Genomic DNA, 53,131 nt, shown 5'->3' with positions numbered 1-53,131 from the left:
AGTGGACCCTCTCGTTTTTGCCCCTTCCTATCTGCTGAAACAAGCGAGCAAAACAGCATTGCACAGAGGAGGTGTCATAATACCCATAAAACCTAGCGGTCAAACAGGGAAATGGTTCCAATTGTTTTTCCACCATTCATTTTTCCCCATATGGGCTTTTAGAAACACTTAAAATAAGGGCTATGTTTCATGTAGGCTTATCCTGTCGTGACGTTTTGATAACCATATAAATCTCTCTTGGAAAAGGTGACTTGTCAATATATATTCTGCGTGCGCAGGATTCTGTACTTTACGCACGGTCTCTGCTGTAGTAGTTGGGCTGGTCAGAGAACAGGTTTAATGAAGTCAGATCAGTCTCTGCTGTAGTAGTTGGGCTGATCAGAGAACAGGTTTAATGAAGTCAGATTGAGGTAAATAAAAAAAGGTGTTCAAAAGGGGAGGATTTAAGATACTCTTTGAAGAGATAGGTGGGTTTCAGATGTTTTCGGAAAGATGGACAGGGACTCTGCTGTCCTAGCTCCAGAGGGAAGATGGGCAGGGACTCTGCTGTCCTAGCTCCAGGGGGAAGATGGACAGGGACTCTGCTATCCTAGCTCCAGGGGGAAGATGGACAGGGACTCTGCTGTCCTAGCTCCAGGGGGAAGATGGACAGGGACTCTGCTGTCCTAGCTCCAGGGGGAAGATGGACAGGGACTCTGCTGTCCTAGCTCCAGGGGGAAGATGGACAGGGACTCTGCTATCCTATCTCCAGAGGGAAGATGGGCAGGAACTGCTATTGACTGGGCTCAGTGGGAGCTGCCCTCCCATAAGGGTGGGCTGGCCAAAAGACCAGAGGTGGAAAAACTGAATACTCGGGTTGGGGTGTGCTCAAAAAAAAAAAAGGGGCATCCTCCAACAACAACAAAAATAAAAATGAAAAAGCAACACAATCTGATGACAATATTTTTTGAACTGGAATAAATGCTGCACTTAGTAACAATGACCAACACAATTGCAGCCAAAATAGAAGATTGTCTGTATCCTACCAGGACTATGTCCAACCCTACTCCATGTGTTACCACTATCATGTATCCTACCAGGACTACATCCAACCCTACTCCATGTGTTTCCACTATCATGTATCCTACCATGACTATATCCAACCCAACTCCATGTGTTGCCACTATCATGTATCCTACCATGACTATATCTAACCCAACTCCATGTGTTACCACTATCATGTATCCTACCATGACTATATCCAACCCAACTCCATGTGTTACCACTATCATGTATCCTACCATGACTATATCAAACCCTACTCCATGTGTTACCACTATCATGTATCCTACCAGGACTATGTCCAACCCTACTCCATGTGTTACCACTATCATGTATCCTACCAGGACTATATCCAACCCAACTCCATGTGTTTCCACTATCATGTATCCTACCATGACTATATCCAACACTACTCCATGTGTTACCACTATCATGTATCATACCATGACTATATCAAACCCTACTCCATGTGTTACCACTATCATGTATCCTACCATGACTATATCCAACCCAACTCCATGTGTTGCCACTATCATGTATCCTACCAGGACTATATCCAACCCAACTCCATGTGTTACCACTATCATATATTCTACCAGGACTATATCCAACCCAACTCCATGTGTTGCCACTATCATGTATCCTACCATGACTATATCCAACCCTACTCCATGTGTTTCCACTATCATGTATCCTACCATGACTATATCCAACCCTACTTCATGTGTTACCACTATCATGTATCCTACCATGACTATATCCAACCCTACTCCATGTGTTACCACTATCATGTATCCTACCATGACTATATCCAACCCTACTCCATGTGTTTCCACTATCATGTATCCTACCATGACTATATCCAACCCAACTCCATGTGTTGCCACTATCATGGATCCTACCATGACTATATCTAACCCTACTCCATGTGTTGCCACTACCATGGATCCTACCATGACTATATCCAACCCAACTCCATGTGTTACCACTATCATGTATCCTACCATGACTATATCCAACCCAACTCCATGTGTTTCCACTATCATGTATCCTACCATGATTATATCCAACCCAACTCCATGTGTTACCACTATCATGGATCCTACCATGACTATATCATACCCAACTCCATGTGTTTCCACTATCATGTATCCTACCATGACTATATCCAACCCAACTCCATGTGTTTCCACTATCATGGATCCTACCATGACTATATCCAACCCAACTCCATGTGTTACCACTATCATGTATCCTACCATGACTATATCCAACCCAACTCCATGGGTTTCCACTATCATGTATCCTACCATGACTATATCCAACCCTACTCCATGTGTTACCACTATCATGTATCCTACCATGACTATATCCCACCCTACTCCATGTGTTGCCACTATCATGTATCCTACCATGACTATATCCAACCCAACTCCATGGGTTTCCACTATCATGTATCCTACCATGACTATATCCAACTCTACTCCATGTGTTGCCACTATCATGTATCCTACTTGGCTGAAGCTTTGATCCAGTGGAAGTTTAGCCATATCAAGAAACTCAGAAGTGATTCCATACGATGAAACTAGTCCAGCGGTGCACGTACACTAGATAGCGGTAAATTGCCTCGTGTCGTTTAGGCCGCCCATTGTGACTCGCTTGTGGATGTATTTCAAGGCCTACCTTCAAACTCAGTGCCTCTTTGCTTGACATCATAGGAAAATCAAAAGAAATCAGCCAAGACCTTTGAAAAAAAATTGTAGACCTCCACAAGTCTGGTGCATCCTTGGGAGCAATTTCCAAACGCCTGAAGGTACCACGTTCGTCTGTACAAACAATAGTACGCAAGTATAAACACCACGGGACCATGCAGCCGTCATACCGCTCAGGAAGGAGACGCGTTCTATCTCCTAGAGATGAACGTACTTTGGTGCGAAAAGTGCAAATAAATCCCAGAACAACAGCAAAGGACCTTGTGAGTATGCTGGAGGAAACTTTGATTTGTATCTTATAGAGCGTGGCTTTAAGGGAATAGTATGGGAATAGTATGGTCACATCTAGATAAAAACGACTGTGAAAAATTTACAAAATGAACAGAGAAAATGTGTATTAACACACTACCTGTTCATAGAAGTATTTATTCATCATCTACATATTCATATTAAGCTTCTACGTCTTTGTACAGGAACGTATTAAATCAAATCAAATTGTAACTTTATTTGTTACATGTGCCCGACTACAACAAGTGTAGACCTTACCGTGAAATGCTTACTTATAACCTCCCAACCAACAGTGCAGGTCAAGAAGAGTTAAGAAAACAAATCTACCAAACAGACTAAAGCAAAAAATAAGAAATAGAAATAACACAATAAGAATAACAATAACGAGGTTATATACAGGGGGTACCGAGTCAGTGTGCGGGGGTACAGGTTAGTTGAGGTCATTTGTACATGTAGGTAGGGGTGAAGGGATTACGCATAGATAATAAACATTGAGTAGCAGCAGTGTACAAAAGTACATGTAAATAGTAAATAGTCCGGTGGCGATTGTATTAAATGTTCAGCAGTATTATGACTTGGGGGTAGAAGCTGTTGAGGAACCTTTTGGTCCTAGACTTGGCGCTCCGGTACCGCTTGCTGTGTGGTAGCAGAGAAAACTGTCTATAACTTGGGTGACTGGAGTCTCTGACAATTTTATGGGCTTTCCTCTGACACATGGATGGCAGGAAGCTTGGCCCCAGTGATGTACTGGGCTGTTTGCACTACCCTCTGTAGCGCCTTACGGTCAGATGCCAAGCTGTTGCCATACCAGGCGGTGATGCAACCGGTCAGGATGCTCTTGATGGTGCAGCTGTAGAACCTTTTGAGGATCTGGGGACCCATGCCAAATCTTTTCAGTCTCCTGAGTGGAAAAAGGTTTTGTCGTGCCCTTTTCAAGACTGTCTTGGTATGTTTGGACCATGATAGTTCGTTGGTGATGTGGACACCAAGGAACTTGAAACTCTCGACCCGCTCCACTACAGCCCCGTCGATGTTAATGGGGGCCTGTTCGGACCCGCCTTTTCCTGTAGTCCACGATCAGCTCCTTTGTCTTGCTCACATTGAGGGAGAGGTTGTTGTCCTGGCACCACACTGCCAGTTCTCTGACCTCCTCCCTGTAGGCCATCTCATTGTTGTCGGTGATCAGGCCTACCACTGTTGTGTCGTCAGCAAACTTATTATTTGTAAGACGAAAGAGAAAATATATTAACTAATTGTTAAATTATTATGACGTTCTTTCCAATACAAAAAGTGGAGTAACTATTGTTTCCAAACTGCGGTACTCACTCCAGTCAACAGATGGCGATGTGCGTCTTTCAGGTGACGCTTCTTGCGTGACGTATAATGGACTGGACGGGACGCTTCTTCAGGAACAACAACACGGCTTCTCTTTCAATCACCTCGGTAGCTTGCTAGCCAACATACAACTGAAAGATTGAGGTTTTAGACTATGTTAATTATCTGATCTCAGTGTTTAAAACGCATTTCTGTTGACCTATCAACTGGTTAACTCGAACCTAATTTGCTTGTTCAATTTGCAAACTTGTTAAAGATTGATGCTGAGCCTAGTACTAGGCTAGTCGCTAATGCTAACTAGCTAGCTAACATCACTGACCATGAGTTCACTGACCATGAGTTCACTAAACTTCTCCTCCCCTGCTAAAGAAGATGAGGTTTGCTGTTTGGAGAGAGAAGCTCTGGCGCTGAACATTGTCGTGAAAGAGGAGGAGGATATTACAGTGAAAGAAGAGAAAGAACCTTTCAGAATGAAAAAGGAGGAAGAGGAGGTTGTTATAGGGAAAGAAGAGAAAGAACCTTTTAGAGAGGAAGAGGACGCTATCTCAATAAAGGTGAAGAAGGAAGACGTTCTGGGAGTGAAAGAGGAGACAGAATATCAGATTACCACCAGTGAGTACTGTCTTAAAAACAGGGGCACAAACTATGCAGCTGTTGAACTAATGTGGGGTTTTAAAGGGGCATTCTACTGAAGTTATACACTTGAATATGTTGTTCAGTACTGTAGGAATTGTTAAAGGGTCAATCTGCCATTGGTACATATATTTTGGGGTCTTTTAAATTAGATTTATTGAATATTCCATGTGGTCTATATTAAAGTGCACCTCATCTAATACAACAGGCTTTTAAAATGGACTATTGGAGCATAATTTATACTTATATCAAAGGGATGCAAAATGCACCCATTTCATGGAACAACCCTTTAACATTTGCATTTTAGGCCCTGTTTAGAGATATTAATGCCTCTTGTAAGACCCTATGATTTTAAGAGACGGTCATAAGTTTACCATCTGTTTGATGTTCTCATTAACACAGGAGAGAGACATGACTATTGTGGATCCTCTGGGGAGCTTCAACAACATCCTGATGCTGACGAGTCAGAGAAGAGTCTCTCCAGATCAGAACACCAGATGGTACAGCTTGGTCTGGTCTAGCATACAGCTTGATCTATCAGGGTCTGGGCTGGGTTTCTGTAAAGCACTTCATGACAACAGTGACATCAGCATCCATAATGATATGTGTCTGTGTCCCCTCTTTATGGTTACCAGGACAACGCTAGCCCTTCCACCCTCCCGGAGTCCCCGTGCCGTGTCTCTCCCGGTAGCACCTTACTGCTGGGTATGAAGAGGTTGTCTGTGCTGCTGGTGGACTGCAGGAAAACAACGGGGCTGAGTGGAACTGTGAGAGGAGGAGAAGAGAAGAAAGGATCAGATTTGACTCATCAAAGTAAGTGCTGTAGTTTAGTTTGAACAAATAAAATAGATCTGCCCACTGGTATCTGTTCCCAGTTTGGCTGTCCCCGACTAATACAAATACAGCTTTGCACACTCTTGGCATTCTCTCAACCAGCTTCACCTGGAATGCTTTTCCAACAGTCTTGAAGGAGGTCTCACATATGCTGAGCACTTGTTGGCTGCTTTTCCTTCACTCTGCGGTCCAACTCATCCCAAACCATCTCAATTGGGTTGAGGGTTGGTTGATTGTGGAGGCCAGGTCATATGATGCAGCACTCCATAACTCTCCTTCTTGGTCAAATAGCCCTTACACAGCCTGGAGGTGTGTTGGGTCATTGTCCTCCATTGAAAAAAAGATGCCAGTCCCACTAAGCGCAAACCAGATGGGATGGCATATCGCTGCAGAATGCTGTGGTAGCCATGCTGGTTAAGTATGCCTTGAATTCTAAATAAATCACAGACATTGTCACCAGCAAAGCACCCGCACACCATCACACCTCCTCCTCCATGGTTAACGGTGGGAACCACTCTACTCTGCATCTCACAAAGACACGACGGTTGGAACCAAACATCTCAAATTTGGACTCATCAGACCAAAGGACAAATGTCCGCCGGTCTAATGTCCATTGCTCGTGTTTCTTGCCCCAATCAAGTCTCTTATTCTTAGTGGTTTTTTTTTGCAGCACCATGAAGGCCTGATTCACGATGTCTCCTCTGAACAGTTGATGTTGAGATCTGTCTGTTACTTGAACTCTGAAGAATTTATTTGGGCTGCAATCTGAAGTGCACTTAACTCTTATGAATTTATCCTCTGCAGCAGAGGTAACTCTGGGTCTTCCTTTCCTGTTGCGGTCCTCGTCAGAGCCAGTTTCATCATAGCGCTTGAAGTTTTGTGTGACTGCACTTGAAGAAAATTTGAAAGTTCTTGAAAGTTTCAGTATTGACTGATCTTCATATCTTAAAGTAATGATGGACTGTTTGTTCTCTTTGCTTATTTTAGCTGTTCTTGCCATAATATGGGCTTGGTCTTTTACCAAATAGGGCTATCTTCACCCCTACCATGTCACATCACAACTTATTGGCTTAAACGCATAAAGAAGATAAGAAATTCCACAAATGAACTTTTTTAACAAGGCACACCTGTTACGGACATATTCAATCTCTCCCTATCCCAGTCTGCTGTCCCCACATGCTTCAAGATGTCCACCATTGTTCCCATCCCCTAGAAAGCAAAGGTAACTGAACTAAATGACTATTGTCCTGTAGCACTCATTCTGTCATCATGAAGTGCTTTGAGAGACTAGTCAAGGATCGTATCACCTCTTCCTGACACCCTAGACCCACTTCAATTTGCTTACCATCCCAATAGATCCACAGACGATGCCATCTCACTGCACACTGCCCTATGCCATCTGGACAAGAGGAATACCTATGTAAGAATGCTGTTCATTGACTATAGCTCAGCATTCACCACCATAGTACCCTCAACTCATCATTAAGCTCAAGGCCCTGGGTTTGAACCCCGCCCTGTGCTGCTGGGTCCTGGACTTCTGACGGGTCTCCCCCAGGTGGTGAAGGTAGGAAACTACACCACTTCGCTGATCCTCAACATGAGGTCCCCTCAGGGGTGCGTACTCAGGCTCCTCCTGTACTCCCTGTTCACTCATGACTGCACGGCCAGGCGTGAATTCAACACCATCATTAAGTTTGCCGATGACACAACAGTGGTAGGCTTGATCACCGACAACGACGAGACAGCCTATAGGGAGGAGGTCAGAGACCTGGCTGTGTGGTGCCAGGACAACAACCTCTCCCTCAACGTGATCAAAACAAAGGAGATGATTGTGGACTACAGGAAAAGGATGACCGAGCACGCCCCCATTCTCATTGACGGGGCTATAGTGGAGCAGGTTGAGAGCTTCAAGTTCCTTGGTGTCCACATCACCAACAAACATGGTCCAAGCACACAAGACAGTTGTGAAGAGGGCACAACAAAACCTATTCCCCCTCAGGAGACTGAAAAGATTTGGCATGGGTCCCCAGATCATCAAAAAGTTATACAGCTGCACCATCGAGAGCATCCTGCAACAATTTCAATTAACTGATTTACAGTTCATATAAGGAAATCAGTCAATGTAAATAAATTCATTAGGCCCTAATCTATGAACTTCACATTACTGGGCAGGGGCGCAGCCATCTACCTGCTGGGGAGCTAGTCCCACCCACTGGGGAGCCAGGCCCAGCCAATGAAGCTGTCCGGGTGGCTGGTCTAAGACAATGTCGAGGTCCTGGTTGGCATGGTTACACGTAGTCTGCGGTTGTGTGGCCGGTTGGATGTACTGCCAAATTCTCTAAAACAACGTTTGAGGTGGCTTATGGTAGAGAAATTAAGATTCAATTCTCTGGTAACAGCTCCAGTGGATATTCCTGCATGGCAATTGCACATCTGTGGCATTGTGTTGTGTGACAAAACTGCACATTTTAGAGTGGCCGTTTATTGTCCCCAGCACAAGGTGGACCTGTGTAATGCTGTTTAATTAACTTCATGATATTCCACACCTGTCAGGTGGATGGATTATCTTGGCAAAAGGATGTTAACAAATTTGTGCACAAAATTTGAGAGAAATAAGTGTTTGTGCATATGGAAAAAGTCAAATTATGTATCTTACAACTATGAAGGTTATATATTTAGAACCACCTGCTCGATAGGAATCCATCGATGTCTGTGTTTTGAGGGTCCTAGAACGGTCTAGTTGTTTGTATTCTGACTTCTTAAACAGAATGAATAAATAAGTAAGTAAACATATCAGTAATTACCAGGAATCTCTACAACCTAAATGATTAAATGTTTGAAAACTGGCCTCAGGTTGAGGGCTCTGATTTGGATTAAACCTCATAGCAAGGCAGTTTTATCATGGGGAGATTTCATTCTGGTCTCTCTTTAAATAAACACTGTCTTTGGCAGGAGAAAAAACGAATTCGGAGGAACCAGAGACATCCAAACCAGCAAGACGGCACCTCTGCTCCCAGATTGGAAAGCGTTTTACCAAGTTAGGAAGCCTGAAAAGACATGGGAGGACGCACACTGGAGAGAAGCCACACCATTGCGCCCAGTGTGGACATAGTTTTAACCAGTTAAGGAGCCTGAAAGCTCATGAGCGAATACACACAGGGGAGAACCCTTACAAATGCTCAGACTGTGGAAAGACATATTACTCATCATGGTCACTTAAAGTTCATGTGAGAACCCACACAGGGGAGAAGCCATACCACTGCCCCCAGTGTGCAAAGAGTTTTAGCCAGTTAGGATACCTGAAAGCCCATGAGCGAATACACACAGGGGAGAGGCCTTACCACTGTTCCCAATGCGGAAGTAGTTTTAGCCAGTTAGGAAACCTGAAAGTTCATGAGCGAATACACACAGGGGAGAAGCTTTACCATTGCTCCCAATGTGGAAAGAGTTTTAGCCAGTCAGGAAGCCTGAAAATTCATCAGCGAATACACACAGGGGAGAAACCTTACCACTGCTCCCACTGTGCAAAGAGTTTTATCCATTTAGGACATCTGAAAGAACACATGAGACTGCACACAGGGGTGAAGCCTTACCAATGCTCAGACTGTGGGAAGACCTATTACTCATCACAATCACTTAAAGTTCATGTGAGAACCCACACAGGGGAGAAGCCTTACCACTGCTCCCAGTGTGCAAAGAGTTTTAGCCAATTAGGACACCTGAAAGCCCATGAGCGAATACACACAGGGGAGAAGTCTGCTCCCACTGTGCAAAGAATTTTTCCAAATTATGAAGCCTGAAATAACACATGAGACTGCACACAGGGGAGAAGTCTTACAAATGGTCAGACTGTGGGAAGACATATTACTCATCACGGTCACTTAATCATCATGTGAGAATCCACACAGCAGAGAATAATTACTTCTAGTGTATATTGATATTTCACATCACATTGACTTAATTACTTCTCCTAGTGTGTAAATGTATATTTTACATCAAATTGACTTAAAATTCATCAGAGAACATACACAGTGCTCCCATTGTCTTATATTGTTGACTGAGAATGTGTTTAGTTGTTTATACCATATGAAATTAAATGGTACAAAGTATACTCAAACATATATTTGTATGTTTTTATTAGAAAACATGAATTGAATATGGTGTATGTCAGTTTGAATACAGAGTAGATCAGATTCCATGTGTTTAAATGGTCCTTTTTTAAACTCTGACTGTGTTTATCTGGGTGTCTTTCCTCCAGCACTACAGATAATACAGTGATATTTGGATGTGATGCATTTGTTCCATTGTTTACATTTGCATTGTTGGCCCACTGATGATTTAATGAAATGAAAATGTTCACAGACTCTGTAATGGAAAATGTTAATTGTATGTGTCCACATAACTGAGTATGTGACTAACCTTGTGAAACTGTCCTATTATAATCTCCTGTTCTTGGGAGTATCATCCTGTGTTGCAGATCAGCTGCACCTGTGTCCTTGAATGAATAAAGTCCCTCCCAGGAACAGGAAACAATAAAGATATGTGCTCATCACCCAATGCTTCAGGAATTCAGATTGTCTACACTGCGCTGTGTAACTCTGTTATTCTCTCTGAGCTCAGAAATAAAGAATCTTGGTTTGACTTGGACTCCAGCAGATCCTTATTGTATAATATCCACCACAACTCTCCCACGGATTGCTGTTTCATTGTTCGACTTCCTGAGACATTTACAAGCTTCCCACTGATGAATAAACATTGTTTCCACGTCATTTCAACAAAACAAATGCATATGATGATGATAGATCAATGATAGATCAATGTTGGATTTGTAAAAAAGCCATCAACATCAGGAATCTTTGTTTATTTTTCACCCAACTGGCAACCTAAATCCAATGACAGGTGATATTTTGTATTGATTTCATGTTGAATTCACTTTAGTTGAGGACTCAAAGAAATGTAAATAGAAACTAGATGTTGAACTGACGTCTGTGCCCAGTGGGCTGGTTTGAATAAGCAGCAGGTGTTGGATCAATATCCACTTTAGTAGCTAAGTTTCCATGCAATTTGCCACAGATTTTCATGTGAATATTCTCAAATCTGCATTAAACAATATATGCATTTTCCCACCAGAAATGTTTCCATCAAACATACTTATTGCGGATAAAATGCTTTGCATGATCATGTAGTGCACAAAAAAAATACTTTTATTGTTAAATTCCCATGAACTGAATGAAAAATACAAGTTAAATGGGTTTCCATCACATTTTCAACTCTACTGATGGTTTAAAAACTGTTGAGTTTTATAGACAATGTGAACATGGCACGTGCACTGTAGCCAGCAGCTCACATTACAGTGCGGGTAGTCTACCTACATGATGAGATTATTATGGATAAGAGAGATAGATGTTATTTTATTTGTCAAATGGCAACCAAGCATCGGTCATCATGTCACCAGAATAAGACCATCAAAATGTATTGGAAAGGAGCATCAATCTCATCACATGCAATTTCACCCCCCTGTGAAGTTCATAACTTATTTCATCTGTAGCCTAATAAACTGCATGGGTTCCCAAGTCGTAGTGGGAGGACCACACAACATGTCATCGCGTGACTCCAAGTTAACTAAGATGTGATGGTTATTATATAAATATTTCTCATAAAGGCGTTTCCACTGCTATTTCTCACTAAAACGCTTTTACTGACACAAAAATACCCCCCCAACCCCCCCCCCCCCATGTCAAACGAACTAACAAATCGTCTGTCGGCATTTATAAAGCTGTACAGGCATATCCTGTTTCCATCAGCCTGGTCATTACTTTTGAAATGGTTGGATCAATATCCATCTTCATGATATGGATGAAGCCTGATTTGGAATGTCTTGAGTAGTTCTATCTGATGTCATAGTACATCCCTCTGATAATCAAGTGATATTTGGAATGTCTGAGTAGTTCTATCTGAAGTCATAATAACCCCTCTGATAATCAAGTGATATTTGGAATGTCTGAGTAGTTCTATCTGATGTCATAATACACCCCTCTGATAATCAAGTGATATTTGGAATGTCTGAGTAGTTCTATCTGATGTCATAATACACCCCTCTGATAATCAAGTGATATTTGGAATGTCTGAGTAGTTCTATCTGATGTCATAATACACCCCTCTGATAATCAAGTGATATTTGGAATGTCTGAGTAGTTCTATCTGATGTCATAATACACCCCTCTGATAATCAAGTGATATTTGGAATGTCTGAGTAGTTCTATCTGATGTCATAATACACCCCTCTGATAATCAAGTGATATTTGGAATGTCTGAGTAGTTCTATCTGATGTCATAATACACCCCTCTGATAATCAAGTGATATTTGGAATGTCTGAGTAGTTCTATCTGATGTCATAATACACCCCTCTGATAATCAAGTGATATTTGGAATGTCTGAGTAGTTCTATCTGATGTCATAATACACCCCTCTGATAATCAAGTGATATTTGGAATGTCTGAGTAGTTCTATATGATGTCATAATAATACACCCCTCTGATAGTGATCCATTTGCTCCATTGTTTTCATTTCAGTTGGTTTCCCACTCTGATGATTTATATCTGACAGAGGGGCTTAAAGGAATAGTACAGTGATATCTTAGTGGGGCTTTAAAGGAATAGTATGGTGACATATTAGTGTGGCTTGAAATAAATAGGATTATTAATTATAAACTCCTACAGCAACAATACACTGCAGCTTTGACGTCAAGAAGAGAATGGGCTGATGGGTGGTGGTGCTACTCTATAGGTAAGGCTGTCCAATATGAATGTTAAATACACACAATAGGTTAATCAGTAGCCAGTTAGCTAGCTGCTACAGTCCAATATGAATGTTCAATACACACAATAGGTTGATCAGTAGCCAGTTAGCTAGCTGCTACAGTCCAATATGAATGTTCAATACACACAATAGGTTGATCAGTAGCCAGTTAGCTAGCTGCTACAGTCCAATATGAATGTTCAATACACACAATAGGTTGATCAGTAGCCAGTTAGCTAGCTGCTACAGTCCAATATGAATGTTCAATACACACAATAGGTTGATCAGTAGCCAGTTAGCTAGCTGTTACAGTCCAATATGAATGTTCAATACACACAATAGGTTGATCAGTAGCCAGTTAGCTAGCTGCTACAGTCCTATATGAATGTTCAATACACACAATAGGTTGATCAGTAGCCAGTTAGCTAGCTGTTACAGTCCGATAGGAATGTTCAATACACACAATAGGTTGGTCAGTAGCCAGTTAGCTAGCTGCTATGTCTTTCGCAACATAGCTAACACTGCTAACACAGCTCGCTAACACAGCTAACACAGCTAACACAGCTCGCTCTCGCTAACACAGCTCGCTATCAACAAAGTCAAAATGCCCTCCAGGCCTGGTGGTGACAGCAGTACACTACAACCACTATTTACCAGAACTTCCTGAGGGAAAATAATTAGGCTGGATTTTAGAGACAGCAGCATACCACCCTGCATCCCACTGCTGGCTGGCTTTTCCAGCGAAGCAGGGTTGGTCCTGGTTGATCCCTGGAAGGGAGACCAAATTCTGCTGGAAGTGGTGTTGGAGGGCCAGTAGGAGGCACCCTTTCCTCTGGTCTAAAAACAATATCCTGGGCAGTGATTGGTTGACATTACCCTGTGTAGTTTGCTGTCTTTTGGATGGGACATTAAACGGGTGTCCTCTCTGTGGTCACTAAAGATCCCATTGCACTTATCATAAGAGTAGGGGTGTTAACCCTGGTGTCCTGGCTACATTCCCAATCTGACCCTCATACCATCACTGTCACCTAATCATCCCCAGCAATTGGCTCATTCATCCCCCTCCTCTGCCCTGTAACTATTCCCCAGCTATTTGCTGTAAATGAGACTGTGTTCTCAGTTGAGTTACCTGCTTAAATAAAAAAAATAACCATGTTCCTGTCCAAATTCTATTAATTAGGATATATACTGTGCCTTCAGAAAGTATTCAGACCCCTTGACTTTTTCCACATTTTGTTACATTACAGCTTTATTCAAAAACCTTTTTTTTAAATTCCTCTCATCAATCTACAGTTGAAGTCGGAAGTTTACAGACACTTAGGTTGGAGTCATTAAAACTAGTTTTTCAACCACTCCACAAATGTCTTCCTAACCCAGCCAACTATTACCGACGAGCAGCATTGTAGAAACTAAATACATTACAAGGAACGTCTTGATTAGTGTTATGTTAGCTAGCTAGCTCCAAAGTTGCTTTGTATCATGACAAGGTGTAGTACTGAAACTATCGAGGTTACCTAGCCAGCTACACGTTCAAAGTCAACAACGCAGCCACTGCTAGCTAGCCTACTCCACCAGCCAGCAGTACTGTATCATTTTAGTCAATAAGATTTTTGCAACGTAAGCTTAACTTCCTGAACATTCGAGACGTGTAGTCCACTTGTCATTCCAATCTCCTTTGCATTAGCGTACCCTCTTCTGTAGCTTGTCTACTATGTGTCTGTCTATCCCTGTTCTCTCTCCTCTGCACAGGCCATACAAACGCTCCACACCGCGTGGCCGCTGCCACTCTAACCTGGTGGTCCCAGCGCGCACGACCCACGTGGAGTTCCAGGTCTCCGGCAGCCTCTGGAACTGCCGGTCTGCGGCCAACAAGGCTGAGTTCATCTCAGCCTATGCTACCCTCCAGTCCCTAGACTTCCTGGCGCTGACGGAAACATGGATTACCACAGATAACACTGCTACTCCTACTGCTCTCTCCTCGTCTGACTACGTGTTCTCGCATACCCCTAGAGCATCGAGCCAGCGGGGTGGTGGCACTGGAATCCTCATCTCTCCCAAGTGGACATTCTCTCTTTCTCCCCTGACCCATCTGTCTATCTCCTCATTTGAATTCCATGCTGTCACAGTTACCAGCCCTTTCAAGCTTAACATCCTTATCATTTATCGCCCTCCAGGTTCCCTTGGAGAGTTCATCAATGAGCTTGACGCCTTGATAAGTTCCTTTCCTGAGGATGGCTCACCTCTCACAGTTCTGGGTGACTTTAACCTCCCCACGTCTACCTTCGACTCATTCCTCTCTGCCTCCTTCTTTCCACTCCTCTCCTCTTTCGACCTCACCCTCTCACCTTCCCCCCCTACTCACAAGGCAGGCAATACGCTTGACCTCATCTTTACTAGATGCTGTTCTTCCACTAATCTCACTGCAACTCCCCTCCAAGTCTCCGACTACTACCTTGTATCCTTTTCCCTCTCACTCTCATCCAACACTTCTCACTCTGCCCCTACTCGGATGGTATTGCGCCGTCCCAACCTTCGCTCTCTCTCTCCCGCTACTCTCTCCTCTTCCATCCTATCATCTCTTCCCTCTGCTCAAACCTTCTCCAACCTATCTCCTGATTCTGCCTCCTCAAACCTCCTCTCCTCCCTCTCTGCATCCTTTGATTTCCTCTGTCCCCTATCCTCCAGGCCGGCTCGGTCCTCCCCTCCTGCTCCGTGGCTCGACGACTCACTGCGAGCTCACAGAACAGGGCTCCGGGCAGCCAAGCGGAAATGGAGGATAACTCGCCTCCCTGCGGACCTGGCATCCTTTCACTCCCTCCTCTCTACATTTTCCTCTTCTGTCTCTGCTGCTAAAGCCACTTTCTACCACTCTAAACTCCAAGCATCTGCCTCTAACCCTAGGAAGCTCTTTGCTACCTTCTCCTCCCTCCTGAATCCTCCTCCCCCTCCCCCCCCCCCTCCTCCCTCTCTGCGAATGACTTCGTCAACCATTTTGAAAAGAAGGTTGACGACATCCGATCCTCGTTTGCTAAGTCAAACGACACTGCTGGTCCTGCTCACACTGCCCTACCCTGTGCTTTGACCTCTTTCTCCCCTCTCTCTCCAGATGAAATCTCGCGTCTTGTGACGGCCGGCCGCCCAACAACCTGCCCACTTGACCCTATCCCCTCCTCTCTTCTCCAGACCATTTCCGGAGACCTTCTCCCCTACCTCACCTCGCTCATCAACTCATCCTTGACCGCTGGCTACGTCCCTTCCGTCTTCAAGAGAGCGAGAGTTGCACCCCTTCTGAAAAAACCTACACTCGATCCCTCCGATGTCAACAACTACAGACCAGTATCCCTTCTTTCCTTTCTCTCCAAAACTCTTGAACGTGCCGTCCTTGGCCAGCTCTCTTGCTATCTCTCTCAGAATTACCTTCTTGATCCTAATCAGTCAGGTTTCAAGACTGGGCATTCAACTGAGACTGCTCTTCTCTGTGTCACGGAGGCTCTCCGCACTGCTAAAGCTAACTCTCTCTCCTCTGCTCTCATCCTTCTAGACCTATCTGCTGCCTTTGATACCGTGAACCATCAGATCCTCCTCTCCACCCTCTCCGAGCTGGGCATCTCCGGCGCCGCCCACGCTTGGATTGCGTCCTACCTGACAGGTCGCTCCTACCAGGTGGCGTGGCGAGAATCTGTCTCCGCACCACGTGCTCTCACCACTGGTGTCCCCCAGGGCTCTGTTCTTGGCCCACTCCTATTCTCGCTATACACCAAGTCACTTGGCTCTGTCATATCCTCACATGGTCTCTCATATCATTGCTATGCAGATGACACACAATTAATCTTCTCCTTTCCCCCTTCTGACAACCAGGTGGCGAATCGCATCTCTGCATGTCTGGCAGACATATCAGTGTGGATGACGGATCACCACCTCAAGCTGAACCTCGGCAAGACGGAGCTGCTCTTCCTCCCGGGGAAGGACTGCCCGTTCCATGATCTCGCCATCACGGTTGACAACTCCCTTGTGTCCTCCTCCCAGAGTGCTAAGAGCCTTGGCGTGACCCTGGACAACACCCTGTCGTTCTCCACCAACATCAAGGCGGTGACCCGATCGTGTAGGTTCATGCTCTAAAACATTCGCAGAGTACGGCCCTGCCTCACACAGGAAGCGGCGCAGGTCCTAATCCAGGCACTTGTCATCTCCCGTCTGGATTATTGCAACTCGCTGTTGGCTGGGCTCCCTGCCTGTGCCATTAAACCCCTACAACTCATCCAGAACGCCGCAGCCCGTCTGGTGTTCAACCTTCCCAAGTTCTCTCACGTCACCCCGATCCTCCGCTCTCTCCACTGGCTTCCAGTCGAAGCTCGCATCCGCTACAAGACCATGGTGCTTGCCTACGGAGCTGTGAGGGAACGGCACCTCTGATCAGGCTCTGATCAGGCCCTACACCCAAACAAGGGCACTCCGTTCATCCACCTCTGGCCTGCTCGCCTCCCTACCTCTGAGGAAGCACAGTTCCCGCTCAGCCCAGTCAAAACTGTTCGCTGCTCTGGCACCCCAATGGTGGAACAAGCTCCCTCACGACGCCAGGACAGCGGAGTCAATCACCACCTTCCGGAGACACCTGAAACCCCACCTCTTCAAGGAATACCTGGGATAGGATAAAGTAATCCTTAAAAGATTTAGATGCACTATTGTAAAGTGGTTGTTCCACTGGATATTATAAGGTGAATGCACCAATTTGTAAGTCGCTCTGGATAAGAGCGTCTGCTAAATGACTTAAATGTAAATGTAAATGTCTTGTTAACAAACTATAGTTTTTGCAAGTCGGTTAGGACATTTACTTTGTGCATGACACAAGTAATTTTTCCAACAATTGTTAACAGACAGATTATTTCACTGTATCACAATTCCAGTGGGTCAGAAGTTTACGTACACTAAGTTGACTGTGCCTTTAAACAGCTTGGAAAATTCCAGAAAATTATGTTATGGCTTTGGAAACTTCTGATAGGCTAATTGACATCATTTGAGTCAATTGGAGGTGTACCTGTGGATGTATTTCAAGGCCTACCTTCACACTCAGTGCCTCTTTGCTTGACATCATTGGAAAATCAAAAGAAATCAGCCAAGAACTCAGAACAAAATTGTAGACCTCCACAAGTCTGGTTCATCCTTGGGAGCAATTTCCAAATCTCTGAAGTTACCACGTTCATCTGTACAAACAACAGTACGCAAGTATAAACACCATAGGACCACGCAGCCGTCATACCACTCAGGAAGTAGACACGTTCTGTCTCCTAGAGATGAACGTACTTTGTTGCGAAAAGTGCAAACCAATCCCAGAACAACAGCAAAGGACCTTGTGAAGATGCTGGAGGAAACAGGTACAAAGTATCTATATCCACAGTAAAACGAGTCCTATATCGACATAACCTAAAAGGCCGCTCAGTAAGGAAGAAGCCACTGCTCCAATACCGCCATAAAAAAGCCAGACCACGGTTTGCAACTGCACATGGGGACAAAGATCATACTTTTTGGGGAGATGACCTCTGGTCTGATGTAACAAAAATAGAACTGTTTGGCCATAATGACCATCGTTATGTTTGGAGGAAAAAGAGGGAGGCTTGCAAGCCAAAGAACACCATCCCAACCGTGATGCACGGGGGTGGCAGCATCATGTTGTGGGGGTGCTTTGCTGCAGAAGGGACTGGTGCACTTCACAATATAGATGGCAACATGAGGCAGGAAAATTATGTGGATATATTGAAGCAACATCTCAAGACATCAGTCAGGAAGTTAAAGCTTGGTCGCAAATGGGTCTTCCAAATGAACAATGACCCCAAGCATACTTCCAAAAATTCCAAAGTTGTGGCAAAATGGCTTAAGGACAACAAAGTCATGGAGTGGCCATCACAAAGCCCTGACCTCAACCTATAGAAAATTTGTGGGCAGAACTGAAAAAGTGTGTGCGAGCAAGCAGGCCTACAAACCTGACTCAGTTACACCAGCTCTGTCAGGAGGAATGGGCCAAAATTCACCCAACTTATTGTGGGAAGCTTGTGGAAGGCTACCCGAAACATTTTACCCAAGTTAAACAATTTAAAGGCAATGCTACCAAATACTAATTGAGTGTATGTAAAGTTCTGACCCATTGGGAATGTGATGAAAGAAATAAAAGCTGAAATAAATCATTCTCTCTACTGTTATTCTGACATTTGCCCTTGAGTGGCCAAGCCAGAGCCCTGACTTTAAAATTAAGTGGTGATCCTAACTGACCTAAGACAGTGAATTTTTACTAGGATTACATGTCAGGAATTGTGAAAAACTAAGTTTAAATGTATTTGGCTAAGGTGTATGTAAACTTCCGACTTCAACTGTACACACAATACCCCATAATGACAAGACAAAAACAGGTTTTTAGAAATTGTTGCTAATTTATAAAAAAATATATTTAAAAAATAATGGAAATATAACATTTACATTCGTATTCAGACCCTTTACTCAGTACATTGTTGAAGCACCTTTGGCAGCGATTACAGCATTGAGTCTTCTTGGGAATGACACTACAAGCTTGGCAAATCTGTATTTGGAGAGTTTCTCACATTCTTCTCTGCAGATCCTCCCAAGCTCTGTCAGGTTGTATGGGGAGCGTTTCTGCACAGCTATTTTCAGGTCTCTCCAGAGATGTTAGATCGGGTTCAAGTCTGGGCTCAGGCTCGGCCACTCAAGGACATTCAGAGACCAGAGACTTGTCCCGAAGCCGCTACTGCGTTGTCTTGGTTGTGTGCTTAGGGTTGTTGACCTGTTGGACGGTGAACCTTCGCCCTCAGTCTGAGGTCCTGAGTGCTCTGGAGCAGGTTTTCATCAAGGATCTCTGTACTTTTCTCTGTTCTTCTTTCCCTCGATTCTGACTAGTTTCCCAGCCCCTGCTGCTAAAAAACATCCCCACAGCATGATGCTGCCACTACCATGCTTCACCCTAGGGATGGTGCCAGGTTTCCTCCTGACGTGACGCTTGGCATTCAGGCAAAGAGTTCAATCTTGGCTTTATCAGACCAGAGAATCGTGTTTCTCATGGTCTAAGAGTCCTTTAGGTGCCTTTTGGCAAACTCAAATATGGGCTGTCATGTGCCTTTTACTGAGGAGTTGCATCCGTCAGGCAACTCTACCATAAAGGCCTGATTGTTGGAGGGGTGCAGAGATGGTTGTCCTTCTGGAAGTTTCTCCTATCTCCACAGATGTATTACAATGTATTTGGCTAAGGTGTATGTAAACTTCCGACTTCAAATGTATATGCATGAAAAGAAAGATGTTTAAAAATTTTGGAGAGGTTTTTGGACACTATAGAGGAGGCCTAAGTCTTGTTATGGATACATGTCTATAAAGATAGACTGGTATAAGATATCTGCTCCATTTTTGCGGCACATGTTGACAAGATGTTGGGGAATCACTGGAGGGGGATATTGACACACTGAGCATCTCAGTGTACAGCTCAATAAACACAATAGGTATTTTGTTACATTTCAGTCTTCTGTGATGTATTTGAAGTGTCATATTGGGATACAAACTCAAATATGAATACATTTAAACTATATCTGACAAGGTACTGGTGGCTTATTTTTTTAAGCCCATAACCATGTGTGTGATGTGGATACTTTTGTTTCACAGTAGATTTGTTTAAGACTACCAAGAAAACACACTGTGTACCCCTGACTTAGCCTGTGTTAAAATGATCTGTTTAAGTCATTAGTAAAGGGCACATCGTTAAAGACTAGAATTATATTTTTTTGTGGTCTATATCCTGTCAATCATTTATTCCTTCATAAACAGAAAACGTATGTGTACCTAAACACAGCATGTCTGCAAGGGCCCCTCTAGGTTCACAATCTCTTGACCATTAAATCTAGATAGCTGACAACTATTTTTAAAGGGTAAAAATGATCTGTTTAGTTTGTCAGTAAAGGAAGCATAGTTAAAGAGTACAATGACCCTTTCAAAGAGGATGGTGTGAGGCCTGTGGGGCTTTTGGCGGGGGGGGGGGGGGGGGGGGGGGTTGACTGAGACATCCCACGGGGCATCCCACATATTTTACATCAAACACATTTCTTTAAGCTCAACAAGGTTACTACACACCACATCAATCACCAGGACATTATTTTTTTTTACTTCAAACGTGTTTTACTACAAAGAAACAGCTGCACTATAAAGTCACATAATCACACACTAAATATGGTGAGAACATCCGGAGATGATGTCATTAACAGGTCAACGAGAGGACAACCAAAGGACACAAAAAAACACATCAATCACTTTTAGATAACAACCGTCTACCATATTCTCTCTCACAAACAATATCTCACTGGGCAAAACTGGCTGACTCATCGTTGTTTTTTTTTCATTTGTTTGTTTTTAAGGGGAAAATCAGATTAATATTGCAGAAGGATTGTTGCTTCCATCAATGTAATTGTCTGCATCATTTCCAATCCCCCATTTCTTTTTTTTGTAAATATATATATCCATATACATACACATATGCATACATATACACATATATACATACCAGGGGCGGAAATCCCGGGGGGGACGGGGGGGACACGACCCCCCCATCCTGGGAAAAATATGATTTGTCCCCCCCAATATATCACTGAAACATAACTATGTAATTTAAATAATATTAATAATACGCAATGAAAGCAATTGTGCTGATTATAGACACTTAATAGCGCGTTTTTAAGTTTCAAAAGATTGTGACCCCCCCACCCTTTGCCTCACAATGGTTTGATCCACTGCCAGTTCCTTAGTTGGCAAGGTAACAGAGGGGTGGTATCCACTGTCTGAAAGGCACTCAATGAACGTAACTGACGTGAGGTTAATCCAGTCAATCGCACACACACACTAGCTGAATATGCAGAGCTAGCGGGCAAATATTAACTATTAAGCTAGCTAGTAATTATTCCATTTATGTGGCCTCGTCAAAGATTGAATCTTTGCTATCGTCAATTTATTCCAAGATCAGCATGCAGATGATGTAAGTTAGTGCTTCAAAGTCCCTGTGATAAGGTTAGCGATAAACTGAAGTCCAAACTGAACAGAACTACACTCTCTTCTACCATTGTCTTAAATATATTTAATGGTCTCGTTGCAAAAGCTAAATTGTCGCAAGGGAACTTTTATTTATTTATTTTATTTCACCTTTATTTAACCCGGGTAGCAAAGATTATAGCAAACACCACTGAAACTGAATTGGTGCTTGCTAGCTTTGCAAATTCAGCTATTGTTGGAAGCCAGCCAATATGAAACAAACTATTAAAATTACAATAGGTTGCAGCATATGTTGTGTAAATGGTGAAATCATACAGCTGTCAACTCTTGTCATTTTAATCAGTTTCACATTTGCTAGCTACCTTTTAGATTGAAGCCCAAATAGAATGATACAAGATAAGATGATAGAAGCCCATCTCCTACTGTAAATAACCTACACACTGTGTGTGTGTGTGTAGCCAGCCAGCCAGGTAGAAAAATGGCAGAAAAATAAAAGATGGACATCAGAGTTTTATTTCAGTACACCAAAACGCAAGTAGCCTAATATCTCAAAGACTAGTTGATAAAATGTTCATAAGAAAGAAATGAAATTCTAATGGAAATGTTTCACAATGATGTCATTAGGCAGAGCAGGCAACAGATGGCACACAGACAGCAGAGTTGGGGACAGATATGCAGGGACAGACTGGCAGAGACAGGGAGTCTTTGTTTGGCAACATTATGAAAGGTTCTCAATTTTTTTGACTTGTAAAATAGGAACATAATTGGAAAATGCCATGGATACCCCCACTCTCAACTTAAACTGGTGACTGAACTAAGATTTGTTAAAGGCAATGGTATTGCTGTTGTGATTAGTTGTGTAGTTTTGGGTACCGATAGTTAGGAGTACGGCAAACACCTTTTTCTTTGGTTCCTCAATATACATTTACCATATTACAATGTAGGCTATGTGTTACAGCACTACTTTTGGTGTCCCCCTCAGGAATTGCTCTTGAGAAAATTTCATGTAATTGTCCCCTCCAAAGTTGATATCAGATTTTCGCCCCTGATACATACACATACCTGTATAGATATACATACTTTTTTAGAATATACCTTTATTATTCCCCGCAAACCCTACCACCCTTCCCGCAATTGGAGTAAACTAATAAACAATAACACTTAGGCTTCTACCTTCAGTTTATACAACTTATACACATGTTACAGACACAATCTATTTTACAATATTTATATTTTGTTTGTTTTTAGTCCTTCCTCTATTTCTGATGTCCATCCAGTTTGATTTCTATTTGTAACTGCTATTTCACAAAAGTTTTGAACCTATATACATTTTACAGACCCCGTATGTTTTACATTGTTTATCTTGTTGTTATTAGTCCCACTCTTCAGCTCCATTCAACCCCTCCCATCTATTTCTCAACATCATCCATTTTGGATTTCTATTTGCCATATATTTTTCAACTGTGCTGTGATGCTTCACAAAAGTACTGAACCTTTCTATTCTCATAGCTTCTACAGATTGTAAATTAAAAACAAACATTTTTGCTAAAATAATAATTATATTATTGATTGATTGACTATGGCTTTTCAAATCACCCAGTATTGCTATCTACAGCGTTAGTTCTAGGCAAATGTTGCAATTCTTCAGCCATTCCTGGACCTGCGACCAAAAACGAGCTACATATGGACAATACCAAAATAAATGATCTAATGACTCTGCCTCCTCACAGCAGAATCTGCAGAGCTGGGAAGATTGTATCCCCCATATATATAACATTCTATTAGTTACAAGAATTTTGTATAGTATTTTAAATAGAAAAATTTGAAGTTTTGAATCCGGCGTTGTTTTGCGTATCAATTCATAAACCATGTGCCATGGAATGGGTACATCGAAAATCTCTTTCCAACTATTTTGCAATTTATACGGCACAGCTGTCAGTTTTTTGGTCCTTAAATGAAATTGGAATATGTTTTTATTTTCACACTTTTCTTTAACCATTTATGGTCTTTAATGCAGGGCCGACATACAAGTTCCTTTCTTTTTTCCCCTTCTACTTGCCTCTTCCATTTTTGTGGTAATGCTGCAATTACTTGGTTGTAATTTTGGGTAGAGCAGACATTTCCATATGTCTGTGTTAGCTGCATGTGTGACATAACTCCACCAGTCCTATTTATGATATCATTCACTAAAATTATACATTTTTTTCTTTTTTTCTTCTTCGAAAAATACGTTTTGTTTTATCAATTAGTATATTTCAGCTTAACCACAATATTTGTTGTACCATGACTATATCCAACCCAACTCCATGTGTTGCCACTATCATGTATCCTACCATGACTATATCCAACCCAGTTCCATTTGTTGCCACTAAAGCTTTTCCATCAACCAGAAGATGGTTGTCATTAGCATCATCGCTAACAGCTACACATAGTGGTAGACAAATGCACTCAGACAGGGGCATTTCCTGGCTGTTTCTTCTTCAGAAAGTTGAAGGAAAATACAAATCACTTAGGTGAATTTAACGACGACTTGCAGGCAGCAGGTTCAGAATAACTATGAGAAAAAAATGCATACAAATTATTCCACCATCCAAAAGGGCACTTTAGAGACTGGAAGGGCAAAGGGGCATCTTTCTCTACACAGGTAGAGCCCTATCTGTCCATGTTGCCTCTTGCAACGTTTTCATTGTTTTTGGGCAGCATTATATGAGGTGTTATTATGTGTTGTTAGCGATGAGCCTTGGTCAATTTAGCTCTGAATATGCCTCTTCAATCTGTCACCTAATCCTGCCTAATGGGCAGGCCAGTCCTGGAGGAAAATATTGGCTGTAAGAAGTAAGAGAAAATATAACATCTGGTTGTTTTTAAATTACTTCTTATGACATTGTTTGCCATAATAAAGATTGAAATTAAGATTTTTTTCTCCAATCTGCGTTACCCACTCCAGTCAGCAGATGGCGATGTGAGTATTTCATGTGATGCTTCTTGCGTGACGTATAATCTAGTGGACGGAACTGGAGGCTTCTTCAACAGCGACAACAGACTACTGATTTAACCAACGTGATGGTTTGCAAGCGAACATAAAACCTAAACATTGAAGCGCTTTCGAACAATCTTGTGTATATTACTCTTAGTGTTTTAAACATAATTCTGTTTACCTATCTACTAGCTCATTACAACGTAATTTGCTTGTTAAATTAGCAAATGTGTTAACTTGATACTGCACTGCACTAGGCTAATCTCCCGGAGCATGAGTTCACTAAGCAAGACGGAGAAAGAAGCTCTGGTGAAAGAAGACGAAGAAGCATTCAGAATGAAAAAGGAGGAAGAGGAGGCTATTGCTTTGAAAGAAGAAGAGGATGATATTACAGTGAAAGAGGAAAATGGGAAAGACGTTGTCAGAGTGGAAGAGGAGGAGGTAGAAGCTTTCAGAATGAAAAAGGAGGTAGATGCCATAACATTGAAAGAAGAGAATGTAGTGAAAGACCAGGAAGAACATTTTGGAGTGAAAGAGGAAGATGAGGCTATCTCAGTAAAAGAGGAGGAGGAAGACGTTTTGGGAGTGAAAAAGGAGGAGGAGGAGACAGAATATCAGATTACCACCAGTGAGTACTGTCTTAAAAACAGGGGCACAAACTATGCAGTTGTTGAACTAATGTGTGGTTTTAAATGGGCATTCTACTGAAGTTCTACACTTGAATATGTTGTTCAGTACTGTAGGAATTGTTTAAGGGGCAATCTGCCATTGGTACATATATTTTGCGGACTTTTAAATTAGATGTATTAAATTCTCCATGTGGTCTATATTAAAGTGCACTTTAACTAATATAACAGTCTTTTAAAATTCAATATTGGAGCATAATTTCTACTTAAAATATGAAAGGGATGCAAAAGGAACCCATTTTATGGAACCATTTAACATTTGCATCACAGTGGTGGAAAAAGTACCCAATTGTCATACTTGAGTAAAAGTAAAGATACCTTAATAGAAAATGACTCAAGTAAAAGTGAAAGTCACCCTTTCACATTTGCATCACAAACAATATATTTAAAAATCATGGTGATTTTTAGGCCCTTTTTTTAAAATAATTTTAGGCCCTTTGTAGACATATTAATGCCTCTTGTAAGACTCTGTGATTGTAATAGAAGATCATAAGTTTACCATCTGTTTGATGTTCTCATTCACACAGGAGAGAGACATGACTATTGTGGATCCTCTGGGGAGCCTCAACAACATCCTGATGCTGACGAGGCAGAGAAGAGTCTCTCCAGATCATTACACCAGATGGTACAGCTTGGTCTGGTCTAGCATACAGCTTGCTCTATCAGGGTCTGGGCTGGGTTTCTGTAAAGCACTTTATGACAACAGTGACATCAGCATCCATAATGATATGTGTCTCCTCTTTATGATTAGCAGGACAATGCTAGCTCACCCCCTTCCACCCTCCCAGAGTCCCCGTGTTGTGCCTTTCCCGGTAGCGCCTTACTGCTGGGTATGAAGACATTGTCTGTGCTGCTGGTGGACTGCAGGAAAACAACAGGGTTGAGTGGAACTGTGAGAGGAGAAGAGAAGAAAGGATCAGATTTGACTCATCAAAGTGAGTGCTGTAGTTTAGTTGTAACATATAAAAAAGATCTGCCCACTGGTATCTGTTCCCAGTAGGTCTGTCCCCGACTAATACAAATACAGCTTTGCACACTCTTTGCATTCTCTCAACCAGCTTCATCTGGAATGCTTTTCCAACAGTCTTGAAGGAGGTCCCGCATATGCTGAGCACTTGTTGGCTGCTTTTCCTTCACTCTGCGGTCCAACTCATCCCAAACCATCTCAAATGGGTTGAAATTGGGTGATTGTGGAAACCAGGTCATCTGATGCAGCACTCCATCACTCTCCTTTTTGGTCAAATTGCTCTTACACAGCCTGGAGGTGTGTTTGGTCATTGTAATGTTGAAAAACAAATGATAGTCCCACTAATCCCAAACCAGATGGGATGGCGTATCGCTGCAGAATCCTGTGGTAGCCATACTGATTTATTGTCCCCGGCACAAGGGGCACCTGTGTAATGACTATGCTGTTTAATCAGCCTTGATATGGCACACCTGGATGGATTATCTTGGCAAAGGGATGTAATCAAATTTGTGCACAAATTTGGAGAAAAATAAGCTTTTATGCATATCGAAAATGTCACATTCTGTACCATACAGCTAAGAAGGTTATATATTTACAACCACCTGCTTGATAGGAATCAAAAAGAAATGTCTGTGTCTTGGGTATCATAGAACTGTCTAGTTGTTTGTGTTGACTTCTAAAACAGAATGAATAAAATATTCATGTAAACATATTATCAGTAATTACCAGGAAGCTGTACAACATTTGTTTTAAAATCACACCAAGATTGTTTTACATTTTTAAATGTTAAAAAACTTGCCTCTGGTTATTGAGGAATCTGATTTGGATTAAACCTCATAGCAAGGCCGTTTTATCATGTGGAGGTTTCATGCAGGTCTCTCTTTAAATAAACATTCTTTGGCAGGAGAAAAACCAAACTCGGAGGAACCAGAGCCAGAGACGTCCAAACCAGCTACACAACAACACCTCTGCTCCCAGATTCAAAAGAGTTTCATCAGGTTAGGAAGCCTGAAAGCTCATGAGCGAATGCACACAGGGGAGAAGCCACACCATTGCGCCCACTGTGGAAAGAGTTTTAAAAGGTTAGTTAACATGAAAAGACATGAGAGGATACACACAGGGGAGAAGCCTTTCCATTGCTCCCATTGTGGAAAGAGTTTTAAGCGGTTAGACACCCTCAAAGCTCATGCGCGAATACACACAGGGGAGAAGCCATACTATTGCGCCCTGTGTGGAAAGAGTTTTAGCCAGGTAGGAAACCTGAAAGCTCATGAGCGAATACACACAGGAGAGAAACCTTTCCATTGCCCCAAGTGTGGAAAGCGTTTTAGCCATGTAGGAAACCTGAAAGCTCATGAGCTTACACATACAGGGGAGAAGCCTTTCCATTGCGCCCAGTGTGGAAAGAGTTTTAGCCAGTCAAGAAGCCTGAAGGAACACATGAGACTGCACACAGAGGAGAAGCCTTACAACTGCTCAGACTGTGGGAAGACATATTGCTCATCACAGTCACTTAAAAGTCATGTTAAATTCCACACAGGAGAGAATAATGACTTCTCCTAGAGTGTAAGTTGATATTTCACATCACATTGACTTAAAATTCATCAGAGAACATACACAGTGCTCCCATTGTCTTATATTGTTGACTGAGAATGAGAATATTCAGACTGTAATGGAAAATGTTAATTGTATGTGTGTCCACATAACTGAGTATGTGACTAACCTTGTGAAACTGTCCTATTATAATCTCCTGTTCCTGGGAATATCATCCTGTGTTGCAAACCAGCTGTTTGCACCTGTGTCCTTGTATGAATAAAGTCCCTCCCAGGAACAGGAAACTATAAAGATATTTGCTCATTACCCAATGCTTCAGGAATTCAGACTGTCTACACTGCGCTGTGTAACTCTGTTATTCTCTCTGAGCTCAGAAATAAAGAATCTTGGTTTGACTTGGACTCCACCCAACTTGCAACCTAAATCCAATGACAGGTGATATTTTGTGTTGATTTCATGTTGGATTTATTTTAGTTGACGACTCAAAGAAATGTAAATAGGAACTATATGTTGAACTGACTTCTGTGCCCAGTGGGCTGGTTTGAATAAATGGCAGGTGTTGGATCAATATCCACCTTAGTAGGTTACGGGATCATAAAATGGCAGCCATCTAATTCAGCGCCGTTCTTCACATATGATCTATTACATCATAAAAGTCTAATAAAACGTATACAAATATGTCATAGAGAATTCATATTTACTTTATATACTTTAAAATATGGCTATGTATATGTACTGAACAAAAATATAAACACAACATGCAACAATTTCAACGATTCACAGTACATATATGGTACATATTCATATACATATATGGAAATCAGTCAATGTCAAATTCATTAGGCCTGATCTATGGACTTCACATGACTGGGCAGGGGTGCAACCATGGGTGGGCCTAGGAAGGCATAGGCCCACCCACTGACGAGCCAGGCCCAGCCAATCAGAATTTGTGTTTCCCCACAAAATGTCTTTATTACAGAGAGACATTCTACTCGGTTTCATCAGCTGTCCAGGTGGCTGGTCTCAGTCTCCCGCAGGTGAAGAAGCAGGATGTGGAGGTCCTGGGTGGGTGTGGTTACGCGTGGTCTGTATTTGTGAGGCCGGTTGGACATACTGCCAAATTCTCTAAAACAACATTGGAGGCAGCTTATGGTAGAGGAATTTACAGTACCAGTCAAAAGTTTGGACACACCTACTCATTCGAGGGTTTTTCTTTATTTTTACTATGTTCTACATTGTAGAATAATAGTGAAGACATAAACTATGAAATAACACATATGGAATCATGTAGTAACCAAAAACGTGTTAAACAAATCAAAATATTTTAGATTATTCAAAGTAGCCAACCTTTGCACACTCTTGGTATTCTCTCAACCAGCTTCATGAGGTAGTCTCCTGTAATGCATTTCAATTAACAGGTGTGCCTTCTTAAAGTTAATTTGTGGAATTTCTTTATTTCTTAATGCGTTTGAGCCAATCAGTTGTGTTGTGACAAGGTAGGGTGGTATACAGAAGATGCCCTATTTGGTAAAATACAAAGTCCATATTATGGCAAGAACGGCTCAAATAAGCAAAGAGTAACAATTGTCCATCGTTACTTAAAGACACGAAGGTCAGTCAAACGCAGTGTCTTTGTGAGATGCGAGTAGGTGAATGGATGATCTCCGCATGTGTAGTTCCCACCGTGAAGCATGGAGGAGGAGGTGCGATGGTTTGGGGGTGCTTGGCTGGTGACGTCAGTGATTTATTTAGAATCCAAGGCACACTTAACCAGGTTGGCTACCATAGCATTCTGCAGCGATACGCCATCCATCTGGTTTGCACTTAGTGGGACTATCATTTGTTTTTCAACAGGACAATGAGCCAAAACACAGAGTGAAGGAAAAGCAACCAATAAGTGTTCAGCATATGTTGGAACTCCTTCAAGACTGTTGAAAAAAGTATTTCAGGTGAAGCTAGTTGACAGAATGCCAAGCGTGTGCAAAGCTGTCAAGGCAAAGGGTGGCTACTTTGAAGAATCTCAAATATAAAATATATATACTGAACAGAAATATAAATGCAGCCTTCCGAGTGGCGCAGCGTCTAAGGCACTGCATTGTGCTAGCTGCATTAGTACAGATTCTGGTTTGATACCCAGCTCTGTTGCAGCCGGCCACGACCAGAAGAGACAATTTGCCCAGCGTCGTCCGGGTTGTGGGAGGGTTTGGCTGGTCAGGATGTCCATGTCCCATCGCGTTCTAGCAACTACTGTGGCGGGCCGGGCGCATGCGTGGGAATTGTGTCAAAAAGCAGTGCGGTTGTGTTTCGGAGGACGCATGGCTCTTGACGTTCGCCTCTCCCGAATCCGTGCGTTGCAGCGATGAGACAAGAATAACTACCAATTGACATAAATTGGGGAGAAAAAGGGGGTGAAAAATATAAATATAATAATAAGTCTGCCATAAATATTTCACTTTTTTTTTCTTTACCCAAAATATCATGACATTAGTGATTAGTCAAAATGTAAAAATTTGTGAACATCTAAATCAACATTGTGTCGAACCCTTGAGACAACGGGGAGATGTTACTGATGTGCTTTGTGTCTGTCTCAAATGTAAAAAATATATATCTTTTTTTGATAATTACTTATTTGCTTAATTTAGGTTGAAGGAAGTGTGTGGGTCGCATTCTGTATCATACAGCTATGAAGGTTATATATTTAGAACCACCTGCTTGATAGGAATCCAGAGATGTCTGTGTCTTGAGTGTCATAGAACTGTCTAGTGTTTTGTGTTCTGACTTCTAAAACAGAATGAATAATTAATGTTAACATATTACCAGGAAGCTCTACAACATAATTTGTTTTAAAATCACACCAAGATTGTTTTAAATGATGAAATGTTTGAAAACTGACCTCAGGTTATTGAGGGATCTGATTTGGATTAATTTGCGACATATTTTCATGTGAATATTCTCAAATCTGCATGAAACAATTTATGCTTTTTCCCACCAGAAATGTTTCTATCAAACAGACTTATTGCAGATAAAAGGCTTTGAGTGAATACGTACAGAAATGTTTCTATCAAACAGACTTATTGCAGATAAAAGGCTTTGAGTGATTACGTAGTGCATTCCCATGTACCGAATGAAAAATACAAGTTAAATGGGTTTCCATCTCATTTTCACACGACTGCAAAACCCTTTGATAAAAGTGTCTGCTAAACGGCAGATATATCCACTGATTATACCAAACATTTAGAACAACTTCCTAATATGGAGTTGGACCCTCCCCTTTTCCCCTCAGAACAGCCTCAATTCGTCGGGGCATGGACTCTACAAGGTGTCGAAAGCTTTCCACAGGGATGCTGGCTCATGTTGACTCCAATGCTTCCCACAATTGTTGGCTGGATGTCCTTTGGGTGCAGTGGAGGCTCCTCAGAGGAGGAAGGGGAGACCCATTCTCCTGAGTGATTTTCAGAAAAATGAAAATGGTAAAACATTTAGAAAGTTATCCTTTTTAGATAAAACTATACTAAATATAATCACGTCACCAAATAATTGATTAAAACATAGTATTTTGCATCCTCCTCTGGGAACATTGACTTCAATACAAAACCTAGGAGGCTCATGGTTCTCAAGCCCTTCCATAGATTTACACAGTAATTATGACAACTTCCGGAGGACGTCCTCCAACCTATCACAGCTCTTGCAGCATGAACTGACATGTTGTCCGCCCAATGAAAGGATCAGAGAATAGATCTGGTACTGAAAGCATAAGCTACAGCTAGCTAGCACTGCAGTGCATAACATGTGGTGAGTAGTTGACTCAAAGAGAGAAAAAGACAATAGTTGAACAGTTTTGAACAAATTGGGAGTAGAAAGAGAGACAGAGAGTTTTCGTCATTTATTTTCCACTTTCAGTTTCACTTACTTAGCTAGCAAATGCAGCTAGCAAGTTTAGCCTACTTAAACACCCGGCTCAAACAGAGGGATGCTATGTGACTCAAAAATGTTAGCTAGCTGGCTATGACTATCCAACACAACACTGGAACTCTTCCAAGTCAGGGTAAGCTTTTGGTTTTACAAATGTATTGCCACCGGGGCCCGGTGTAAGTGCTAAACTGCTTACTGACTGTATACTGTAACGTTACTGCATGATTATAGCAGGATCCCTAACGTGTTAGTTATATTAGCTATGTCGACTATGATGTTACTTTAGCTAATATGGTGACAACGATGTAGGCTGTGTGTTTCAGTTTTGATATGGTTTGGCTTGTAAAGGTTTTTTCTCCTGGTCACATACAGCTGATGTGTTGTGCATTGAAGTACAGAAGCAAAGGGAAAAGGTGATAAGAGGAGAGAAGGAATAAAACGTGGCTGTTATGAAAGTGAACTGTTTATTCATGATTGTTGTTGAAAAACGTTTCTTAAACAGAACAAAACCGGGATAAACATACCTGAATTTGTCAAATCAAATCAAACCTTATTTGTCACATGCGCTGAATACAACAAGTGGAGGAGAGAAGGAATACAACGTGGCTGTTATGAAAGTGAACTGTGTTTACGCGTGATCAGGGTTGTTTTCATTCTGCCGATTCTGTTGACAAACGTTACTTAAACGGAACAAAACCGGGATAAACATACCTGAATTTGTCCAATAGAATCTCTTGTTTGAAACTGTAGGACTAATGATTACAGCCCATATCAGCTAGATGCAGGCAAGAGTGCAAGGCAGTATTGAATGTGCCAATATATTTTTCACATTTTTCTCCCTGTGTGCACGTTGTAAACTGTCATTCATAGACTAGGTTGGAGCAACCTCATGATGGTTATAGTTAAAATGTGAGTATCATGTAGTAGCCTTAACCTACCACTGTTACATTGAACTGTGTTAATGGAATATGAATGACAGTCATCTAATATGCTGTAATAGAAATAAGGCCATGTTCATGAAAAAAACAAATTGTCCTGCCTCATTTTAAATGGCACTGACCGCCACTGTTAGAGTGGTGGACCATTCTTGGTACACATGGGAAACTGTTGAGCTGGAAAAACCCAGCAACATTGAGGTTCTTGACACAAACCGGCGGGCCTGGCACCAACTACCATATCCCGTTCAGACACTTAAATATTTTGTCTTCCCCATTCACACTCTGAATGGCACACATACACAATCCATGCCTCAATTGTCTCAAGGCATTAAACATTGTCTCCCCCCTTCGTCTACACTGATTGAAGTGGATAGTGTGGTCACATCTAGATTAAAACAAATGTAAAAAATGAATGGAGTAAATGTGTATTAACACACTACCTATTCATAGAAGTATTTAATTATAATCTACATATTCATATTAAGCTTCTACGTCTGTGTACAGGAAAGTATTATTTGTAAGACGTAAGAGAAAATATATCAGTTTATTGTTAAATTATTATGACTTTCTTTCCAATACAAAAAGTGTAGTAACTATTGTTTCCAAACTGCGTTACCCACTCCAGCCAGCAGATGGCGATGTGCGTCTTTCAGGTGACGCTTCTTGCGTGACGTATAATCTAGTGGACAGGACAGAAGGCTTCTTCAACCGCGACAAATGGCGTATAACGGACTGGACGTATAATGGACTGGACGATACGCTTCTTCAGGAACAACAACACGGCTACTCTTTCAACCACGTCGGTAGCTTGCTAGCCAACATAAAACTGAAAAATTGGCGCTTTAGACCATGTTAATGTACATTAGCTTATCTCAGTGTTGTTAACACAGTTCAGTTGACGTTAACTTCAACCTAATTTGTTTGTTCAATTTGCAAACTTGTTATATATTGATACTAAGCCTAGTCCTAGGCTAGTTAACTTGCTAACATCCCTGACCATGAGTTCACTAAACTACTCCTCCCCTGTTAAAGAAGAGGATGTCTACTGGACGGAGAAAGAACCTCTGGATTTGAACATTGTCGTGAAAGAAGAGGAGGATATTACAGTGAAAGAAGAGAAAGAACCTTTCAGAATGAAAAAGGAGGAAGAGGAGGTTGTTATAGGGAAAGAAGAGAAAGAACCTTTTAGAGAGGAAGAGGACGCTATCTCAATAAAGGTGAAGAAGGAAGACGTTTTGGGAGTGAAAGAGGAGACAGAATATCAGATTACCACCAGTGAGTACTGTCTTAAAAACAGGGGCACAAACTATGCAGCTGTTGAACTAATGTGTGGTTTTAAAGGGGCTGAAGTTACTGAAGTTATACACTTGAATATGTTGTTCAGTACTGTAGGAATTGTTAAAGGGTCAATCTGCCATTGGTACATATATTTTGGGGTCTTTTAAATTAGATTTATTGAATATTCCTTGTGGTCTATATTAAAGTGCACCTCATCTCATGCAACAGGCTTTTAAAATTCAATATTGGAGCATAATTTCAACTTAAAATATTGAAGGGACACAAAATACACCCGTTTTGTGGAACAACCCTTTAACATTTGCATTTTAGGCCCAGTTTACATATATTAATGTCTCTTGTAAGACCTTATGATTTTAATAGACAGTCGTAAGTTTACCACCTGTTTGATGTTCTCATTCACACAGGAGAGAGACATGACTATTGTGGATCCTCTGGGAAGCCTCAACAACATACTGATGCTGACGAGGCAGAGAAGAGTCTCTCCAGATCAGAACACCAGATGGTACAGCTTGGTCTGGTCTAGCATACAGCTTGTTCTATCAGGGTCTGGGATGGGTTTCTGTAAAGCACTTTATGACAACAGTGGCATCAGCATCCATAATGATATGTGTCTGTGTCCCCTCTTTATGGTTACCAGGACAACGCTAGCCCTTCCTCCCTCCTGGAGTCCCTGTGTCGTGCCTCTCCCGGTAGTACCTTACTGCTGGGTATGAAGAGGTTGTCTGTGCTGCTGGTGGACTGCAGGAAAACAACGGGGCTGAGTGGAACTGTGAGAGGAGGAGAAGAGAAGAAAGGATCAGATTTGACTCATCAAAGTAAGTGCTGTAGTTTAGTTTGAACAAATACAATAGATCTGCCCACTGGTATCTGTTACCAGGACAACCAGCAGAGTTCTGTTAGTTGACATGAAGATAGACTGGTGGGTATGGATGTTATGAATATTATAACACTGAAAAAGGATTCTGCCAATGAACAGAGTTCTGTTAGTTTTGGGGCGGCAGGTAGTCTAGTGGTTGGAGCGTTGGGCCAGTAACCGAAAGGTTGCTAGATCGAATCCCCGAGCTGACAAGGTAAAAATCTGTCGTTCTGCCCCTGAACAAGGCAGTTAACCCACTGTTCCTAGGCCGTCATTGTAAATAAGAATTTGTTCTTAACTGACTTGCCTAGTTAAAGGTTAAATAAAAAATAACAGTAAAAATAGTTGACATGAAGATAGACTGGTGGATATGGATGTTATGAATATCATAACACTGAAAAAGGATTCTGCCAATGAAAAGAGAGAAGCCAGTAGACCATATAAAACCTTGATGAAAGTTAGATTTAGAGAGAAAGTTTCAATGATCTGATGTAATAATGTTCTCAAGTCATTATGGATGTTACATTGTCTGTCCCAGTCAACCCCCTTATCTTCACAAGACTGTAGAACACACAAACTAAACTCCAGACACTTCAATGTGGTCTGTATTGCTTCATTAACATCTGATCTACAGAACTTGTTAAAAATGGCAAATATATATTTTTAAACAAGCTCCGTCCACCTTTTCTAAAAGCCATGAAATATGATTGAATGAAAAGCTTTTTTGTGAGACTCTCTGTAATGGACAAAATTCATTACATTTCCTACTTTAACAGGTCAAATAAAGCCTGAACTCCAACATATAGACCTGACAGAACATGGTTTCATTTGGAAATGACTAACTTGATTAATTTCATGTGTAACTGACGCCAGTGTGCTGCTAACAGTTTAGTTTCCTCCACTGTCCCCATACTGGACTCAAACTAGTGATCCTCTGCTTCTCAACACACGTGACCGCTATTGAAGCTATACAAAAGGTACCAGTTGGATAGCTCCATCTGTGACGTTTCAAGCTAGCTGTGGAGTGATCTTGCAGCACGTTCTTACCTCCGTTACACTTGTTCAGGTTGACTTTCCGACGGAATCAACCATATATGAACGCTGCCCTGCATCCCCACATCACACAATTACAGTTGTTGTCTCGTCGTTGTCGGTGATCACTGTTGTGTCATCGGAACACTTGATGATGTTGTTGGAGTCGTTGCTGGCCATGAGTGAACAGGGAGTACAGGAGGGGACTGAGCACTTACCCCTGAGGGGCCCCGGGTTGAGGATCAGTGTGGCGGATGTGTTGTTACCTACCCTTACCAACTGGGGGCGGCCCGTCAGGAAGTCCAGGATCCAGTTGCACAGGGCGGGGTCGAGACCCAGGGTCTCGAGCTTAATGACGAGTTTGGAGGGTACTATGGTATTAAATGCTGAGCTGTAATCGATGAACAGCATTTTTACATAGGTATTCCTCTTGTTCAGATGGGTTAGGGCAGTGTGCAGTGTGATGGCAATTGCGTCGTCTGTGGACCTATTGTGGCGGTAAGCAAATTGCAGTTGGTCTAGGGTGTCAGGTAGGGTGGAGGTGATATGGTCCTTGACTAGTCTCTCAAAGCATTTCATGATGACAGAAGTGAGTGCTACTGGGCAGTAGTCATTTAGCTCAGTTACCTTAGCTTTCTTGGGAACAGGAACAATGGTGGTCCTCTTGAAGCATGTGGGGACAGCAGACTGGGATAAGGATTGATTGAATATGTCTGTAAACACACCAGCCAGCTGGTCTGCGCATGCTCTGAGGACGCGGCCGGGAATGCCGTCTGGGCCTGCAGCCTTGCGAGGGTTAACACGTTTAAATGTTTTACTCACATTGGCTGCAGTGAAGGAGAGCCCGCAGGTTTTGGTAGCGGGCCTTGTCAGTGGCACGTACTGTCCTCAAAGCGAGGAAAAAACTTGTTTAGTCTGTCTGGGAGCAAGGCATCGTGGGCCGCGACAGGGCTGGTTTTCCATTACATTACATTACATTTAAGTCATTTAGCAGACGCTCTTATCCAGAGCGACTTACAAAATGGTGCATTCACCTTATGATATCCAGTGGAACAACCACTTTACAATAGTGCATCTAAATCTTTTAAGGGGGGGGGTTAGAAGGATTACTTTATCCTATCCTAGGTATTCCTTAAAGAGGTGGGGTTTCAGGTGTCTCCGGAAGGTGGTGATTGACTCCGCTGTCCTGGCGTCGTGAGGGAGCTTGTTCCACCATTGGGGTGCCAGAGCAGCGAACAGTTTTGACTGGGCTGAGCGGGAACTGTGCTTCCTCAGAGGTAGGGGGGCCAGCAGGCCAGTGGTGGATGAACGCAGTGCCCTTGTTTGGGTGTAGGGCCTGATCAGAGCCTGAAGGTACGGAGGTGCCGTTCCCCTCACAGCTCCGTAGGCAAGCACCATGGTCTTGTAGCGGATGCGAGCTTCAACTGGAAGCCAGTGGAGAGAGCGGAGGAGCGGGGTGACGTGAGAGAACTTGGGAAGGTTGAACACCAGACGGGTTGCGGCGTTCTGGATGAGTTGTAGGGGTTTAATGGCACAGGCAGGGAGCCCAGCCAACAGCGAGTTGCAGTAATCCAGACGGGAGATGACAAGTGCCTGGATTAGGACCTGCGCCGCTTCCTGTGTGAGGCAGGGTCGTACTCTGCGAATGTTGTAGAGCATGAACCTACAGGATCGGGTCACCGCCTTGATGTTAGTGGAGAACGACAGGGTGTTGTCCAGGATCACGCCAAGGTTCTTAGCACTCTGGGAGGAGGACACAAGGGAGTTGTCAACCGTGATGGCGAGATCATGGAACGGGCAGTCCTTCCCCGGGAGGAAAAGCAGCTCCGTCTTGCCGAGGTTCAGCTTGAGCTGGTGATCCGTCATCCACACTGATATGTCTGACAGACATGCAGAGATGCGATTCGCCGCCTGGTTATCAGAAGGGGGAAAGGAGAAGATTAATTGTGTGTCGTCTGCATAGCAATGATAGGAGAGACCATGTGAGGATATGACAGAGCCAAGTGACTTGGTGTATAGCGAGAATAGGAGAGGGCCTAGAACAGAGCCCTGGGGGACACCAGTGGTGAGAGCGCATGGTGCGGAGACAGATTCTCGCCACGCCACCTGGTAGGAGTGACCTGTCAGGTAGGACGCAATCCAAGCGTGGGCCGCGCCGGAGATGCCCAACTCGGAGAGGGTGGAGAGGAGGATCTGATGGTTCACAGTATCAAAGGCAGCAGATAGGTCTAGAAGGATGAGAGCAGAGGAGAGAGAGTTAGCTTTAGCAGTGCGGAGAGCCTCCGTGACACAGAGAAGAGCAGTCTCAGTTGAATGCCCAGTCTTGAAACCTGACTGATTAGGATCAAGAAGGTCATTCTGAGAGAGATAGCAGGAGAGCTGGCCAAGGACGGCACGTTCAAGAGTTTTGGAGAGAAAAGAAAGAAGGGATACTGGTCTGTAGTTGTTGACATCGGAGGGATCGAGTGTAGGTTTTTTCAGAAGGGGTGCAATTCTCTTTTCCTTTTGTAGTCTGTGATTGACTGTAGACCCTGCCACATACCTCGCGTGTCTGAGCCGTTGAATTGCGACTCCACTTTGTCTCTATACTGATGCTTAGCTTGTTTGATTGCTTTGCGGAGGGAATAGCTACACTGTTTGTATTCGGTCATGTTTCCGGTCACCTTGCCCTGATTAAAAGCAGTGGTTCGCGCGTTCAGTTTTGCGCGAATGCTGCCATCAATCCACGGTTTCTGGTTGGGGAATGTTTTAATAGACACTGTGGGTACAACATCACCGATGCACTTGTTAATGAACTCGCACACCGAATCAGCGTATTCATCAATGTTGTTGTTCGACCCAATGCGGAACATATCCCAGTCCACGTGATCGAAGCAATCTTGAAGCGTGGAATCCGATTGGTCGGACCAGCGTTGAACAGACCTGAAGGCGGGAGCTTCCTGTTTTAGTTTCTGTCTATAGGCTGGGAGCAACAAAATGGAGTCGTGGTCAGCTTTTCCGAAGGGAGGGCAGGGGAGGGCCTTATATGTGTCGCGGAAGTTAGAATAACAATGATCCAGGGTTTTGCTACCCCTGGTAGCACAATCGATATGCAATCTTTGGTTTCAAACGCAGAGTAGGTGAATGGATGATCTCCGTATGTGTGATGGTGTGCGGGTGCTTTGCTGTTGACTCTGTCAGTGATTGATTTAGAAGGCACACTTAACCAGCATGGCTACCACAGCATTCTGCAGCGATTACGCAATCCCTTCTGGTTTGCGCTTAGTGGGACTTTCATTTGTTTTTCATCAGGACAATGACCCACCACAACACCAGGCTATGTAAGGGCTATGTGACCAAGAAGGAGAGTGATGGAGTGCTGCATCAGATAACCTGGCCTCCACAATCCCCCGACCTCAACCAAATTGAGATGGTTTGGGATGAGTCGGACCGCAGAGTGAAGGAAAAGTAGCCAACAAGTTCTCAGCATATGTGTTAACTCCGTCAAGACTGGTTGGAAAAGCATTCCATGTGAAGCTGGTTGAGAGAATACCAAGCATGTGCAAAGCGAGGGGGGGCTACTTTGAAGAATCTAATATATATTTTGATTTGTTAAACACTTTAGGTTACTATATGATTCCTTATGTTTATTCATAGTTTTGATGTCTTTACTCTTATTCTACAATGTAAAAGTAAAGAAAAACCCTTGAGTAGGTGAGTCTGGTACTGTACATAAAATTCCATGGCAACAGCTCCAGTGGACATTCCTGCAGTCAACATACCAATTTCCCGCTCCCTCTGAGACATCTGTGGCATTTTTGTGTGACAAAACTGCACATTTTTGAGTGGCCTTTTTATTGTCCACAGCACAAGGTGCACTTGTGTAATGATGTTGTTTAATCAGCTTGTTGATATGCCACACATGTCAGGTGGATGGGTTATCTTGGCAAAGAATAAATGTTCACTAACCGGGATGTAAAATTTGTGCACAATTTTTAGAGAAATACGCTTATTGTACGTATGGAAAAATTCTTCAATCTTTTATTTCAGCTCATGAAACATGGGACCAACACTTTGCGTTTATATTTTTGTTCAGTATAGTTACTATCAGTTTTAGAAACATATGATGGTGTCATATGGAATTCATGACGTGAATGAACAAGCCTTTTCAGACTCTAAATAAGAAATTGGGCCATTTAAACAGCATGTGTGGAACCCTTTCAACAACGGGGAGATTTTACTGATGTGCTTTGTGTCTTCGACGTAAAAACAAGTTTTGGACTTCCACTTAAAATTACTTATTTACTTATTTTAGGTTTAAGGAAGTGCGTAGGTCACATTCTGTATCATACAGCTATGAGAGTTATATATTTACAACCACCTGATCGATTGGAATCCAGCGACGTCTTTTGTCTTGAGTGTCTTAGAACTGTCTAGTTTTTTGTGATCTGACTTATAAAATATTATTAGTAATTACCAGGAAGCTCTACAACCTTTTTTTTTTTATCACACCAAGATTGTTCAAATTGGCCTCAGATTATTGAGGGATCTGATTAGGATTTACCCTCGTAGCAAGGCCGTTTTGTCATGTGGAGGTTTCGTTCAGGTCTCTATTTAAATGAACACTTTGTCTTTGGCAGGAGAAAGACCAGACTCAGAGGAACCAGAGCCAGTGAAGTCCAAACCAGAAAGACAACACCTCTGCTCCCATTGTGGAAAGAGTTTTAACCAGAAAGAGCACCTGAAAAAACATGAGAGAATACACACAGGGGAGAAGCCTTACCACTGCTCCCAGTGTGGAAAGAGTTTTAACCAGAAAAGCAACCTGAAAAAACATGAGAGCATACACACAGGGGAGAAGCCTTTCCAATGCTCCCAGTGTGGAAAGAGTTCTGCTCACTTATGTAAACTGAAAACACATCAGAGAATACACACAGGGGAGAAGCCTTACCACTGCTCCCAGTGTGGAAAGAGTTTTGCCCACTTATGTAACCTGAAAACACATGAGAGATTACACACAGGGGAGAAGCCTTACCCCTGCTCCCAGTGTGGAAAGCGTTTTACCCACTCATGCAACCTGAAAACACATGAGATATTACACACAGGGGAGAAGCCTTACCCCTGCTCCCAGTGTGGAAAGAGGTTTGCCCACTTATGTAAACTGAAAACACATGAGAGAATACACACAGGGGAGAAGCCTTACCACTGCTCCCAATGTGGAAGGAGTTTTACCCACTTATGTAACCTTAAAAGACATGAACGATTACACACAGTCTGAACAGTAGAACATAGGATAGATGTAGGCTGAACAGTAGGACATCGGACCCATGTAGGCTGAACAGCAGGATTTAGGACAGATGTTGGCTGAACAGTAGGACATAGGGAAGATGAAGGCCTCTGAACAGTGGGACATATGACAGGTGCAGGGCCAGTAGACCCCAGAGTCTGAATGTGTATTGACTTTGAAGTGTTTTCTGTACTGCATGTAATATAGTGGATTGTGTTTATGGATTTGTTTGACAATATAGATTGTATCATACCGTACATGCTCTCATTTTCAGAAAAAAAGTCCTTGGTCCTAGGGGGAAGATCAGCTTTAATATGGAACATAGATTGTAGCTTCCATCAATGTAATTGTCTGCATAATTTCCAATCCCCCATATATGTTTTTGTGTGTGTATATATATATATATATATATATATAGCAGATACAGCCCGACAGGATGTGTATGTATGTAAATACTGAACAAAAATATAAACTCCATATGCAACAATTTCAAAGATTTTACTGAGTTACAGTTCATATAAGGAAAAAGTCCATTGAAATAAATTAATTGGACCCTTATCTATGGATTTCACATAACTAGGAATACAGATATGCATCTGTTGGTCAATGATGCCTTGAAGAAATGGTAGGGGCACGATCAGAAAACCAGTCAGTATCTGATGTGACCGTCATTTGCCTATAGTTGATCAGGCCGTTGATTGTGGCCTGTGGAATATTGTCCCACTCCTGGGTAAAATGATCTGTTTAAGTCATTAGTAAAGGGCACATTGTTAAAGACTAAAATTATCTTGTTTTGTGGTCTATATCCTCTCAATCATTTATTCCTTCATAAACAGAAAACATATATGTACCTAAACACAACATGTGTTCAAGGGCCCCTCTGGGTTCACAACCTCTTGACCATTGTGGTGGAATTATTGTAATCAAAAGGAGAGACTTTTACATTTCTTCAAAACAAGTAAACTTTATTATTTAATTAGTGCAGTAATGGAGCTGGTCGGTCATCACCCCTGGAGGTGATCACTGAGAACTCAACCAGCTGGTTTGAGCCACAGAATTTTATATCACCCCTGGAGGTGATCACTGAGAACTCAAAGAGCTGGTCTGAGCCACAGCATTTTATATCACCCCTGGAGGTGACCACTGAGAACTCAACGAGCTGGTTTGAGCCACAACATTTTATATCACCCCTGGAGGTGACCACTGAGAACTCAACGAGCTGGTTTGAGCCACAGCATTTTATAGCAAAGTCCATCCTCCTTCAGTCTACATGACAATCACCAGATGTATAGAACGGGTCACAAGGTTAACATTAGTATGAAAGATACTTATAATTCACAGCAGACAGTTTCTGCTCTAACAACGGTTCTCGTCATGGAGATCCCAAGATCTGGCCCCCCCAACTCCATACTGGATCCATCTCCCCCTGGTCCCCCCAACTCCATACTGGATCCATCTCCCCCTGGTCCCCCAACTCCATATTGGAGCCATCTCCACCTGGTATGGACTACCATGACTATATCCAACTCCATGTGTTGTCACTATCATGTATCCTACCAGGACTATATCCAACTCCATGTGTTGTCACTATCATGTATCCTACCATGACTATATCCAACCCTACTCCATGTGTTACCACTATCATGTATCCTACCATGACTATATCCAACCCAACTCCATGTGTTACCACTATCATGTATCCTACCATGACTATATCCAACCCAACTCCATGTGTTACCACTATCATGTATCCTACCATGACTATATCCAACCCAACTCCATGTGTTTCCACTATCATGTTACCACTACCATGACTATATCCAACCCAACTCCATGTGTTACCACTATCATGTATCCTACCATGACTATATCCAACCCAACTCCATGTGTTACCACTATCATGTATCCTACCATGACTATATCCAACCCTACTCCATGTGTTACCACTATCATGTATCCTACTTGGCTGAAGCTTTGATCCAGTGGAAGAAGTATTGTGGAGCAGAGAGGTTAAAGGTCACTTCAGGATACAGCTGTTACTCTGCACTATCTCTAAATAATACAGTAATGAGAGAAAATGTATAGAATATTTAGGGCCCTATAACATCTCTATCTATATATAACATCTCTATCAAATCTTTTTGAATTTTTCTTACCTAATTCCATTTATTTATTTATTATTCTGTTTTCTACATTTAGTGATTCCAGGTTTCTGATTTGTCCCTGTTTTTCTCTCCAAATCACACTGTTAATAGAAAAACAACAACATTGGATGTTCTAAGTCCACAACAATACTTAAACCACATCAAGAGACCACTTTTGAAGTCTGAGAAAAATCTATGACGTTTTCATTTTTGGGTGTAGATTCCCTTTAATTCAAGTGGCACCAGCAAGAGCCTTGCTTGGTAAGTGGAGTCTTAGTAGCACACGTGATTGCAGAGTTTGATGAACAAATCACAACTGGATTGATGCAAATAGTCATGATATCATTCTGCCAGGTAGGCATAGACTACTTTTTAGTTAATTGACAAGGTTTTTGGGAAAGCTTTTCCATCAACCAGAAGATGGTTATCATTAGCATCATCGCTAACAGCTACACATAGTGGTAGACAAATGCACTCAGACAGGGGCAGTTCCTGGCTGTTTCATCTTCAAAAAGTTGAAGGAAAATACAAATCACTGAGGCTAATTTAACGACGACTTGCAGGCAGTGGGTTCAGAATAACTATGAGGAAAAGTTAATCCAAATTATACCACCACCCAAAAGGACACTTTAGAGACAGGAAGGGTAAAGGGTCATGTGTTCTACACAGGTAGAGCCCTATCTGTCCATGTAGCCTTTAACAAAGTGGGCACTGCTTCATGTGGTAACACCTACACTCACCTAAATAGTCCATATGCCACTGGGTGAGAGAAGTTTTCATTGTTTTTGGGCAGCATTATGTGAGGTGTTATTATGCGTTGTTAGCGATGAGCCTTGGTCAATCTATCTCTGAATATGCCTCTTCAATCTGTCACCTAATCCTACCTAATGGGCAGGTCAGCCCTGGAGGAAAATATTGGCTGTAAGAAGTAACAGAAAACATCTGGTTGTTTTTAAATTACTTGTCATGACATTGCTTGACAGAATAAACATTGTAATGGAGATTTTATTCCAATCTGTGTTGCCCACTCCAGTCAGCAGATGGCGATGTGAGTATTTCAGGTGATGCTTCTTGCGTGACGTATAATCTAGTGGACGGAACTGGAGGCTTCTTCAACAGCGACAACAGACTACTGATTTAACCAACGTGGTGCTTTGCTAGCGAACATAAAACCGATTCATTGAAGCGTTTTAGACCTATCTTGTGTATATTACTCTTAGTGTTTTGAACATACTTCTGTTTATCTATCTACTAGTTCATTTAAACGTAATTTGCTTGTTAAATTAGCAAATGTGTTAACTTGATACTGCACTGCACTAGGCTAATCTCCCGGAGCATGAGTTCACTAAGCAAGACGGAGAAAGAAGCTCTGGTGAAATTAGAGAAAGAAGCTTTCAGAATGAAAAAGGAAAAAGATGCCATAACATTGAAAGAAGGGAATGTAGTGAAAAAAGAGGAAGAACATTTTGGAGTGAAAAAGGAGGAGGAGACTGAAGTACCGATTAACACCAGTGAGTATTGTCTTAAAAACGGGCACAAACTATGCAGTTGTTGAACTAATGTGTGGTTTTAAATGGGCATTCAACTGAAGTTCTACACTTGAATATGTTGTTCAGTACTGTAGGAATTAAGGGACAATCCGCCATTGGTACATATATTTTGGGGACTTTTCAATTAGATGTATTGAGTTCTCCACGTGGTCTATATTAAAGTGCACCTCATCTAATATAACAGGCTTTTGAAATATAATATTGGAGCATCATTTATACTTAAAATATCAAAGGGACACAAAAGGCACCCATTTAGTGGAACGATCCTTTTACATTCACAACACAAACAATATTTTATAAAATCATGATGAATGTGGCCATTTTAGGCCCTTTTTAGACATATTAATGCCTCTTGTAAGACTCTGTGTTTGCAATAGGTCATAAGTTTATCATTTGTTTGATGTTCTCATTCACACAGGAGAGAGACATGACTATCGTGGATCCTTTGGGGAGCATCAACAACATCCTGATGCTGATGAGGCAGAGAAGAGTCTCTCCAGATCAGAACACAAGATGGTACAGCTTGGTCTGGTCTAGCATACAGCTTGTTCTATCAGGGTCTGGGCTGGGTTTCTGTAAAGCACTTTATGACAACAGTGACATCAGCATCCATAATGATATGTGTCTGTGTCCCCTCTTTATGGTTACCAGGACAACGCTAGGCCTTCCACCCTCCCGGAGTCCCCGTGTCATGCCTCTCCCGGTAGCGCCTTACTGCTGGATATGAAGAGGTTGTCTATGCTGCTGGTGGACTGCAGGAAAACAACGGGGCTGAGTGGAACTGTGAGAGGAGGAGAAGAGAAGAAAGGATCAGATTTGACTCATCAAAGTAAGTGCTGTACTTTAGTTTGAACAAATAAAATAGATCTGCCCACTGGTATCTGTTCCCAGTAGGGCTGTCCCCGACTAATACAAATACAGCTTTGCACACTGTTGGCATTCTCTCAACCAGCTTCATCTGGAATGCTTTTCCAACAGTCTTGGAGGTCCCACATATGCTGAGCAATTGTTGGCTGCTTTTCCTTCACTCTGCGGTCCAACTCATCCCAAACCATCTCAATTGGGTTGAGGTTGGGTGATTGTGGAGACCATGTCATCTGATGCAGCACTCCATCACTCCTTTTTGGTCAAATTGCCCTTACACAGCCTGGAGGTGTGTTTGGTCATTGTCCAAACACACCTGGGATGGGATGGTGTATCACTGCAGAATGCTGAGGTAGCCATGCTGGTTAAGTGTGCCTTGAATTCTAAATAAATCACTGACAGTGTCACCAGCAAGCACCCACACACCATCACACCACCTCCTCCATGCTTCACGGTGGGATTCACACATGCAGAGATCATCCGTTCACCTACTCTGTATCTCACAAAGACACGGCGGTTGGAACCAGAAATCTCAACTTTGAACTCATCAAGGACAAATTTCCGCCAGTCTAATGTCCATTGCTCGTGTTTCTTTCCCCAAGCAAGTCTCTTGTTCTCATTGGTGTCCTTTGGTAGTGGTTTCTTTGCAGCAATTTGACCATGAAGGCCTGATTCACGATGTCTTCTCTGAACAGTTGATGTTGAGATGTGTCTGTTACTTGAACTCTGAAGAATTTATTTTGGCTCTCCTCAGTGGCCGACTTGAGTAAGATATTTAAGCGTTAACCCTCTCAGGTCTGCCGGCCCAGAGGGCATCCCTATCCGCATCCTCAGGGCATGCGCAGACCAGCTGGCTGGTGTGTTTACAGACATATTCAATCTCTCCCTATCGCAGTCTGCTGTCCCCACATGCTTCAAGATGTCCACCATTGTTCCCATCCCCTAGAAAGCAAAGGTAACTGAACTAAATGACTATTGTCCTGTAGCACTCATTCTGTCATCATGAAGTGCGTTGAGAGACTAGTCAAGGATCATATCACCTCTACCCTACCTGATACTCTAGACCCACTTCAATTTCCTGCCCCAATAGATCCACAGACGATGCCATCGCACTGCACACTGCCCTATCCCATCTGGACAAGAGGAATACCTATGTAAGAATGCTGTTCATTGACTATAGCTCAGCATTCACCACCATAGTACCCTCAACTCATCATTAAGCTCAAGGCCCTGGGTCTGAACCCCGCCCTGTGCAACTGGGTTTTGGACTCCTGACAGGCTGCCCCCGGGTGGTGAAGGTAGGAAACACTTCCACTTCGCTGTTCCTCAACATGAGGACCCCTCAGGGGTGCTTACTCAAGCTCCTCCTGTACTCCCTGTTCACTCATGACTGCACGGCCAGGCATGAATTCAACACCATCATTAAGTTTGCCGATCACCGATCACCAAATTCTCTAAAACGACATTGGAGGTGGCTTATAGTAGAGAAATTAAGATTTAATTATCTGGTAACAGCTCCAGTGGATATTCCTGCATGGCAATTGCACACTCCTTTGAGACATCTGTGGCGTTGTTGTGTGACACAACTGCACATTTTAGTGGCCTTTTATTGTCCCCAGCACAAGGTGCACCTGTGTAATGATCATGCTGTTTAATCAGCTTCTTGACATGCCACACCTGTCAAGTGGATGGATTATCTTGGCAAAGGGATATAAACACATTTGTGCACAAAATGAGAGAAATTAGCTTTTGTGCATATAGAAAAAGTCAAATTATGTATCTTACAGCTATGAAGGTTATATATTTAGAACCACCTGCTCGATAGGAATCTATCGACGTCTGTGTCTTGAGTGTCCTAGAACTGTCTAGTTGTTTGTATTCTGACTTCTAAATCAGAATTAATAAGTAAGTAAACATATTATCAGAAATTACCAGGAAGCTCTACAACATTTGTTTTCACCTGTTGGGACCAGGGGGCAGTATTTGCAAGGCCGGATAAAAAAACGTACCCAATTTAAACTGGTTGCTACTCTTGCCCAGAAACGAGAATATGCATATAATTAGTAGATTTGGATAGAAAACACTCTAAAGTTTCTAAAACTGTTTGAATGGTGTCTGTGAGTATAACAGAACTCATATGGCAGGCCAAAACCTGAGAAGATTCCATACAGGAAGTGCCCTGTCAGACAATTTGTTGTCCTTCTGTTGCATCTCTATCGAAAATACAGCATCTCTGCTGTAACGTGACATTTTCTAAGGCTTCCATTGGCTCTCAGAAGGTGCCAGAAAGTGTAATGGGGTGTCTGCTGTCTCTGGGCGAAAAACAGCAGGAGAATTTGTGAGTGGTCAGCCTGGGGACAGTGACACTGGAGATGCGCGTTCATGAGAATTCTCCATTTTTTTTCTTTCAGCCTTTGAATGAATACAACGTCACCCGGTTGGAATATTATCGCTATTTTACGAGAAAAATAGCATAAAAATTTATTTTAAACAGCGTTTCACATGCTTCGAAGTACGGTAATGGAATATTTAGCATTTTTTTTGTCACGAAATGCGCTCGTGCGTCACCCTTCGGATAGTGACCTGAACGCACGAACAAAACGGAGCTATTTGAATATAACTATGGATTATTTGGAACCAAAACAACATTTGTTGTAGAAGTCCTGGGAGTGCATTCTGACGAAGAACAGCAAAGGTAATCCAATTTTTCTAATAGTAATTCTGAGTTTGGTGAGCCCCAAACTTGGTTGGTGTCAAAATAGCTAGCCGTGATGGCCGGGCTATGTACTCAGAATATTGCAAAATGTGCTTTCGCCGAAAAGCTATTTTGAAATCTGACACCGCGATTGCAAAAAGGAGTTCTGTATCTATAATTCTTAAAATAATAATGTATTTTGTGAACGTCTATCGTGAGTAATTTAGTAAATTCACCGGAAGTTTGCGGTGGGTATGCTAGTTCTGAACATCACATGCTAATGTAAAAATCTGTTTTTTGATATAAATATGAACTTGATTGAACTAAACATGCATGTATTGTATAACATAATGTCCTAGGAGTGTCATCTGATGAAGATCATCAAAGGTTAGTGCTGCATTTAGCTGTGGTTTTGGTTTTTGTGACATATGCTTGCTTTGAAAATGGCTGTGTGATTATTTTTGGCAGGGTACTCTCCTGACATAATCTAATGTTTTGCTTTCGCTGTAAAGCCTTTTTGAAATCGGACAATGTGGTTAGATTAACGAGAGTCTTGTCTTTTAAAAGGGTGTAAAATAGTCATATGTTTTTGAGAAATTGAAGTTATAGCATTTTTGAGGTATTTGTATTTCATGCCATGCGATTCCACTGGCTGTTGACTAGCGTCCCACCTCGCCCAGGGAGGTTAAAATCACACCAAGATTGTTTTAAATGATTAAATGTTTGAAAACTGGCCTCAGGTTGAGGGATCTGATTTGGATGAAACCTCATAGCAAGGCAGTTTTATCATGTGGAGGTTTCATTCAGTTCTCTCTTTAAATAAACACTGTCTTTGGCAGGAGAAAAACCAAACTTGGAGGAACATAAGACGTCCAAACCAGCAAGAGGACACCTCTGCTCCCAGATTGGAACGAGTTTTACCAAGTTAGGAAGCCTGAAAAGACATGAGAGGACACACAGTGGAGATGGGGATAGTGACACAGAGTTACTACAGGACGAAGACGAGTCATTGAGCGAACATGGCTTTGACTCCCAGACGGAAGATATGTTTTTACACGGGGAGGACATCGTTTTGGACTGGTAAGTTCTTCTTATGATAATGCCGTTGTTAGAAATGAATAATATCAAATATTATCCGTTTGAGATTTTATTTTATTTGCAATATATAAAAATATAATCAGTAATGAAATGTGTAAAGTACACTGTATGTATATTATTATTTTTCTATATTATACATATTTTAATATTATATATCAATATTTTTTATATAAAAATGGAGTGGAGTTGAATGGAACAGCAAACACACCTCATCACGCTCCCTCTACTCCACACAATCACCTCACCACAGTGACCATGCTATATTGATTGTGTGGAGTAGAGGGAGCGTGATGAGGTGTGTTTGCTGTTCCATTCCATTGTTATATAAATAGCCATTGGAGGCTGTTGAGGGGAGGGCAGGCCCACAACAATGACCGGAGTGGAATGGAACAGCACTTCACCATAGTGATTGTCTTCCCTCTACTCTATATTATACATATCTGTTTATTTTACCTGTTGATACAGGGCTCATCTGTAAAAGTATTCTTACGGAAATTTATTTTTCTTACACAGTGCCAGGGACTCGGATGAACAATGGGAACCCCCAATGTCAAGGTGTTCATCCCCCACTAATTCAGACGCTGAAGCTGGTTCATCCAGCCGGACCCCTGCTGTCTCCGGCTCCACACCTTCCCCCGCCCGGCCATCTAGAGGTGTGAAGAGGCCAGTCCAGAAGCGGAGGGGGGCCAGTGCACAACCTGCAGACAAAGGGACCGAGGGGCGTTGGCACACTGTGCTAGACGTGGATGTGGAACCAAGTGCACCAACATTTAGACCGAAAAGGCAGCCAGGACCTCAGATGGACATGACTGCAAAGTACAGCCCCCTTAATCTTTTCCAGATGTTTTTCTCCTTGTCAGTTCTGGATTCGCTGGTGTCTAACACCAACAAGTATGGGGCTAAGAAACAAGCAGGCAAGAAAGAGGCATGGAAGCCCATTTCCGTCCAAGACCTGTACTGTTACATCTCACTGGTTATTTACATGGGGCTTGTGAAGTTGAAAAACCTGAAGGACTACTGGAGAACGTCAACACTCTACCGACTGCCTTTCCCCACAACTGTCATGCCTTGTAACAGGTTTCTGACTATCTCACGGGCGCTTCATATCAGTGACCCACAAGTTGATGAGGACAATGACAAGAAGAGAGGCACAGCAAGCTTTGATAGGCTCTGCAAAATCAAACCTCTCTACCCCAGCATGGTTGAGGCCTGCAAGACCCATTTTCAGCCCAACCAGAACCTGTCCATAGATGAGAGGATGGTAGCCTCAAAGGCTAGAATTGGCCTCAAACAATATATGTGTAACAAGCTGTGTGGGTACAAACTGTTTGTTTTGGCTGATTCTGTGTGTGCCTACACTTGGAATTTGTTTGTTTATGGGGGGGAAAGCGGTTTTGCTACCGGTAAGGGACTTGGTTATGATTCCGTTATGGAGTTGTTGGATTTTCAACTGCTGGGGACGGGCTACAAACTGTTTATGGACAACTTCTACACAAGCCCTACCCTGTTCACAGACCTGAGGAAGCTGGATGTGTGGTCTTGTGGCACCATTCGTACCAACAGACAGGGCTTTCCAAAAACTAAAGTGAACGACATGCCTAAGAGGGCTGATAGGGGTACCATGAGATGGATTCGTAAAGATGACCTGCTCTTTGTAAAGTGGATGGATACCAGAGAGGTGGTCATGTGCACCACTATCCACAAATCCTTCAGTGGCGATCACGTCGTCAGGCGTGTGAAGGACGCTAATGGGGCATGGACCACAAAGAATGTCCCCATTCCTGCTGCTGTAAAGGACTACAACAAGAGCATGGGAGGTGTGGACCTGTCAGATGCTCTGATAGGCTACAACAATGTTCTCCACATGACAAGGAAATGGTACAGGACAGTGTTCTATCACTTCATTGACATTGCTGTGGTGAATGCATTCGTCCTCCAGAAGGAAATGGCTAAGAGCTCTGGACAGACCTCCATGACACAGCTAGCCTTCAGAGAGCTGCTCATCCGGGAGCTTGCTGACTACGGCACAAAGTCCACTGCAGCACCTTCTGTCCCCTCTACTCCTGTCACCAGTGTTGTTCACATTCCCAAATTCCTATCTGCAGGCATGAATGTGCCTAAGGGCAAAAAGGGCACAGTAGGGAGGCGTCGTTGTGTTCTGTGTCACAGGAAAGGCCCCATCACCTGCCCCACTTGTTCTGTTACCCTCTGCTTTACACCAGAAAGAGACTGCTATGGGACTTGGCATCAGCAGCACGATATTGTGTAGGACTGAGAATCTTCCAAATATTGTCATTCTAAAGTGTGTAATTTGTATTCTTTCTGTTCATTTGTTTTGAGAGAGAGGTTGTGTTAGGCGTAGCATTTTTATATGTTGTGTATATAGTTATTTGCTTGAAAATGTATCGCTTTACCAATTTGGCAACTTGGGTACATTTGGCCAACTTGTGTGGGACACCTGGGTGACTTCATGCTAAGTGTCATGTAGCTCGCTCATTCCTGAAGTGATCAGTCTAAAACTTTACACACACTGCTGTCATCTAGTGGCCAAAATCTAAATTGCACCTGGGCTGGAATAATACAATATGGCCTTTCTCTTACATTTCAAAGATGATGGTACAAAAAAATACAAAAAACGTTTTTTTTTTGTATTATCTTTTACCAGATCTAATGTGTTTTATTCTCCAACATTCCCTTTCACATTTCCATAAACTTCAAAGTGTTTCCTTTCAAATTCTACCAAGAATACGCATATCCTTGCTTCAGGTCCTGAGCTACAGGCAGTTGGATTTGGGTATGTCAATAAAGGTTAAAATGGGGGGAAAAATGGGTGGATCCAACATTCATGACCCTTCACTATCTTCATCGATAAACTAGACAATAGTTATTGTTGCTATTGTTATTCTCATTGACCTTCCTGGCCATATGAAAGCCAAGCTAAATACAATGTTGGTGTCAGTTTTCATGTCTTTGGTTATGCAAACAATTGTTTATTAGATTATATTTCTCAATAAGAATGTTTTAATTCTAAATGGGTCACACCTTGCTTTGGTCATGTGTTCTCTTATGAGTCAATGATTTTAATTAGAATATAGCAATGATGCTCTCTCCTCAATCACTTACAGTGCCTTTGGAAAGTTTTCAGACCCTTTGCCTTTTTTCACATTTTGCTAAGTTACAGCCTTTTTCTAAAATTGATTAAATAAAAAAAATTCTTCAGCAATCTACACGCAACAATTCTTTGCACATTTATTATAAACAAGAAACCTTAGTTATTTAGATAAGTATTCAGACCCTTTGCTATGAGACTCGAAATTGAGCTCAGGTGCATCCTGTTTCTGTTGATCATCCTTGTGATGTTTCTACAATTTGGAGTCCACTTGGGGTTAATTCAATTGATTGGACATGATTTGGAAAGGCACACACCTGTCTATATAAGGTCCCACAGTTGACAGTGCATGTCAAAGCAAAAACCGAGCCATGAGGTCGAAGGAATTGTCTGAAGAGAAAGTTTTTCCTTGGTTTCTGATTTGTCCCTGTTTTTCTCTCTCAAAATCACACTGTTAATAGAGAAACTACGCAATTGGATGTGAGTCCACAACAATACTTAAACCACATCAG

At 42.4% G+C, this 53,131-nt stretch overlaps 3 protein-coding genes across 3 annotated transcripts; all 3 read left to right on the top strand.

The window, feature by feature from the left end:
• Positions 1 to 4,453: 4,453 nt before the first annotated feature.
• Positions 4,454 to 10,484, top strand: LOC106591624 (uncharacterized). Its single transcript, XM_045690560.2, has 4 exons — positions 4,454 to 4,988; positions 5,412 to 5,509; positions 5,645 to 5,822; positions 8,796 to 10,484. Exons 1-4 carry the CDS (start codon positions 4,697 to 4,699, stop codon positions 9,641 to 9,643), a joined length of 1,416 nt encoding a protein of 471 aa, XP_045546516.2. The 5' UTR covers positions 4,454 to 4,696; the 3' UTR covers positions 9,644 to 10,484.
• A 14,213-nt stretch (positions 10,485 to 24,697) lies between these two features.
• On the top strand, positions 24,698 to 28,251 carry LOC145850260 (uncharacterized). The gene is made up of 4 exons (XM_082958506.1): positions 24,698 to 25,277; positions 25,863 to 25,960; positions 26,087 to 26,270; positions 27,207 to 28,251. Exons 1-4 carry the CDS (start codon positions 24,923 to 24,925, stop codon positions 27,863 to 27,865), a joined length of 1,296 nt encoding a protein of 431 aa, XP_082814632.1. The 5' UTR covers positions 24,698 to 24,922; the 3' UTR covers positions 27,866 to 28,251.
• A 6,290-nt stretch (positions 28,252 to 34,541) lies between these two features.
• On the top strand, positions 34,542 to 41,942 carry LOC145850297 (uncharacterized). Its single transcript, XM_082958507.1, has 2 exons — positions 34,542 to 34,820; positions 40,513 to 41,942. The coding sequence occupies exons 1-2, from the start codon at positions 34,715 to 34,717 to the stop codon at positions 41,148 to 41,150; spliced, it is 744 nt and encodes a 247-aa protein (XP_082814633.1). The 5' UTR covers positions 34,542 to 34,714; the 3' UTR covers positions 41,151 to 41,942.
• The last annotated feature ends 11,189 nt before the right edge of the window (positions 41,943 to 53,131 follow it).

This window comes from Salmo salar, chromosome 12 (assembly GCF_965601325.2).
Source record: "Salmo salar chromosome 12, fSalSal1, whole genome shotgun sequence".
Taxonomy (NCBI): Eukaryota; Metazoa; Chordata; class Actinopteri; order Salmoniformes; family Salmonidae; genus Salmo; species Salmo salar.
This window is presented reverse-complemented; position numbering and strand designations above follow the sequence as displayed.

Coding starts and splice junctions, on each gene's coding strand:
- LOC106591624 (XM_045690560.2), top strand. CDS start 4,697: ATGAGTTCACTGACCATGAGTTCACTAAACTTCTCCTCCCCTGCTAAA. Junction 4,989..5,411: donor AGAATATCAGATTACCACCA/GTGAGTACTGTC, acceptor TCATTAACACAG/GAGAGAGACATGACTATTGT. Junction 5,823..8,795: donor ATCAGATTTGACTCATCAAA/GTAAGTGCTGTA, acceptor TGTCTTTGGCAG/GAGAAAAAACGAATTCGGAG.
- LOC145850260 (XM_082958506.1), top strand. CDS start 24,923: ATGAGTTCACTAAGCAAGACGGAGAAAGAAGCTCTGGTGAAAGAAGAC. Junction 25,278..25,862: donor AGAATATCAGATTACCACCA/GTGAGTACTGTC, acceptor TCATTCACACAG/GAGAGAGACATGACTATTGT. Junction 26,271..27,206: donor ATCAGATTTGACTCATCAAA/GTGAGTGCTGTA, acceptor ATTCTTTGGCAG/GAGAAAAACCAAACTCGGAG.
- LOC145850297 (XM_082958507.1), top strand. CDS start 34,715: ATGAAGAGGTTGTCTGTGCTGCTGGTGGACTGCAGGAAAACAACGGGG. Junction 34,821..40,512: donor ATCAGATTTGACTCATCAAA/GTAAGTGCTGTA, acceptor TGTCTTTGGCAG/GAGAAAGACCAGACTCAGAG.